Below are 60948 nucleotides of genomic sequence, written 5' to 3'. Positions count from 1 at the left end.
AAGTTTTTGGAAAATGTAGGGGACAATTTCCTGGTGCAAGTGCTAGAGGAGCCAACTAGGGGGGGAGCTTTTCTTGACCTGCTGCTCACAAACCGGGAAGAATTAGGAGGGGAAGCAAAAGTGGATGGGAATCTGGGAGGCAGTGACCATGAGTTGGTTGAGTTCAGGATCCTGACACAGGGAAGAAAGGTAAGCAGCAGAATACGGACCCTGGACTTCAGGAAAGCAGACTTCGACTCCCTCAGGGAACAGATGGGTAGGATCCCCTGGGGGACCAACATGAAGGGGAAAGGAGTCCAGGAGAGCTGGCTGTATTTCAAGGAATCCCTGTTGAGGTTACAGGGACAAACCATCCCGATGTGTCGAAAGAACAGTAAATATGGCAGGCGACCAGCTTGGCTTAACGGTGAAATCCTAGCGGATCTTAAACATAAAAAAGAAGCTTACAAGAAGTGGAAGGTTGGACATATGACCAGGGAAGAGTATAAAAATATTGCTCGGGCATGTAGGAATGAAATCAGGAGGGCCAAATTGCCCTGGAGCTGCAGCTAGCAAGAGATGTCAAAAGTAACAAGAAGGGTTTCTTCAGGTATGTTGGCAACAAGAAAAAAGCCAAGGAAAGTGTGGGCCCCTTACTGAATGAGGGAGGCAACCTAGTGACAGAGGATGTGGAAAAAGCTAATGTACTCAATGCTTTTTTTGCCTCTGTCTTCACTAACAAGGTCAGCTCCCAGACTGCTGCACTGGGCATCACAGCATGGGGAGTAGATGACCAGCCCTCAGTGGAGAAAGAGGTGGTTAGGGACTATTTAGAAAAGCTGGACGTGCACAAGTCCATGGGGCCGGACGTGTTGCATCTGAGAGTGCTAAAGGAATTGGCAGCTGTTATTGCAGAGCCATTGGCCATTATCTTTGAAAACTCGTGGCGAACGGGGGAAGTCCCAGATGACTGGAAAAAGGCTAATGTAGTGCCAATCTTTAAAAAAGGGAAGAAGGAGGATCCTGGGAACTACAGGCCAGTCAGCCTCACCTGAGTCCCCGGAAAAATCATGGAGCAGGTCCTCAAGGAATCAATCCTGAAGCACTTACATGAGAGGAAAGTGATCAGGAACAGTCAGCATGGATTCACCAAGGGAAGGTCATGCCTGACTAATCTAATTGCCTTCTATGATGAGATTACTGGTTCTGTGGATGAAGGGAAAGCAGTGGATGTATTGTTTCTTGACTTTAGCAAAGCTTTTGACACGGTCTCCCACGGTATTCTTGTCTGCAAGTTAAAGAAGTATGGGCTGGATGAATGCACTATAAGGTGGGTAGAAAGTTGGCTAGATTGTGGGGCTCAACGGGTAGTGATCAATGGCTCCATGTCTTGTTGGCAGCCGGTGTCAAGTGGAGTGCCCCAGGGGTCGGTCCTGGGGCCGGTTTTGTTCAATATCTTCATAAATGATCTGGAGGATGGTGTGGATTGCACTCTCAGCAAATTTGTGGATGATACTAAACTAGGAGGAGTGGTAGATATGCTGGAGGGCAGGGATAGGATACAGAGGGACCTAGACAAATTGGAGGATTGGGCCAAAAGAAATCTGATGAGGTTCAATAAGGATAAGTGTAGGGTCCTGCACTTAGCACGGAAGAACCCAATGCACCGCTACAGACTAAGGACCGAATGGCTAGGCAGCAGTTCTGCGGAAAAGGACCTAGGGGTGACAGTGGACGAGAAGCTGGATATGAGTCAGCAGTGTGCCCTTGTTGCCAAGAAGGCCAATGGCATTTTGGGGTGTATAAGTAGGGGCATTGCCAGCAGATCGAGGGACGTGATCGTCCCCCTCTATTCGACATTGGTGAGGCCTCATCTGGAGTACTGTGTCCAATTTTGGGCCCCACACTACAAGAAGGATGTGGATAAATTGCAGAGAGTCCAGCGAAGGGCAACAAAAATGATTAGGGGTCTGGAACACATGACTTATGAGGAGAGGCTGAGGGAACTGGGATTGTTTAGTCTGCGGAAGAGAAGAATGAGGGGGGATTTGATAGCTGCTTTCAACTACCTGAGAGGTGGTTCCAGAGAGGATGGTTCTAGACTATTCTCAGTGGTAGAAGAGGACAGGACAAGGAGTAATGGTCTCAAGTTGCAGTGGGGGAGGTTTAGGTTGGATATTAGGAAAAACTTTTTCACTCGGAGGGTGGTGAAACACTGGAATGCGTTACCTAGGGAGGTGGTAGAATCTCCTTCCTTAGAAGTTTTTAAGGCCTGGCTTGACAAAGCCCTGGCTGGGATGATTTAATTGGGGTTTGGTCCTGCTTTGAGCAGGGGGTTGGACTAGATGACCTCCTGAGGTCCCTTCCAACCCTGATATTCTATGATTCTATGATTATGATGGCCATCCCAAGATGGATGCGAGATCCAGTCAAAGTTTACTATGCCAACAGGGTGGGAACTTTGGTAACTAATACTGACATATAGCAAGATCCCATGGTGCGCCCAGTAACTGAAACTGGCTTAAAAATTAATCAGGCTTGTTGTACAAAACATAATGGATGATGGCTGTATGAATGCTGCAACAACACAAAAAGAGACTGGGCCTTCCTGGCATAGGAGCTGACTTCCCTTCTTTCCCCTGGGTGCTTGACTCCCCCCTCTGCCCCTGGCCCCGGCCCCACTCCACCCCTTCCATGAGGCCCCGCCTCTGCCCTGCCCCTTTTCCACCCCTTCCCCAAAGTCCCCACCCCAACTCCGCCCCCTCCCTGCCAATATTCCAACTCCTTCCCCAAATCCCCGCCCCGGCCGCGCCTCCTCCCCACCTCCTCTCCTGAGCGCGCCACATTCCCGCTCCTCCCCCGCTCTCAGAGCGTACTAACGCTGCCAAACAGCTGTTTGGCAGCGTCCGGGCAGGAAACATTGGGAGGTAGGTGGAGGATCGGGGACACGGCACGCTCATGGGAGGTGGAGAAGGTGGGGCGGGGGAGCTTGTCTGCCGGTGGGTGCAGAGCACCCACTAATTTTTCCCTGTGGGTGCTCCAGCCCCGGAGCAGCCATGGAGTTGGCGCCTCTGCTTACTGGTACAAAAAGAATTAGTCAATGGGGTAGAACGAATACAAGATGGGTATGTGCTCTGGGATATTCCCGTTTTTCTATACATGGAAACATTTGTCCTGGAATCAATACAGGATTTTGTGTGCAAGTCACTAGCAGAGTCCAAATTGGAACCCAGGCCTTTTGGCCAGCAAGGAGTGTTAGCACTGCCCCGATATTGTTACTTCTCCTGGCAACCTACAACATTTATTGATTGAATTGTTTCCCCCAGTGGAGCAATTACAGTTGGACATACATGAGTTGGTGGCAAGAACTAAGGAAGCCTTAATACCCACAGCTCGTCTTATCCAATAGAAGAAGTAGAAGGTGTGCAAACAGGAAACACCTTGGTGGGCAATCCCAGAGGATGTTACTCGACACCCAATCGTCCAAACACTTCGTGTAACACTGCTGGGAATACAAGCCATAACGGTAATTGCACTGATGGGAATGTGTTGCTACATGCAATGACAAACCAAAAAAGCCAAATTACAACACCTGGTTAAAAACCAAACCAACAAACAAAACTAGCTATCGACACTGCCATAGTAAAGAATAATCATTATAAGAAATAATCAAATGCTTATTAATGTTTTAAAAGAAAATGCTTGAATTTATACAGTTTGTAAGGGCTGTTGGACATCTGTATACTTTAATACTCTGCAGCGTGTGTTAAACCAAATGTGTCCTATAAAAATGTATAAGGTACAAACATAAACAAATATGCATATTATAATCCTGACCAAAGCCCATATCATCAACCACCAACAAAGTATAAAGGACTCCTCATGTCACTCACAGATTACACCCCATGCCTCAGTCATGGTCCCTGGAAAACTCATGGAGCAGGTCCTCAAGGAATCCATTTTGAAACACTTGGAGGAGAGGAAGGTGATCAGGAAGTCAACATGGAATCACCAAGGGCAAGTCATGCCTGATCAACCTGATTGCCTTCTATGAGATAACTGGCTCTGCGGATATGGGGAAAGTGGTGGATGTGTTATTCCTTGACTTTAGCAAAACTTTTGATATGGTCTCCCATAGTATTCTTGCCAGCAAGTTTAAAAAGTATGGCTTGGATGAATGGACTATAAGGTGGAGAGAAAGCTGGCTAGATTGTCAGGCTCAACGGGTAGTGATCAATGGCTCGATGTCTAGTTGGCAGCTGGTATCAAGTGGAGTGCTCCAGGAGTCTATTCTGGGGCCAGTTTTGTTCAACATCTTCATTAATGATCTGGATGATGGGATGGATTGCACCCTCAGCAAGTTCGTGGATGACACTAAGCTGGGGGGAGAGGTAGATACGCTGGAGGGTAGGGATAAGGTCCAGAGTGACCTAGATAAATTGGAGGATTGGGTCAAAAGAAGTCTGATGAGGTTCAACAAGGACAAGTGCAGAGTCCTGCACTTAGGACAGAAGAATCCCATGCGCTGCTACAGGCTGGGGACAGACTGGCTAAGTGGCAGTTCTGTAGAAAAGGGCCTGGGGATTACAGTGGATGAGAAGCTGGATATGAGTCAACAGTGTGCCCTTGGAATGGGTTATCTAGGGAGGTGGTGGAATCTCCTTCCTTAGGGGTTTTTAAGGCCCAGCTTGACAAAGCCCTGGCTGGGATGATTTAGTTGGGGTTGGTTCTGCTTTGAGCAGGGGGTGGGACTAGATGACCTCCTGAGGTCTCTTCCAACCCCGATCTTCTATGATTCTATGAATGTGTGAATGGAAAAGTAAGGTGGTCACATAACAGTGTTTAGTCCACTGGGCCATCTTCAGTCCATGCATTATGCTTTTTTGGGACGATGGGTAAACATCCTCCGCATAAAAAGACAAAAAGCAGGGGAATGCAGTAGGAAGAGAGCCTGAGACATAAGCCCTTGTATCAGAGGCCTGGTATGAGGCAGGACCTGCTCACAGAATCTCTCAAGAACAGGGCTGATATTGCAGAAATACACATTGCTAAGAAGTGCTAGGCACAGAGCACTCATGGAAACACAGCCTGATATCAAGTGGTACAAGAACATCCCAATATCAAGGATGGTACAAAAACATTCCCCAAGAGTAACAGGAACACACTGGCCCCTCCTTAAAAAATAAGGTCAGGATGACAGTATGCAATAGAAATGTTCTGATCAAACCAACATGTACATGGTGATGGTTAATAACTAGCCACGGCAGGGGGCAGTGACTATGTCAGAAGCAGTATGTAACTTGTTTGTATCAGGGTATAAAGATGTATCTCAGAGGGAGTATCTTTGTCCAGCCAAAGGCGGAATGAAAAGTCCCACCATTCACTGAGCTGTCCATTGTCACATGCATACATGTTTTAGTTAATTAATGATCTGGATGATGGGATGGATTGCACATAGAGTATGCCAGGTGCTAGTACCATGCTTTGTTGACAATAAACCTGGCCTGGTCCCTTCGTACCTTAACGGAACTTGTGGTCATTGGGTGGTTCGCTTGAGGTCTGCTGTGCCGGCTGGCTGCGCAGAGCTGGGGCAGCACACAGGGAGAATGCACACATGCAGCCAAATATCTGACAACAGCATCTGTGCAGCACCCGGCGCAACGGGGCCCTGATCTCAGTTGGGGTCTGTGCAGTGCCTGTGTCAAGGTTCCTTCCCCACTCTGAACTCTAGGGTACAGATGTGGGGACCTGCATGAAACCCCCCTAAGCTTATTTTTACCAGCTTAGGTTAAAACTTCCCCAAGGTACAAACTATTTTACCTTTTGCCCTTGGACTTTATTGCTGCCATCACCAAGCGTCTAACAAATATATAACAAGGAAAGAGCCCGCTTGGAAACGTCTTTCTCCCCAGAATCCCCCCAAGCCGTACACCCCCTTTCCTGGGGAAGGCTTGATAAAAATCCTCACCAATTTGCATAGGTGAACACAGACGCAAACCCTTGGATCTTAAGAACAATGAAAAAAGCAATCAGGTTCTTAAAAGAACAATTTTAATTGAAGAAAAAGTAAAAGAATCACCTCTGTAAAATCAGAATGGTAAATAACTTACAGGGTAATCAGATTCAAAACATAGAGAATCCCTCTAGGCAAAACCTTAAGTTACAAAAAGACACAAAAACAGGAATATACATTCCATTCAGCACAGGTTATTTTATCAGCCATTTAAACAAAACAGACTCTAACGCATATCTAATTAGATTACTTATTAAGTTCTAAGACTCCATTCCTGTTCTGTTCCTGGCCAAAAACATCCCACAGACAGAGAGACCCTTTGTTTCTCCCCCCTCCAGCTTTGAAAGTATCTTGTCTCCTCATTGGTCATTTTGGTCAGATGCCAGCGAGGTTATCCTAGCTTCTTAACCCTTTACAGGTGAAAGGGTTTTTCCACTGGCCAGGAGGGATTTTAAAGGTGTTTACCCTTCCCTTTATATTTATGACAGCCTGGCACAACAGGGCCCTGATCTCAGTCGGGGCCTGTGCAGTGCCTGGCACAATGGGGGGCCCCAATCTATCTAATGGGAAATGGGTTCCCTCGAAGGTTCCCAGATTCGCTTGCCTGCACTGGATGCTGAAATGCCCCTGAGAAGTGGCTGGTGGGACCTTGACCTTGTCTAGTGGCCAGTGTTGGTCATTTAATTCCAAATGACCTGGGCTCTCAGGGTTATAACTTTCTGTCCTGCATGGCAAGTTGGTGGAGAACTAGACTAAGGCTCGGGACACCTGGATTCTGTTCCTAGCTGGGCCACTGGCCTGCCATGTGGTCTTGGGCCAGTCCCTCCCCAACTGTGTGCCTCAGTTTCCCCTCCCAATCTAGCACAGACATGCTATAACCCGCTGTGCATTAACCAGAGCAAATCAAGAGTGGCAGCAGGACTTGGGGGGCAGTAGGCTGATTCCCGGCACCTCCGGGCTCATTCCCAGTTGGAGCAGGCACTCAGAGACCCGAGTCAGCAAACCCCTCTGGCCTGGGGAGCTGGGAGCTGCCTATCCCCGCCATCCTCAGGCGCTTGTTCCAGGGGCTGGCTGGATGCAGGCCCAGAGCGCAGGATTGGCCCCTTTCTGCCCATGGGAAAGGGGCCAATGGGGGTGGGGGGGAGAGAAACAGGGCAGGCTGCAGTCAGATGCATCAGTGGATTTACACCAGTGTTACTGAGAGGGGGATCCACCACAGTGACTGCAATGGGGTCCTTCCTGATTTACACCGGGCTGTAAGAGGAGACACTTTGTGGTGCAGCCTTTCCAGGGTTGCAAATTAGTGTTAAGCCAACATTAGCCTCCGCTGTGAGCCCATTGACAAATGGGGGCCCTTGTTAGCTGGCTGTCTGGCTTTGTGGTTAGAGCGGAGACTGGGAGCCGGGACTCCTGGGTTCTACCCTTGAATATCTCACCGTGCCTCAGTTTCCCCTCTATACCCGGGGTCGAAGGGGGACAGTAGAGTGTGGGCTCCTCCCCTGGACAATGCCAGGCCTAGCAGCCAGCAGCTTGGGACCCAGCCAGGGCAGGTTTCCCATCTGCCGCCCCCACTCCCCTCCTCCCAGGCTAAGGGGAGCCCCGAGGGGCACAGGACACAATGGCCCCATTGAGCGAAGGGAGGCGGCAGCGGTAAGCGACACTGCCAGGAAAATGCGGGGGGGCTACCTGCCCAGCCAGCCCCCGGGACGGCGAGGGGAGAGACTTCCTGGCAGGGCACTCCCCCCAGAGGTGGGATGGAACCCAGGAGTCCTGGCTCCCAGACCCCGCCCCCCAACCGTTAGACCCCTCTCCCCTCCAGTTACCGTCCCCCCCCCCCACTTGTGCTGTGTGTAGCCTGGCCCCCTGCCCCCTCCCCGGGGGGCGTGCACAGGTGTCCTGGAGCTGCCACGCCCACTGGGCAGCCCTGCCCGGGCCCTCCCCTCCCGGGCCCCCGGCTCCGTCCGCCCCAGGTGAGCCATCGGCCCGCTCAGCCCGGCGGCCCCCGCCATGCCGGCCCGTGCCCAGCCGCCTAGCTCGGGGGAGCCCCGGCCAGCTGCACGGTGAGCCCGCAGGCAGCCGGAGCGGGAGGGACGTGTCGCCGGTAAGGGACCTCCCGCCCCGGGCACCCGCCGCCCCAGACTCCCCTGCCCCAGGCACTGCTCCCGGACTCCCCCACCCCTGGCACCGTGCCCCGGACACCCCCCCCCGGGCACCCCACCCAGGGCACCGTGCTCAGACACCCCCATCACAGACACCCCTGTCCCGGGCCCCGGACACCCCCCCCCCCGGGCACCCCCACCCAGGGCACCGTGCTCAGACACCCCTACCATAGACACCCCCGTCCCGGGCCCCCTGGGCACCGCACCCACATCACCCCTTCCCCTGGGCTCCACACTCAGCTCCCCACTCTGACCCCCACTGGGCACTATGCCCCAAATCTCCCGCCCCCTTGGGCACCACACCCAGATCACTCCTCCCCCTGGGGGATGGGTGTGTGGGGTGGGTGGAGGGGTGTGAGGGAGAATGGGGGGGGGTGAGTGGGGTCAATGAGTGGATGGAGGGGCATGTGGGGGGATGGATGGGTGGACTGAGATGTGTGGGCGGGATGGGTGGGTGTCTGGATGGGGGATGTGTGGATGGAGGGGTGCCTGGGGGGAGGGGCGGGTGGCTGGATGGGGGTGTGTGCAGGGAGGAGCGGGTGGCTGGATGGGGGAAGGGTGGATGGAAGAGTGCACAGGAGGGATGTGTGGGTGTCTGGGTGGGGGATGGGTGAATGGAGGGGTGTGTGTGGGTGGATGGAGGGGTGGGTGGATGGAGGGGTGCATGGGGGAGGGGCGGGTGGCTGGATGGGGGATGGATGGAGGGAGGGGTGCATGTGGGAGGAATGTGTGGGTGTCTGGTTGGGGGATGGGAGGATGGAGGGGTGCATGGGGGGATGGATGGGAGGATGGAGGGGTGCGTGGGGGGAAGGGGAGGGTGTCTGGATGGGGGATGGGTGGATGGAGGGGTGCGTGTGGGGGGGATGTGTGGGTGTCTGGGTGGGGGATGGGTGGATGGAGGGGTGTGTGTGTGGGGGATGCGTGGGTGGATGGAGGGGTGCGTGGGTGGATGGAGGGGTGCATGGGAGGAGGGGCGGGTGGCTGGATGGGGGATGGATGGAGGGAGGGGTGCGTGTGGGGGGGATGTGTGGGTGTCTGGTTGGGGGATGGGAGGATGGAGGGGTGTGTGGGGGGATGGATGGGTGGATGGAGGGGTGCGTGGGGGGAAGGGGAGGGTGGCTGGATGGGGGATGGATGGAGGGAGGGGTGCGTGTGGGGGGGATGTGTGGGTGTCTGGTTGGGGGATGGGTGGATGGAGGGGTGCATGGGGGGATGGGTGGATGGAGGGGTGCGTGGGGGGAAGGGGAGGGTGGCTGGATGGGGGATGGGTGGATGGAGGGGTGCGTGTGGGGGGGATGTGTGGGTGGCTGGATGGGGGATGGGTGGATGGAAAGGCGCGTGGGGGTATGGTTTATCCAGCGCTGCCCGTTGCCAAAACAGCAGTGCAGGCTCGGCAGTGGCTGGCTGGCTGCTGTGGTTGTCTCCCCTCAGTGCGGCGCCCACAGCCAGTGCCTGCCCCATGGGCTTGCAGGGGATGTGGTTCAGTACGTGGAGTTTGGACAGCACAGAATCGGGCCCCACCCCAGAGGTGGCTGCATGTCAGCACCGGGTGAGCTGTCCCCTTGCGATGTTATGTGCAGCTGTTCCCCAGCTGCCCCGCCTGAGAGGTGGCTGCACCTCAGCTCCCAGCAAACCATCCCTGTGTGTCCAGGCTTGTGGGGTGAAAGGCTGCAGAGGCAGGGGATTTGGGGTCCCCGGGCGGGATCTCAGAGCCCGGGAGTCCTGCACTGGCGCCAGCCAGCGCTGGGAACCCTGTAGTCACCGCCCCACTGTGCTTTCTGTCCCCAGGGTGCAGGACTTGCCGGGTGCCAGGGGAGCGGGGTCTGTCTGGCCCGGCCCAGTGGCCCCAGTCAATCATTAACCGCTGCAAGGAGATGGCTGAGAAAGACGGTGAGTGAGTCGCAGGGGAGCTGGGCCGTGGGCTGCTCCTGCCCCAATCCCACATCCCACTCCCTGCCCGAGCCAGCGCCGTGCCCCCTATGATTGGGGGATCCCTGATCCCACCCATGCCCCTCCCCCCTCCCCAATCCCTCCTACTTTCCCTGATCCAACACCCCCATCTCCAATCCCCCCACCCCTCCCCCATCCCACAACTCCCCCAGTCCCATATCCTTCCCACCCCTTCCGAATCCCTGATCCCACCCCTCCCCAGTCCCATATTCCACCCTGCCTCCCCTAACCCTGATCTCACATCCCTCCCCTTCCTCCGTCCCATATCCTACACCCCCACCCCTTCCTCAATCCCAGATCTGACACCACCACCGCTCCCCAATCCCTGATCCCATGTCCCTCCCGCAGTCCCAGCTCTCACACCCCACCCCTTCCCAATCCCTGATCCCACCACTCCCCCAGTCCTGTATCCCACACCCCTGCCCCTTCCTAATCCCACCCCTCCCCCGGTCCCATATTTCACACCCCCACCCTTCTCGATCCCTGATCCCATGTCCCTGCTCCTTCTCCAATCCCTTCCCTGGTCCAACACCCCCTTCTCCAGTCCCCCACACCTCCCCAATCCTTGCTCCCACCCCTCCGACGGGCCCTGATCCCATGCTCCCAATCCTACATCCCACACCCGTCTGCCCCCTTCCGAATCCACACTCCCCTCTACCTCTTTTCTGATCCCACTCCACTCCCCGAACTGCAGCAGAAATTGATCATTAACAGTGCCAGATGGCTGGGCAGAGAACACGAGAGGGTCACGCTGCCTGAACTGAGCTCCCTGCTGGTCCCCCACTCCCGGCTTCCCCCCCCTCCCCAGGCTGGGGAGAAGGGCCAGGGCCAGATGGGGGTTGGGAGGCGGGTGAAGCCTGCGGGAGAGGGGTGGGGAGTTAGTGCATGGCTGGTGGGGGTGAGGAGTTGGCCCAGCTGGCAGAGGAGGGGCAGAGGTGATGTTGCGGCATGTCTGAAGTTAATGGCAGTTTGAGATTGTCACATAAGAGGGTCAGCTGGAATTCTGTAACCAAAATCCACAGTCGGAGACTGGCACAGAAAGAACAGATCCAGCCCCCCCCCGGGGTGAGGGGCAGAGTCGGCTGTGTCCCTTCTCCACTGGAACTGGTGGGACACGCAGTTTCATCCTCCGACTAAGTTCCAAAGCTTCTGTCAATACATAGACAAAGAGACCCCTCCTTGCCACAAACCCCGCCCCCAGGACTAGGGGTACTGGGGGTGCTGCTGCACCCCCTGGCTTGAATCGGTTTTCATCATATCCAGGGTTTACAGTTTGGTTCAATGGCTCTCAGAACCCCCACTATGCACATGGTTCCAGCCCCCTGCCCAGAACCATCTGTTCCGATGGGCTTTCCTTTCAGAGGAAATCTTTACCGATTGATGTGTGAAGGCATCATTATTTACAGTGGAGACGACCAACGTTGTTCAAGATAATCTCTCTCGGTGGGTCCTCCTTTCCCCATGGTCATTCTTCCCTAGTGATTCCCCCTACGAAACATCACCCCTCATCAATCCCAGGTTTATATATGCTTATGTCAGCATCAGATCTACATTAATAGAATCATAGAACGGGAAGAGACCTCGAGAGGTCATTTAGCCCAGTCCCCTGCACTCATGGCAGGACTGAGTATTATCTAGACCATCCCTGACAGGTGTTTGTCCAGCCTGCTCTTAAAAAGCTCCAATGATGGAGATTCAACAACCTCCCTAGGCAATTTATTCCAGTGCCTACCCACTCTGACAGTTAGGAAGTTTTTCCTAATGTCTAAACTAAACCGCCCTTGCTGTAATTTAAGCCCCTTGCTTCTTGTCCCGTCCTCAGAGGTTAAGAAGAACAATTTTTCTTCCTCCTCCTTGTAACAACCTTTTATGTACTTGAAAACTGTCATCATGTCCCCTCTCAGTCTTCTCTTCTCCAGACTAAACAAACCCAATTTTTTCAATCTTCCCTCATAAGTCAAGTTTTCTAGACCTTTAATCATTTTTGTTGCTCTTCTCTCTTTCTCCAATTCTTCACATCTTTCCTGAAATGTGGTGCCCAGAACTGGACAAAATGGTCCAGTTGAAGCCTAATCAGCGCAGAGCAGAGCGGAAGAATTACTTCTCATATCTTGCTTACAACACCCCTGCTAATACATCCCAGAACGATGTTCGCTTTTTTTGCTGCAGTGTTATACTGTTGAGTTATATTTAGCTTGTGGTCCACTATGACCCTCAGATCACTTTTCGCAGTACTCCTTCCTAGGCAGTCATTTCCTATTGTGTATGTGTGCAACTGATTTTTCCTTCCTAAGTGGAGTACTTTGCATTTGTCCTTATTGAATTTCATCCTATTTACCACAGACTATTTCTTCAGTTTGTCTAGATCATTTTGAATTTTAATCCTATCCTCCAAAGCACTTGCAACCCCTCCCAGCTTGGTTTCATCCACAAACTTTATAAGTGTACTGCCATTATCTAAATCATTGATGAAGATATTGAACAGAACTGGACCCAGAACTGATCCCTGCGGGACCCCATTTAATATACCCTTCCAGCATGACTGTGAACCACTGAGAACTACTCTCTGGGAACTTGGTTAGTCTCTAAGGTGCCACAAGTACTCCTTTTCTTTCTCTGGGAACGGTTTTCTAGCCAGTTATGAACCCACCTTCTAATAGCTCCATCTAGGTTGCATTTCCCAGTTTGTTTATGAGACGGTCATGTGAGACCGTATCAAAGCTTTACTAACATCAAGATATACCACGTCTACTGCTTCCCCCCATCAAGGCTTGTTATTCTGTCAAAGAAAGCTAATTAGGTTGGTTTGACAAGTTTTGTTCTTGACAAATCCATGCTGACTGTTATTTATTGTCTTATTATCTTCTAGATATTTGCAAATTGATTGCTTAATTATTCGCTCCATTATCTTTCCGAGTACAGAAGTTAAGATGACTGGTCTGTAATTCCCCGGGTTGTCCTTATTTCCCTTTTTATAGATTGGCACTATATTTGCCCTTTTCCTGTCTTCTGGAATCTCTCCCATCTTCCATGACTTTTCGAAGATAATCGCTAATGGTTCAGATATTTCCTCAGATATTCTAGGATGCACTTCATCAGGCCCTGGGACCTGAAGACATCTAACTTGTCTAAGTAATTTTTGACTTGTTCTTTCCCTATTTTAGCCTCTGATTAAGGGAATCAAGGATATCTGGAGTTCTATAGGCATGGAGATGCCACAGATTATTAGATTAAAGCCTAATAGATAAAATACCTGACTAGGGTTACTTATAGGACAAGGCCCAGTGTTTTGGTCCTTAGAATTCAAACATCTCCTTTTGTTAATATCATAAAGATTCTAAAGCATAGTTGATATATAAATGAATCAAATATGCTGAAAGTAAAGGACTAAAAGGGTGAATATTTACTAATAAATACTAACAGTGCTATCAGATGTCAGCTGCAGTGGTGTTACAGGCTTTATCGATTTAGGGTTTCTTCATGGAGTATGGAGGTGAAGTGATCTGATAGCCAAATAATATGTATATGTTCCCCTCCCTCAATCTCCACACACATCTCATCCATCCATGTATCCATCTGTCCCTTCCCACACATACCTCTCCATCCATCCATCCATCCATCTATCCATCTCCACACGCATCCCATCTATCCATCCATCCATCTCCGCGCACACACACTGCTCCAGCCAGCCGTCAGCCCACATAGAATCATAGAAGTGTAGGACTGGAAGGTACCTTGAGAGGTTATCTAGTCCAGTCCCCTGCACTCAAGGCAGGACTGCATACTAGCTAAACCGTCCCTGATAGGTGTTTGTCTAACATGCTCTTAAAAACCTCCAGTGGCAGAGATTCCACAACCTCTCTAGGCAATTTGTTCCAGTGCTTAACCCATCCTGACAGTTAGGAAGCTTTTCCTAATGTCCAACCTAACCACCCTGCTGCAATTTAAGCCCATTGCTTCTTGTCCTATCCTCAGAGGTTAATCAGAACAATTTGTCACCCTTCTCCTTGTAACAACCTTTTATGTACTTGAAAACTGTTACCATGTCCCCTCTCAGTCTTCTCTTCTCCAAACTAAGCAAACCCAGTTTTTTCAATCTTTCCTCATAGGTCATGTTTTCTAGATCTTTAATAATTTTTGTTGCTCTCCTCTGGACTTTCTCCAATTTCTCCACATCTTTTCTGAAATGTGGCACCCAGAACTGGACACAGTACTCCAGCTGAGGCCTAATCAGTGTGGAGTAGAGCGGAAGAATTACTTTTCGTGTCTTGATTACAACATTCCTGCTAATACATCATAGAATATTAGGGTTGGAAGAAACCTCAAAAGGTCATCTGGTGAATTCCCTGCTCAAAGCAGGACCAACACCAACTAAATCATAGCAGCCAAGGCTTTGTCAAGCCAGGCCTTAAAAACCTCTAAGGATGGAGAGTCTACCACCTCCCTAGGTAACCCATTCCAGTGCTTCACCACCCTCCTAGTGAAATAGTGTTTCCTAATATCCAAACTAGACCTCCCTCACTGCAACTTGAGACCATTGCTCCTCGTTCTGTCATCTGCCACCACTGAGAACAGCCTAGGTCCATCCTCTTTGGAACCCACCTTCAGGTTATTGAAAGCTGCTATCAAATCCCCCCTCTTCTCTTCTGCAGACTAAATAACCCAAGTTCCTTCAGCCTCTCCTCGTAAGCCACATGCTCCAGCCCCCTAATCATTTTCGTTGCCCTCCGCGGGACTCTCTCCAATTTGTCCACATCCGTTCTGTAGTGGGAGGACCAAAACTGAACGCAATACTCCAGGAGGCCTCACCATTGCCGAATAGAGGGGAATAATCACTTCCCTTGATCTGCTGGCAATGCTCCTACTAATACCGCCCAATATGCCGTTGGCCTTCTTGGCAACGAGGGCACATTGCTGACTCATATCCAGCTTCTCATCCACTGTAATCCCCAGGTCCTTTTCTGCAGAACTGCTGCTTAGCCAGTCCATCCCCAGCCTGTAGCGGTGCATGGGATTCTTCCGTTCTAAGTGCAGGACTCTGCACTAGTTCTTGTTGAACCTCATCAGATTTCTTTTGACCCAATCCTCCAGTTTCTCTAGGTCACTCTGGACCCTATCCCTACCCTCCAGCGTATCTACCTCTCCCCGCAGCTTAGTGTCATCAGCGAACTTGCTGAGGGTGCAATCCACACCATCCTCCAGATCATTAATGAAGATGTTGAACAAAACCGGCCCCAGGACCGACCCCTGGGGCACTCTGCCTGATTCTGGCTGCCAACTATACATCGAGCCTTTGATCACTACCCGTTGAGCCCGATGATCTAGCCAGCTTTCTCTCCACCTTATAGTCCATTCATCCAATCCATACTTTTTAAACTTGCTGGCAAGAATACTGTGGGAGACCGTGTCAAAAGCTTTGCTAAAGTCAAGATATATCACATCCACTGCTTTTCCCATATCCACAGAGCCAGTTCTCTCATCATAGAAGGCAATCAGGTTGGTCAGACATGACTTGCCCTTGGTAAATCCATGTTGACTGTTCCTGATCCCAGAATGATGATTGCTTTTTTTTTTTTTTTTGCAGCAGTGTTACACTGTTGAGTTATATTTAGCTTGTGGTCCACTATGACCCTCAGATCACTTTCCACAGTACTCCTTCCTAGGCAGTCATTTCCTATTGTGTATGTGTTCAACTGATTGTTCCTTCCCAAGTGAAGTACTTTGCATTTGTCCTTATTGAATTTCATCCTATTTACCACAGACTATTTCTTCAGTTTGTCTAGATCATTTTGAATTTTAATCCTATCCTCTAAAGCACTTGCAACCCCTCCCAGCTTGGTATCGTACACAAACTTTATAAGCGTACTGCCATTATCTAAATCATTGATGAAGATATTGAACAGAACTGGACCCAGAACTGATCCCTGCAGGACCCCACTTGATATACCCTTCCAGCATGACTGTGAACCACTGATAACTACTCTCTGGGAACAGTCTTCCAGCCAGTTTTGCACCTTCCTTATAGTAGCTCCATCTAGGTTGTATTTCCCTAGTTTATCTTTGAGAAGGTCATGCGAGACAGTATCAAAAGCTTTACTGAAGTCAAGATATACCACATCTACCGCTTCCCCCCCATCCACAAATCTTGTTACACTGTCAAAGAAAGTTATTAGGTTGGTTTGACACAATATGTTCTTGACAAATCCATGCTGACTGTTATTTACCTTATTATCTTCTAGGTGTTTGCAAATTGATTGCTTATTTGCTCCATTATCTTTCTGGGTACAGAAGTTAATATGACTGGTCTGTAATTCCCCGGGTTGTCCTTATTTCCCTTTTTATAGATGGGCACTAATATTTGTCCTTTTCCAGTCCTCTGGCATCTCTTCCATCTTCCATGACTTTTCACAGATAATCGCTCATGGCTCAGATATCTCCTCAGTCAGCTCCTTATGCATTCTAGGATGTATTTAATCAGGCCCTGGTGACTTGAAGAGATCTAAACCTGGATTTGTGCTGGAAATGGCCCACCTTGATTATCATACACATTGTAAGGAGAGTGATCACTTTAGATAAGCTATTACCAGCAGGAGAGTGGGGTGGGGGGAGAGAAAACCTTTTGTAGTGATAAACACCCATTTTTTCATGGTCTGTGTGTATAAAAACATCTTCTGTATTTTCCACAGTATGCATCCGATGAAGTGAGCTGTAGCTCAAGAAAGCTTATGCTCAAATAAATTGGTTAGTCTCTAAGGTGCCACAAGTACTCCTTTTCTTTTTGCTAACTTGTCTGAGTAATTTTTGACTTGTTCTTTCCCTATTTTAGCCTCTGATCCTACCACATTTTCACTGGCATTCACTAGGTTAGACATCCAATCACTATTAACCTTTTTGGTGAAAACCGAAACAACAAAGTCATTGATCACTTCTGCCATTTCCACATTTTCTGTTATTGTTTCCCCCCAGCCCTCTCCATTGTGTAATGGGCCTACCCTGTCCAGGTCTGCCTGCTGTTTCTAATGTATTTGTAGAATGTTTTCTTGTTACCCTTTATGTCTCTAGCTAGTTTAATCTTGTTTTGTGCCTTGGCCTTTCTAATTTTGTCCCTGCGTTGTTTTGTTTATATTCATCGTTTGTAGTTTGACTTAATTTCCAATTTTTGTAGGACTCTCTTTTTTGAGTTTCAGAGCATTGAAGATCTCCTGGTTAAGACAGGGTGGTCTGTTGTCATACTTCCTATCTTTCCTTTGAATCGGGATATTTTGCTCTTGTTCCCTTTAATTACATCTCTAAGAAAAACTGCCAACTCTCTCAAATTCTTTTTCCCCTTATACTTGCTTCCCATGGGATCTTACCTCCAACTCTCTGTTTGCTAAAGTCTCTGCCTTCTTGAAATCCATTATCTTTATTGTGCTGTTTTCCCAGTTCCTTAGAATCACAAACTCATCATGATCATTTCATGAACACTTTCACCTAAGCTGCCTTCCACTTTCAAATTCAACCTGTTCCTCCCTATTTGGCAAAGTCAAATCTAGAACAGCCTCTCCCCACTAGCTTTCTCCACCATCTGAAGTAAAAAAAAATTCTCCAATACATTCCGAGAACTTGTTGGATAATCTTTGCCCTGCTGTATTATCTACATATACCCCTCCCTCCCTCCATATGTACCCCTCCTTCCCTCCATCCATCCATTCATCCATCCATCTCCACATGTATCTCACATGTACCCCTCCTTCCTTCCATGAATCCCTCCTTCCCTCCATCCATCCTCACATGTACCCCTCCTTACTTCCATGTACCCTTCCATCCATCCGTCTCCACATGTACCCCTCCTTCCGACTCCATCCATCCACTCATCCGTGCCACGTCTGTCCACTTCCGTGGCTTTCAGTCCCCCCTTTATCTCAACAGTAAAGCTGTACTTTGGCCTGGCTGATTTCGGGGGCATGTGCTGGGCAGCAGTGGGTTGGTCGGAGGGGGTGATGGGAACGGTTCCCCTGAGCTGGTTGGCGGGATCCCAATGCAGGGATTGCCCCAGCAAGGCTGGCAGGTCATTGCTGTGTGTGCCAGTGAGGGGCACTAGGGTCCTGTCCCTCTTCCCTCCCCTCCCTGGCTTGGAGGGGTGTTTCCCCAGCACCGATCAGGCTGGTCTGTGGCTTCCACAAGGCTGGTGCTTTCTCAGCAGTTCCCCCTGTTAGCGGTTTGTGGCCTGGGAGAGTCACAAGGAATCTGACCCATCAGGGTGGGATGTTCAACAAGGACAAGGGCAGAGTCCTGCACTTAGGAAGGAAGAATCCTATGCACCGCTACAGACTAGAGACCAAATGGCTAAGCAGCAGTTCTGCAGAAAAGGGCCTGGATGAGAAGCTGGATATGAGTCAGCAGTGTGCCCTTGTTGCCAAGAAGGCCAATGGCATATTGGGCTGCATTAGTCGGAGCATTGCCAGCAGATCAAGGGAAGTGATTATTCCCCTCTATTCGGCACTGGTGAGGCCACACCTGGATTATTGCGTTCAGTTTTGGTCCCCCCACTACAGAAGGGATGTGGACAAATTGGAGAGTCCAGCAGAGGGCAACGGAAATAATCAGGGGTTGGGGCACATGACTTACGAGGAGAGGCTGAGGGAACTGGGATTATTTAGTCTGCAGAAGAGAAGAGTGAGGGGGGATTTGATAGCAGCCTTCAACTACCTGAAGGGGGGCTCCAAAGAGGATGGAGCTCGGCTGTTCTCAGTGGTGGCAGATGACAGAACAAGGAGCAATGGTCTCAAGTTGCTGTGGGGGAGGTTTAGGTTGGATATTAGGAAACACTATTTCACTAGGAGGGTGGTGAAACACTGGAATGGGTTACTTAGGGAGGTGGTGGATTCTCCTTCCTTTGAGGTTTTAAAGGCCCGGCTTGACAAAGCCCTGGCTGGGATGATTTAGTTGAGGTTGGTCCTGCTTTGAGCAGGGGGTGGGACTAGGTGACCTCCTGAGGTGCCTTCCAACCCTGATCTTCTATGATTCTATGCTGTACGAGCAGGGGGAGCCCTGGGAGGGGCGGGGGGTGGGGTGGGGTGGGGTTGTGCCCCAAGTAGAACCCAGCTTGGGTAAGTGGCTGGTTTGATCATCTTCCAGTGAGGACATCACGGCCCGAGCTGCTCACGTGGCCCTGCAGCTGGGGGTGGGAGGTGACCCCTGTCTCTGGGGTGGCTGCTCCGTGCCTGGGGCAGCCGCTTACACAGCCTTGCCCCTGGAGTGGGGCTGACCCGGCTGCGATTCTTTTTCTGATGGAAAATCAGGTTCTCAAGAAAACAAAAGTTTTGGCAGAAGAGGGGAGGGGATGTGGTGGGGGAGGCTGGGAGCCAGGACACCTGGGTTCTCTCCCCAGGTTTGGGAGGGGAGTGGGATCTAGTGGTTACAGCAGGCAGGGCTGGGAGCCAGGACTCCTGGGTTCTATCTCCGAGAACTTTCTGATTTTCCCTTGGGAGAAGAAAAAAATAAAATTTGGGGACTGAAAACTGATATGGGGTGGGGGGGGGATATTTTAGTTTTGACAAGAAGTGGGAATTTTCCCAAGGGAAGAGCCCTCCCTGCTTTGAGGAGTTTTCGCCTGTCTGGCCGTGCCTGGGGAAGTGATACAACGGGGCAGAGGGGCAGCTGGCTTCAGCAGGGTGTCCAACTGAATTCAGCGCCGGGAGCTAATGTCTCCTCTGCCCGCCAGTTCCATCCCTATTGCCTGCTCCCTGGGGGCGGGTCAGAGGCTGTGTGCTAGGCGCTGCACAGGCCGAGAGACAGTCCCTGCCCCATAGACGATCGGCCTCATTGCCCCGGCTGGGGCTGTGCGTATCACGCCAGGTCTGGCTCTGCCCAGGGACCCCCGGAGAGCTGTGCTCACGGAGGGCTCCAGCTCGTGGTACTGCTCATCGCTGGCCCTGCTGTGCCACCCCAGGATGGCTGTGTGTACACACAAACACACACACTCTCTCTCTCTCTCTCTCTCTATCTGTGTCTCTCTCACACACACACACTCTCTCTCTCTCTCTCTCTCTGTGTCTCTCTCACACACACACACACATACACACCCACCCCTGCTGTGCCACCCCAGGACGGCTGTACACACTCACACAGCCCAGTTGTGTGACCCTAGCATGATTGTACACAGACATACAGACCCACTGTACCCCCCCCCCCCCCCCGGGCGACCACACACACACACAGAGCCCTACTGTGTGACCTTAGGATGATTGTACACACTCATACAGACCCACTGTGCCCCCCGGGCGACTGTACTTGTACACACAACCACACACCCACCCATTATTTGACCCTAGGGCAACTGTACACACACACACACACACACACATAGAGAGCCCCATTGTGTGAAACACAGGGCGACTGTACATACACATACAACCCCACTATGCTCCCCAGGTGAATGTACACACACATATCCCCATTGTGTGACACTGGGGCAACTCTATACACACACACACACACACACAGAACCCCGTGGTGTGACCCCAGGATGTCTGTACACACACATACAGCCCCAGTGTCCCCCCCCTTCCCAGGGTGACTTTACACACACACAGGCCAGTTGTGTGACACTAGGGCTGTTGAATTAGTGTGTTGCCATTGTATTATTTCAGTGCAGTTGAAGACATAGAAGCCTTTGTGTTGTCCCTGTACATCGTGGGGTGGGCGGCTGGGAGCCAGGACTCTGGGTTTTATCCCCAGCTCTGATTGCCCTGCTCTGTGCCTCAGTTTCCCTGTCTGTACATTTCAGAGAGCACCACTCGTCCTGTGGTGGAGCAGCCGTGAGGCTGAGCCAGGCCCTGGACCCCGCCCTCACCCCTTCCCCAGGTATAGGCTGGCAGCTCCCTCCCCCCACCTGGGCTGGGCTGTCGGGGTGTGTGTGTGTGTGTGGCGGGGGGGGAGTCAATCGTCCCAGGCCAGGTGTGAGGAGATCAAGAAACCCGTCCTGCACCCGTTCCCTGTCTGTCCCAGCACAGCATCCGCAGCTCCAGCCCAGATGGCCCCTGGCTATGAGGCACTGGGCTCGGGGCAGGGCCCAGCACGGGGCTGGCACTGCGTTCCTTCAGCCCTGCACTGGCCATGGGACAGATTCAGCCACACACCCATGTCCCCACAGAGACACCCCCCTCCCCAGGACTCCTGGGTTCTATCCCAGCTTGGGGGGGGGGGGTTGTTAGTGGTCAGAGCAGGGGGGCTGGGAATCAGTCAACTAAACCGGATGGTGCTGCCAGGAACACAGACCTCCAGAGCCATGTGGGGCTTTGGGGCTAACACTGAGTATGAGAGCAAAACAACCCTCCTCAGACCCTGCAACGCAGACCCCCTTCTGAGCCCCCAACCCATGGAGCCCCCTACAAAGCCTGCCACCCAACTACCTGCAGCATGGCACCCCCGGGTGCTGGGGGACCTTCCTGCAGGGGTGCACACAAAACTCAGTGTCTAGGGGTCGGTGCTCTGGCCCTAGACGGGGCAACTGAGCTATGGGGGCTCCCAGTCAGTGGCACCATGGGGCCGGTTTCCTCCCCTGTGACCCTGCTATGCCTGGGGGGGGGGGCAGCCTCCCCTGCAGGGGCCCCAGCAATGGGAACAACTCTGCCAGGTGCTTGCTGGGTCACTGCACCCTGCCCGAGGGCAAAGTCCCCCTGGACCAACCCCCACCCCGCCACGCTCGGCCTGTGGGACATAGAATTCATTGACTCTTCACGATGGGGCTGGGAGCCAGGACTCCTGGGTTCTGTGCCTGGCAGCAAGGGGAGGGGAGGGGAGGAGAGAGGGGGCTAGTGGTTAGAGCAGGAGGCTGGGAGCCAGGACTCCTGGGTTCTATTCCTGGTACAGGGAGGGAGGGGGAGTTCTAGTGGTTACAGGGGCGGAGGCTTGGCATCCCCACCCCCTCGGGTGTCCAGGCCACTATTTCATCCCCAGGCCTACTTTCCCCTCCCTCCATCCCTCTGGTACCACAGCAACCCCGGGCGGGAGGGTGACAGGAGCCCATGGGGCTGGCTGAGTGGGGGGTGGGGGGGGGAGGGCAGACAGCAGGAGGATGGTGCAGGGGGCCACCGGCAGGCAGGTTCCTGTGACTCCTCTAGGGCGAGATATGGGGCTGCTGAGCTGGGGCGGGATACCAGGGTCAGTCCCAGGGCTGTGTGCTGGGCTGGGGGGTCCCAGCCGGCTGGGCGGACTCAGTGCAATAGCCTGTGCTGAGATCCAGGGAGGGGGGGTCGTTCCTAGCCCCATTAACCCCCCTCCTGTTCCAGGGGGCCCCACGGTGCCGTGCTGGTCGCTGTCCAAGGTTGTGGCTGTCGTGACTGGCGGCTTCCTGCTCTTAGCTGGTGTCGGGGCCAGCGTGTGGGCCATTGGTAAGAACCTGGCCCCCCAGGGCCCCCCACTTCTGACCCACAGGCCCTGCAATCCCAGCCTTGGACTCCCCCTACCCAGCCCTGCCCAGGGCCCTCACTCCCGACGCGCAGCCCCCTACTATCCCAGCCCTGGACTCCCCTCCCCCCCCCCCCGCAGCCCTCCAGTGCCCCCCACTCCCGACCTGCAGCCCCCTGCTAGCCCAGCCCTGGACCCCCCCCGCCCCCCCGCAGCCCTCCAGTGCCCCTCACTCTCGACCCGCAGCCTCCTGCTAGCCCAGCCCTGGGCTTTCCCCACCCAACCCTCTGGTGCCCCTCACTCCTGACCCGCAGCCCCCGCTAGCCCCCCATTACTCCTCCCCAACTGTCCAATGCCCCTTACTCCTGTCCTGTAGCCCCCTGCTAGCCCCACCTGCCAGCCCTGCTGGTGCCCCTCACTCCGACACCCCCCGGCTCACATTCCCTGGTGCCATAGCCTCATTCCTCACAATCACGGCCGTGGGGCACCTGGAGCTCCCCCTCCTGCTGCCCCCTACTGGGCTTGGTGGGCTCTGCATGTACGCTAAGGCTCTTGTCTCTTGCAGTGACATCTGTGCTGGGGAGTGACAGTGAAGGACTGTATGGTGGTAAGTTGTGGAGCCCCCTGCTCAGAGCCATATGACTGGGAGCTACTGGCCCCCCCTCAGTATGGGGGTCTGACACCCTCCCCCTTGTGCACACCAGGGTAGGACCCAAATCCCCCTCCTCTAACCCACCAGCCCCCACTCCCCTCCCAGAACCAGGCATAGAACCCAGGAGTCCTGGCTCTCAGCCCCCCCTCTACCCATCAGACCCCACTCCCCTCCCAGAACCAGGCATAGAACCCAGGAGTCCTGACTGCCCGTAGAGGGCCCTCGTCCACTGGGTCCCGCTGCCACTCTGTGGGTGTTAGTAGGAAATTGGCTGGTCTGTGAACAGCCCAGAGCCCTGCCCTGAGCCACCCTCCCTGTTGCTGGGAGCCCCGAGGATGGCTGTTGCAGTGCTGGGGATGGCCACTGGAGGGAGACATGGACACAGGCTGCCCCGCGGTGCTAGTGCAGGGCTGGAGGGGAGGTGGAGGGTGACTCACGACGTTCTTAGACCCTTGCTCAGTGCGGCCCCCTCCCACCCCACAGTCCAGGTCGGTTCGGCGGACCTCCGGCTCACGCTGTACGATGAGAGCGCGGGCAAATGGCGCCTCATCTGCTCCACCTCCTCCAATGCCCTGGTGGCTGCAATGAGCTGTGCAGAGATGGGCTTCGTCAGGTACCAGCCTGGGCTAGCAGGGGCTGCGGGTCGGGAGTGAGGGGCACCAGCAGAGCCGGTGGGGACCCAGGGGTGGGCTAGCAGGGGCTGCGGGTCTGGAGTGAGGGGCGCCAGCAGAGCTGGGTGGGGGGGACCCAGGGGTGGGCTAGCAGGGGCTGCGGGTCTGGAGTGAGGGGCACCAGCAGAGCCGGTGGGGACCCAGGGGTGGGCTAGCAGGGGCTGCGGGTCTGGAGTGAGGGGTGCCGACAGAGCTGGGTGGGGGGCACCCAGGGGTGGGCTAGCAGGGGCTGCGGGTTGGGAGTGAGGGGCACCAGCAGAGCCGGTGGGGACCCAGGGGTGGGCTAGCAGGGGCTGCGGGTCGGGAGTGAGGGGCGCCGACAGAGCTGGGTGGGGGGGACCCAGGGCTGGGCTAGCAGGGGCTGCGGGTCAGGAGTGAGGGGCGCCGACAGAGCTGGGTGGGGGGGGACCCAGGGCTGGGCTAGCAGGGGCTGCGGGTCAGGAGTGAGGGGCGCCGACAGAGCTGGGTGGGGGGGACCCAGGGCTGGGCTAGCAGGGGCTGCGGGTCAGGAGTGAGGGGCGCCGACAGAGCTGGGTGGGGGGGACCCAGGGCTGGGCTAGCAGGGGCTGCGGGTCGGGAGTGAGGGGCACCAGCAGATCCGGTGGGGACCCAGGGGTGGGATAGCAGGGGCTGCGGGTCAGGAATGAGGGGCACTGACAGAGCTGGGTTGGGGGACCCAGGGGTGGGCTAGCAGGTGCTGTGGGCCACGAGTGAGGGGCACTGACAGAACTGGGGGCGACCCAGGTGTGGGAGAGCAGGGGCTGTGTGTTGGGAGTGAGGGGCACTGTGTAGTGGGGCAGATCTCTGATGGGGTGGGTTGCCTGTGGGTGACGCTGTCCCCTCCCCAGGTCTCTCTGGCACTCGGAGCTGGACGTGGAGCGCGTGGGCGCCAACGGGACGTCGGGATATTTCTGTGTGGACGAGTCTCGCCTGCCGCTGGCCCATAGACTCAGTGAGGTCGTCTCCATCTGGTGCGTGGGGCAGGGCGGGGGGCTCAGCAGCGGGTGCCATGCTGCTAGGATGGGGCAGGGGGACCCTGTGGGCAGCCCTTCCCCCACGCCTGGGCTGCTGGATCCCTGGGAACCGGTTACTCTTATATTGGCATTGTGTGTGTGTGTGTGTCCTGCTGCCCCCTGCTGGAGGGGCTGAGCCCTGTGTGCTCTTGTGCGCGCGCGCTCTCTCTCTCTCTGTTCCTGCTGCCCCCTGCTGGAGGGGATGGGCCCTGCCGTGTGTGTGTGTCCTGCTGTTCCTGTGGGAGAGTCTAAGCCCTGCTCTGTGTGTGTGTCTGTCTGTGTCCTGCCAGTTTTGGGGGGAGGCTGAGCCCCCCAAACACACACATCTCGCCTTCAAGGCAGGAGGGGGCAGAAAGGAGTGAGCAGTGGGCAGGAGATGCTCAGGGGAGAGGACCTAAGGGGAGGGGGCAGAGCGTGGGCAGGAAGAGGTGGAGTGGGGCAGAGTGGTGGTGGAGCTTTGGGGAAGGGGCGGCGCCGGGATCTGGCACCCACCGGCCAAACCAAAAGTCAGCACCTATGCCTGTAGGAAGCTCATTTCCCCCAGTCTGGGAGCCTTCTTTTGTCTGGTGATTCTGACCACACCTAACACTCTGTGTGTGCATGTGAAGGCGTCCACCCTCTTCTTCCTTATTTGTATTGTGTCCCCCAAGAATGTTGGGGTTCCCCATTTCCCATAGGTTGGTTATGGTTCCTTTTAGTGGCATTAGCGTGACGTAAGCCCTGCGGTTAGGGTTAGGGCTAGGGCAAGGGCACAGGTTAGGACACTGTGTCCTCTCGTCAGAATTACTCTTCCTGTTAATTTTCCCCAATGCCACCCATTGCAACACCTTTCCCAGGAATCTTGTAGCTTAGGGCCCGTTTTTGGTCACTTATGTCCAGCATTTCTTAAGCTTCTGGCCGAGTGTGACTAAGCTGACATATTACAGGCCTCAGCCTGTAGACCTGGTGTTTCAGCCCTGTTTACTTAGATAGCGAATGCATCCATATCCCTTCAGGCCACCGAGCAAATGTCTACTGCTCTAGGCCTACAACTTGCATCGATTTAGCACATCTTGATTCTATATGATGTTAGTTCATCATAACATCACGTAATAAATGAATGATAATGAACTCTGTGTGTGTGTGCGTGTGTGCGCCCGCCCCCTGCTGCCCCGTGCTGTGTGTCTGTCCCCCTGCTGCCCCAGCTCACACCTACTTTCTGTCCTTTTCTGTCTAGCCCGGTCTCTGTGTCAGTGAACGTACGTGAGTCTGAGGTGTGCATACATGCCCGTGTCCGTGGGAGTGGCACCTTCCCCAGATGCTCAGTGGGGGGTGAACACGCACCTCACATCCCCCCCCACATCCCCTCCTGCCCCACCCTCACGCTGACCTCTCACATTTCTGTCTTACAGCGACTGCCCGACGGGCCAGTTCCTTGCAACGCTCTGCCAAGGTATGAAGCCCTCAGCCCTGGGCATAGCTCCATCCAACACCCCGTCCTTCCATCCATCCACCCACTTCCATACCCAGCCAGCCATCTACCGACCCATGCATTTCAGCACCGACATACCCGCTATCCATCTAACTATCTCCACATTCACCATCCATCCATCCACCTCCATACCCACCCAGACAGCCAGCCATCTACCCACCCATCCATCTCCACAACTACACACACCCTATCCATCCATTCATCTCCACACCCACTATCCATTGCTCCCTCCATCTCTAATCCACACCCCGTCCATCCATCCATTCATTCACTATCCATCCATCTCCATTCCACATCCCCTCCATCCACCTCCATACTCACACATCCATCCACCCACAATCCATCCCTCCATCCATCTCCATTCCACACCCCCTCCATCCATCCATCTCCATACCAACCCATCCATCCATCTCCACAACTACACCCCCACTATCTGTCCATCCATCCCTCATTCATCTCCATTCCACACCCCCTCCATCCATCTCCATACCCAGCCAGCCATCTACCGACCCATCCATTCATCTCCACAACTACACCCCCACTATCTGTCCATCACTCCATCCATCCCCATTCCACACCCCCTCCATCCATCCACCCATCCGCCTCCATACCCACCCAGACAGACAGCCATCTACCCATCCATTCATCTACACACCCGGTATCCAGCCAGCCAGCCACCCATCCACTCTCCATCTACCCATTCATCCACCTCCATACCCAGCCGGCCATCTACCCACCCAGCCATCTCCACACCTACACACCCCCATCGATCCATCCATCCACCTCCATACCCACCCTTCACCGTTCCTCCATTCACCCATGTCCACACCTACACCCCCCATCCCTCCTTCTCTCCAGCCACCCCTCTGTTCATCTCTCCTGCACAAACCTGTCTGTGTGTCCATCCCCATGCATACCACTCTCTCTCTCTAGTCAGTGCTCATCATAATCAGCCCGAATTAGAGCTGGTTGAAGTATTTATTTTTTATTTCCAAGGGAAACTAACAGTTTTCAGGGAAGTGTCAGACTGCAGAGGGTTTGGGTTCTGAACGTGGCCGCGGTGCTCGTGGGCAGTGCAGCACAGTTGCCTCCTGTCCCTGGTCTCGTCTGTGGGCTGAGACACCCTGAGGTACCAGAGCCAGGGACTCCCAGGGTACATGTCGGTCTCTCTGGGACAGGAACGTTGGGTTTTCAACCAGAGCAGAGGCTTCTCCTGAGAAATTTCACTTTGTCAAAAACTCAAATTTCCACTGAGTCCAATGAAGCTACGGCCAACTGACATGGGCTGGGGGTCTGGCCCCATTGACTCCAGTGGAGCTAGGGCCGATTGACCCCAGCTGGGATCTGACCCCATTGACTCCAATGGGATCTGGACCCATTGACTCCAGCAAGTTAAAGAAGTATGGGCTGGATGAATGGACTATAAGGTGGATAGAAAGCTGGCTAGATCATCGGGCTCAACGGGTAGTGATCAATGGCTCCATGTCTAGTTGGCAGCCAGTATCAAGTGGAGTGCCCCAAGGGTCGGTCCTCGGGCCGGTTTTGTTCAATATCTTCATTAATGATCTGGAGGATGGTGTGGACTGCACCCTCAGCAAGTTTGCAGATGACACTAAACTGGGAGGAGTGGTAGATGCGCTGGAGGGTAGGGATAGGATACAGAGGGACCTAGACAAATTGGAGGATTGGGCCAAAAGAAATCTGATGAGGTTCAACAAGGACAAGTGCAGAGTCTTGCACTTAGGACGGAAGAATCCCACGCACCGCTATAGACTAGGGACCGAGTGGCTAGGCAGCAGTTCTGCAGAAAAGGACCTAGGGGTGACAGTGGACGAGAAGCTGGATATGAGTCAACAGTGTGCCCTTGTTGCCAAGAAGGCTAACGGCATTTGGGGCTGTATAAGTAGGGGCATTGCCAGTAGATCGAGGGCCGTGATCGTTCCCCTCTATTCGACACTGGTGAGGCCTCATCTGGAGTCCTGTGTCCAGTTTTGGGCCCCTCACTACAAGAAGGATGTGGAAAAATTAGAGAGAATCCAGCGGAGGGCAACAGAAATGATTAGGGGACTGGAACACATGACTTATGAGGAGAGGCTGAGGGAACTGGGATTGTTTAGTCTGCAAAAGAGAAGAATGAGGGGGGATAGCTCAGTGGTTTGAGCATTGGCCTGCTAAACCCAGGGTTGTGAGTTCAATCCTTGAGGGGGCCATTTGGGATCTGGGGCAAAAATTGGGGATTGGTCCCGCTTTGAGCAGGAGGTGGGACTAGATGACCTCCTGAGGTCCCTTCCAGCCCGGAGATTCTATGATTCTGTGGCCAATTGATGCCAGCTGGGATCTGGCCCCATTGACTCCAGTGGAGCTACGGCCCATCGACCCCAGCTGGGGGTCTGGTGGAACGAGCTCGGGGCCCCATTGTGCCAGATCCTGCACAGGCACTTCCTGGGCCTGCAGTTTCCAGTTAAAACAGCCAAGAGCCAACGTGGAAGAAGCTAGAGGATAAAATGCAGCCTCCAGAGTTACCCAGGAAACCTCCCTTGGCGTCAGGGTGGGCGGGGGGTCGCCTGGGGCTGCCCCACTGGTTACCCCTGGGACCAGGCTGGGGGAGTGGCCAAGGCCCCCAGGGGTGGCTGTGGGGGTAGGGTGGGGGCTTGGTGCTGTCTCCCCCTGGTGGTTGCGGCGGGGGGTGGCTGGCACTGACTGGCGTGTCCCCTGCAGACTGTGGGCGCAGGAAGCTGTCTGTTGACCGGATCGTGGGGGGCCAGGACGCCAGTCTGGGCAAGTGGCCGTGGCAGGTCAGCCTGCGTTATGACGGAACCCACCTCTGCGGCGGCTCCATCATCTCCAGCCAGTGGGTTGTCACCGCCGCACACTGCTTCCCTGAGTGAGTGCCCAGCACCAAGCGCGGATGGAACCCAGGAGTCCTGCCTTCAGCCCTGCCCCCCTGCTCTAACCACAAAACCCCACTTCCTTCCCAGAGCTGGGGATAGATCCCAGGAGTCCTGGCTCGCAGTGCCCCCACGTTCTAACCACTAGACCCCACACTCCTGTCAGAGCCAGAGAGAGAACCCAGGAGTCCTGGCTCCCAGCTCTCAGCAGCAGCCCCATCCCAGGTGGGGGAGGGGGTGGCCGCCCCGCCTAGCCCCCTGATGCACTGTCTCTGTCTGTCCATCCCTGCAGGAGAAACCGGGTGGTGAGCCGCTGGCGGGTTTTCTCAGGCGCCATCTCTCAGGTGTCCAGCAGGGGGCAGCAGGCGGGGGTGACGGGCGTGGTGTACCACGCGGGCTACCTTCCCTTCCTGGACCCCAACAGCGAGGAGAATGGCAACGACATCGCGCTGGTGCACCTGGCCGCGCCCCTCAGCTTCACCGGTGCGTGGGGCGCCCGGCCGGGGACCTGGGACCACGCGCCGCAGGGAGCCACCCGTGGGGGCTTTGTGCCTGGGTTGTCGTGGGAGCGTGTTCGTGACGCTGGGGTGTGTCGCAGTGGTGTGGGGGTGAGGGGTGTCTGTAGCGTGTGCGCGGTGGGCATTTACCTACCAGTGTGTGGCGTCTGTGTAAGGTGTGTGTGTGTGTGTGTGTGTGTGTGTGTGTGTGTGTGGGGGCATTTATCTGTGTGCATAGCGCGATGGGTTCGAGTCGTGTGCATAGTGTGCGGTGTGTGTGTTGTGCATGTGGCTGTGTGGGTGTGTGGCGTGCAACCCTTGGCTATGCCTCATGCCCAGGCTCTGCCTCCCCAGAGGACGTCCAGCCCGTCTGCCTCCCGGCGCTGGGGCAGCCCCTCCTGGACGGCAAGGTCTGCACCGTGACCGGCTGGGGCAACACCCAGTACTACGGTGAGTGTGTGACTGCCCCCATCCCCATGGGACACAGCCCCACCCCTAGACATGGCCCCGTCCCTTCCTGTGGGCAACCAGGGGGAGGGGCCCTCATCAGGGTCACACAGCTGGGGGGCTGGGGGTGGAGGAAGATGGGCCATTCAGCAACAGAGACCTGTGTTAGAGGCTCCGCTAGGGTTGCCAACTTTCTAATTCCTGGTAACCAGACCCCCATGGCCCCACCCCACTCCACCTCTTCCCCAGGGCCCACCCTCATCGCCCCTTCTCCCCCTCTGGTTGCTCACTGGATCCTCTCAATGGGGTTGGGGTGCGGGAGGGGGTGAGGGCTCTGGTTGGAGGTACAGGCTCTGGGGTGGGGCTGGGGACAAGGTGGTTGGGGTGTGGGAACAAGCTCAGGGCTGGGGCAGGGGGTTGGGTACAGCAGGGCTAAGGCAGGCTCCCTACCTGCCCTGGCTCTGCGCTGCTCCTGGAAGCGGCCGGCACGTCCCTGCGGCCCCTAGGCAGAGGGGCCAGGGGGCTCTGCACGCTGTCCATACCCGCAGGCATTGACCCCGCAACTCCCACTGGCCGTGGTTCCTGACCAATGGGAGCTGCAGGGGTAATGCCTGTGGGCTCTGGCAGTGTGTGGTGCTTCCCTGATCACCCCAGAGCCTAAGGGCCTCAGGGACATGCTGGCCACTTCCGGGAGCAGCGCAGAGCCAGGGCAGGCATGGAGCCTGCCTTAGCCCCGCTGCGCCGCCGACTGGACTTTTAATGGCCCGGTTAGCGGTGCTGACCGGAGCCTCCAGGGTCCCTTTTCGATGGGGCGTTCCACTTGAAAACTGGACCTTAGCAACCCTAGCCTCCCCCCGGCCCATGGTAACCGGGCTTTTGGTTTGGATGCCATTTAGGGTTGTCAGGTCCCCCAAAACCAGGCACCTGGTAACCCTAAATGGCACCCAGACACAGAAACCAAAAACCAGGTAAAAACTGGATGGGTAGCAATGCTAGGCTCTGCCCATGGGGAGGGGCTTCCCAAGATGCCACCCGGAGCAACCCATGATATCCTGACCCCAAGAACCAAGTTCAGGAAAGCCCACCCCCATGGGGGTGCACCACTCCGGAGGTCCCTCCTCTATAGGGATGGGTGCCAGTGTTCAGATGCTGGTGTGGATGCCAGGCAGGTGAGGTGCCAGGGTTCAGGTGGAGGCATATAGGGGGCAGGTGTGTGTGTGTGTGGGGGAGAGTTACAGTTCAAGTGCCAGGGCAGTTGCTGGGGGAATGGGCAGGGGTGGGAGCTAGGTAGGCGGAAGCTGGGTTCTGGGGGGTGGGGCGGGTGCTGGGTAGGTGGGGGCTGAGTGCAGGGGCAGGTGGGCACTGGGTTCTGGATGGGGAGAAGCAAGGTGGGCAGGGGCTGGGTGCAGGCAAGTGGATGTTGGGTGGGCAGGGGCTGGGTGCAGGCAAGTGGATGCTGGGTGGGCAGGGGTGGGGTGGGGGGCAGATGTGGGGCAGGCAGAAGCTGGGATAGGGGCGGGATGCCCTGGGGGGGGCGGGAGTTGGGTTTTGGCAGGGGTGGATGCAGGGCAGGTGGGGGCATGGCGGGGGACCCCATGCCCACTCTTCCCTCCCCGTATCCCCCAGGGCAGCAGTCCAGCATCCTGCAGGAGGCCTCTGTGCCCATCATCAGCACCGCTCTGTGCAACTCGCCCGAGTACTACGGCAACCAGATCCGCCCCCGCATGTTCTGCGCTGGCTACGCCGAGGGTGGCACCGACGCCTGCCAGGTGGGGCCGGCCGGGGCGTGCGGGGCGGGCGGGCAGTAGGGGCCAGTGTCAGGGCACTGACCTCTTTGCTGTCTCCCTCCCGGCAGGGTGACAGCGGGGGGCCCTTTGTGTGTGAGGACGGCATCTCCCGCACCCCCCGCTGGCGGCTCTGCGGCGTGGTCAGCTGGGGCACCGGCTGCGCCCTGCCCCAAAAGCCGGGGGTCTACACCAGGGTTGGCGCCTTCCACGACTGGATCCACCAGGCCATGAAGGTGTGTGGGGCAGGGATGGTCCCGCCATTTATCGTCCCCTTCAGTCTATTCTCCCTGAGGGGGGTGGGATCCCCCAGTCTGACCCCCCCATCCCTCCTACTCTGGCCTCCTGGAGGCAGGAGGGATCATCCCTCCAGTGTATTTGCAGGCGGGTGGCATTGCCACCCCCTCCCCAGCCTGGATCCCCCCCGGTCTGTCCCGCCCCAGCTGTGCCAGCCCCTGATGCCCATGTCTCTCTCTGCAGACTCACTCCCTGGCCAGCGGGATCGTTTCCCAGCACTGACCCCTGCTGCCCAGGTTCCCGCACTACGGAGTTACGCCAGCCCTCCCCTCGCCCCCCAAGCCAGACAGACGCCGCCCCCTCCATTCCAGCCACGAGGGGCAGCTGTTCCTACATGACCCACTGGACCTTGCAACTCAATGACCTTCGACCTCTGACCCCCACAGCGCCTTGTCTGCGTTACTGGAATGAGAGTAGGGTGACCAGACAGCAAACGTGAAAAATCGGGATGGGGGTGGAGGGTAATAGGAGCCTATATAAGGAAAAAACCCCAAAATCGGGACTGTCCCTATAAAATCAGGACATCTGGTCACCCTAAATGCGAATGTGGGTGGGGGCTGGGGAGGAATGGGCCAGATCCACCTATCACAATGCAGCGTGGCCCTTTAAGCCACCACCCACCAATGGTGGACTTATAGATCCACTATCATAATACAGCACCGGCCCTCTAAGACCCCACCTGCCAATGGGGTTTTCTAGCTCCACCTATCACAATGCAGCGCGGCCCTTTAAGCCTCCACCCTCCAATGGATTCTACTGCTATGGCTACTCCAGGGCCTGCTGGAGCTCTTCATCCCTGGGGCAAGGGGGCGGGGGCTGGAAAAGCACTTCTCTGTGATTGGTTAACAATGGTGGGAGTGACTGCATAGGCCACACCCTCTGCCACCATCAGCCAACCAGGGTGGAGCTGCCTGGCCTTAACCCCTGCAGTTCTGGGCAAAAGCAGACCCATCAGCCTGGGGCTCTCCAGTGCCAGCAGCTCAGCCCTGTGGGTGGTGGGGCGGGGTGGGGGATTATTAGATCCTGACTCACAGCCCTGGGAGGAATCCTAATACACAGCCCTGGGGGGGCTGAGACAAAGCCCTGCGTGGGGTGAAGTAGACCCTGACCCACAGCCTGGGAGGAATCCTAATACACAGCCCTGGGGGCTGCTGGACACATGGGTCCAGAGCTGATGCCCCAAACCAGGACAGAGCCTCCCCCTGCCCCAGCAGGGCCCCAGAGGCGTAGGGAGTTCAGCCTTCACCCCTGCCAGGCTGCCCCCTTCCCAGTGGGTGCCCACGCCTCCGGGGGCTGGGAGCCTCCCTCCCAGCACCGGGTCCAGGGTTGCCAACAGCAAATCCACCCCGTCCCCTTAACACCCCCATGGGTAGCACTGCTCCCAGCTGGACCCACCTCCTATGATTGCCTGACCCAGCAATTGGTCCTTGGGGGCTGGGAAGGGACCAGGGCTCCCCTTGCATCTATGTGGGGCCCCAGGCTGAGCCCCCTGCATCCCAGGGGGCTGAGTATGGAGGGTCATGTCTAGCGAGCACAGCACTGGTTGGCACACGCCCTGCTCAGGTGGTCTGGGCATTGGTCAAAGGAGTGTACATGGGGTGGGAACCCCATAGCAGGGATTGGGGAGGGCAGGGGGAACAGCTTGGCTTAGAGAGGTGAATGTACACACAGAACAGGGCCCATCCTCTCCAGCAGGGGGCAGCAGGGAGGGACACACACAGCAGGGCCCATCCCCTCCAGTAGGGGGCAGCGCCCGTGTGCGCGTACGCACACACACACGCGTGCGCACACACAGAGAGAGAGAGCAGGGCCCATCCCTTCCAGCAGGGGGCAGCAGGGACGGGGACACACACTATCCCATTCTAACCTGGACGCACACAACCACCCACCAGCTCACTGTACACCTGCCGCATCCCTGCTACACAAACTCTCACGGATCCCCCCCTCCCCCCGACCCCCATCTGTTGCTAATCCCCAGCCCTGCTCAGCAGGTGACACCTGGGAGCCTGCGGAATCCGGCTGGGAGGGTGGGGGGCGGGGGCTCCTGTACATAGCTTATTGCATTAGCTCCTCTCCCCCATGCCTTGGGGGCGAGTCTCTCTTGTTGTATATGTTTGCACAGTGATTGCTGCAATTAGAAATAAACACCGTTTTGATTAGACACGTCTGGGACTCCCCCCCCGCGGCTCCAGAGCACATTTGCTGAGGAGGTCACTAACCCTGGCAGCTGAGGCCTTGGCCAGTGGGGGCCCAGGGGTTCATCGCTGTGGACTGGGGACGGAGGCAGGCGGCTGTCCCAAGTTCCCACCTGCCAGGCAGCCGGGTGCCGAGACAGCCTTGCCTCGCACCAACTGCCCTATGGCCCTTCGCTCAGCCCATGTCCTCGGCTCTGCCATGATACGGGGCTAGCCCGGATCGCCGCTTAAAGTTTCCCTCGTCTGCCTTCAGAGAGTGCAAGGCCAGCAGGGCCTAATGGGATCAGTTAGTCCGGCCCCCCTGGCCTCGCGCAGGCCACAGAACGGCCCCACAATCCTTTTGAGAGCCGTCTGCTGCAGAATCCCCCCGGTTAATCACTGACTGGGCCAAAGGTTAATCCCTCTCTGTGCTGGAGTCACAGGTCCGATGCTCTGGAACTGCTCTGTATGAAGCCAGCTAGGACTCTGGGGTGCTGGGACTTCCCTCAGGGCTTGCTGTCCAGAGCAAAAAGCCTCCTTGGCTTCGGCCTTCCTGGTCTGACCTCGGAGCATTCAGCACCCCTGTTCACACCCTGCACTTCCCCTGGGTGGGTCCACTGGTTGGGACCCCTGGGGAAGCTAGAGGGCCCTGCACCCCCACTCTATAGCCAGCTGTGCCTCTCAGCCAGTGTAAAACAGAAGGTTTATGAGTCGACAGGAACACAGCGTAGGACAGAGCTTGTTAGCACAGGAATCAGTGACTTTCAGCAAAGTCCAATTTGGGGGCACCTCGGGCTGGATGCCCTGGACTCCCCGCTCTGAGTCCCCAACAGCAGACTGCCCAGGGACCCAGCCTCTGACATGCCCACTGTCCCTCCTCCGGTCTTTGTCTTGCATCCCAGGCAAAGTGTCACCTGGTCACATCCCCGTCCTGGGTCTCAGGTTATGAAGGGCAACTGCCACCGCTTATGTGCGGGCAGCTGGAGCCTCTTCACCTGTCCCCAGGGCTTCAGCAAAAGTCACACACCCTTATTCCCACCACCTAGGCACTGATGCAATACACGGGGAAACTGACACACACACTATTCATACAAAACAGTAAGGCTCACATACAACATCACAAGGGAAACCCCCACTTTGTCACACTTTCACCCAGGGTCGGTGAGGGACGATGGGTGAGCTTGGCCGAGTTATGACTTTGCCCCGTCAAGGTTCCTTCCCCACTCTGAACTCTAGGGTACAGATGTGGGGACCTGCATGAAAAACCCCCTAAGCTTATTTTTATCAGCTTAGGTTAAAACTTCCCCAAGGTACAAACTATTTTACCTTTTGCCCTTGGACTTTATTGCTGCCACCACCAAGCGTCTAACAAATATATAACAGTGAAAGAGCCCGCTTGGAAACGTCTTTCCCTCCAAAATCCTCCCCAAACCCTACACCCCCTTTCCTGGGGAAGGCTTGATAAAAATCCTCACCAATTTGCATAGGTAAACACGGACCCAAATCCTTGGATCTTAAGAACAAGGAAAAAAGCCATCAGGTTCTTAACAGAAGAATTTTAATTGAAGAAAAAGTAAAAGAATCACCTCTGTAAAATCAGGATGGTAAATACCTTACAGGGTAATCAAATTCAAAACATAGAGAATCCCTCCAGGCAAAACCTTAAGTTACAAAAAGACACAAAAACAGGAGTATACATTCCATTCAGCACAGCTTATTTTATCAGCCATTTAAACAAAACAGACTCTAATGCATATCGAGCTAGATTACTTACTAAATTCTAAGACTCCATTCCTGTTCTGTTCCCAGCAAAAACCTCACACAGACAGAGAGACCCTTTGTTTCTCCCCCCTCAGGCTTTGAAAGTATCTTGTCTCCTCATTGGTCATTTTGGTCAGATGCCAGCGAGGTTATCCTAGCACCAGCACTTTTCCCTTCGTAGTAGACACCTTCAGGCCACTCAGTGTCATCTCCTCCCTGGGCTGTAAACTGACACACCTTTAATTCTCTGGAATAAAAGGGCTTTAGAGAATTAATATGGTACACCTTAGGCTTTCGGTTGGAGGTGGGGAATGCTATGAGATAATTAACAGCTCCCAGGCGCTCCTGGACCGTGAATGGCCCTTCCCATGAGGCTTCCATTTTATGGGCCTGGAGCGCCTTTAAGACCATGACCTGGTCCCCTACTTTGAAGGAACGCTCTCTGGCATGTTTAGCATACCAGGCTTTTTGCTTTTTTTGAGCATCCTGTAGGTTTTCTTTAGCAAGGGCTAGAGAGGTTTGGAGGGTGTTTTGTAGGTTGGTTACAAAGTCCAGAATGTTAGTTCCTGGAGAAGGTGTAAAGCCCTCCCATTGCTGCTTTACCAACTGTAATGGCCCCTTAACTTTGCGGCCATATACAAGTTCAAATGGTGAAAACCCTAAACTGGGATGTGGTACAGCTCTGTACGCAAAGAGCAACTGCTGCAACACTAGGTCCCAATCATTGGAGTGCTCATTTACAAATTTACGTATCATGGCCCCCAAAGTCCCATGAAATTTCTCCACCAGGCCTTTTGTTTGATGATGGTAAGGGGTGGCAACCAAGTGATTCACCCCATGAGCTTCCCAAAGGCTTTCCATAGTTCCTGCCAGGAAATTAGTTCCTGCATCTGTGAGGATGTTGGAGGGCCAACCTACCCTGGCAAAAATGTCTGCTAGTGCCTGGCACACACTTTTAGCCCTGGTGTTGCTTAGAGCTACTGCTTCCGGCCATCGGGTGGCAAAATCCATGAAAGTCAGTATGTACTGCTTTCCTCTGGGTGTCTTTTTTGGAAAAGGACCCAGAATATCCACAGCTACTCGCTGAAATGGAACCTCAATGATGGGGAGTGGCTGGAGAGGGGCTTTGACCTGGTCTTGGGGTTTTCCCACTCTTTGGCATACCTCACAAGACCGGACATAGGTAGAGACATCCTTGCCCATTCCCTCCCAGTGGAATGACCTCCCCAAACGGTCTTTGGTCCTGTTCACCCCAGCATGGCCACTAGGATGATCGTGGGCTAAGCTCAAGAGCTTGGCCCGGTATTTAGTTGGAACTACCAACTGTCTCTGAGGATGCCAGTCTTCCTGGTGTCCACCAGAAAGAGTTTCCTTGTATAAAAATCCTCTTTCCACAACAAACCTGGATCGATTAGAAGATCTGAGAGGCGGTGGGTTGCTCCGTGCCGCCGTCTAAGCTCTCTGGAGGCTTTCATCTGCTTCCTGTTCGGTCTGGAACTGTTCCCTTGATGCTGGAGACATCAGTTCCTCATTGGATTGTGGACCTAGGCTGGGTCTCTCTGGAAGCGATGTAGGGGATGGGGCTGTTTCCGTTGACTGTGAACCGCTCTCCGCTGGGGCACTATGTTGGGGTTCAGGCTCCGGCTGAGCCTCTGGTGTAGGGTTATTTGCTGCTGCTGGTTCCCGTTCTGGGACTGGCTCTGTCTGGGTCTCTGGGACTGGATCCACTACTGCTGTTGCAGACGTTGGCATGGGGACCGGGTCCATCACCTCTGACCGGGTCCTGGTAGAAGTTTCCGGAACAGAGCTAGGCATGACAGCTTGCTTAGCCTGGCTGCAGGTGACCATTCCCACCCTCTTGGCTAGCTTCACATGATTGGCCAAGTCTTCCCCCAACAGCATGGGGATGGGATAATCATCATAGATCGCAAAAGTCCACATTCCTGACCAGCCCTTGTACTGGACAGGCAACTTGGCTGTAGGCAAATTGAAAGAGTTGGACTTGAAGGGTTGAATCATCACTTGGATCTCTGGGTTCATAGAATCATAGAATCATAGAATATCAGGGTTGGAAGGGACCCCAGAAGGTCATCTAGTCCAACCCCCTGCTCAAAGCAGGACCAAGTCCCAGTTAAATCATCCCAGCCAGGGCTTTGTCAAGCCTGACCTTAAAAACCTCTAAGGAAGGAGATTCTACCACCTCCCTAGGTAACGCATTCCAGTGTTTCACCACCCTCTTAGTGAAAAAGTTTTTCCTAATATCCAATCTAAACCTCCCCCATTGCAACTTGAGACCATTACTCCTCGTTCTGTCATCTGCTACCATTGAGAACAGTCTAGAGCCATCCTCTTTGGAACCCCCTTTCAGGTAGTTGAAAGCAGCTATCAAATCCCCCCTCATTCTTCTCTTCTGCAGACTAAACAATCCCAGCTCCCTCAGCCTCTCCTCATAAGTCATGTGCTCTAGACCCCTAATCATTTTTGTTGCCCTTCGCTGGACTCTTTCCAATTTATCCACATCCTTCTTGTAGTGTGGGGCCCAAAACTGGACACAGTACTCCAGATGAGGCCTCACCAGTGTCGAATAGAGGGGAACGATCACGTCCCTCGATCTGCTCGCTATGCCCCTACTTATACATCCCAAAATGCCATTGGCCTTCTTGGCAACAAGGGCACACTGCTGACTCATATCCAGCTTCTCGTCCACTGTCACCCCTAGGTCCTTTTCCGCAGAACTGCTGCCTAGCCATTCGGTCCCTAGTCTGTAGCGGTGCATTGGATTCTTCCATCCTAAGTGCAGGACCCTGCACTTATCCTTATTGAACCTCATTAGATTTCTTTTGGCCCAATCCTCCAATTTGTCTAGGTCCTTCTGTATCCTATCCCTCCCCTCCAGCGTATCTACCACTCCTCCCAGTTTAGTTGATTAAATTGGGATCCACTAAGGAAGCATGGATAACTGATACTTGTGCTCCGGTGGCCCTCCATGCGGTGACCTTCTTCCCGCCCACACTCACAGTTTCCCTCCGCTCCGAGGGTATCTGGGAGGCATCTGGGCCTGCGGACCTCTGGTGTGATTTCGGTGCAATGAACTGTAATCTGTTGGGGTTCTTGGGGCAGTTGGCCTTTACATGCCCCGGCTCGTTACATTTAAAACATTGTCCAGCTGATGGGTCACTGGGGCGAGGTGGGTTGCTGGAGAACGGTGTGGCGGGACGATAAAGTGTCTGGAGGGTTCTTTGGGGGGTAGGTGGGGCCTTGGGCTGCCCCTGGTAGTAGGGTGTGGTCTGAGGTTGTCCCTTCTGGTGTCCACTCCAACTGCAACCAGTTTTTTTCTTCTCTGCCACCTCCACCCATTTGGCTCCAATCTCCCCCACCTCGATTACAGTTTTGGGCTTCCCATCAAGGATGTATCTTTCTATTTCCTCAGGAACACCCTCTAAGAACTGTTCCATTTGCATTAGGAAGGGCAAATCTTCTGCAGATTTAACACTTGCTCCTGATATCCAGGCATCCCAGTGTTTCACAACGTGGTAGGCATGTCGGGTAAATGACACGTCTGGTTTCCACCTTAGGGCTCTGAACCCCCGATGGGAATGCTCGGGTGTTAGCCCCATTCTGACTCTCGCCTTGGTTTTAAACAGTTCATACTTGTTCATGTGGTCCTTAGGCATCCATTCTTTTTCCTTTACCTCCATAGCTCTCCTGTGGGCAGCCTCTTTGTCTTTTTCCCCCTTGGATTCTGTCATTTTAGCCTCTCTGTTTTTAACTAACTTTATACCTGAGAGTTAAAAAAACCAAAAAACTTGGCTTGTAAAATTTTGCTGTGCTGTAATATGATACCTATGTTCTCTGATAGTTATTCTCAGCCTACAGAAAAATCCTTTGTCTCCGGGCAAATAGACAGAAAAACCCTCTAGTTGCTCCTAGCTAAAAAAAAACAAACCTCTTCAGGTCTGTGAAAAACTTGTTAACTACCCTGCCTTTAGGTAGAGAAAACTCCAGCTCAAAAAAGACAATTCCCTTTTGTCTCTGCTCTGGCCACCAGGCAGAGACAAAAAAACTCTAACTGCTTTCAGCCGAAAACCTGCTTTCCAGCAGCCCAAAGGAAAAAAAATGTCCTTTTAAAATATTTGCTTCTGGTTCAAAGTGATCCCCCAAAAAATCTCAAATTGATCTCAAAATGATCCCACCGCTCTGCCACCATGTCAAGGTTCCTTCCCCACTCTGAACTCTAGGGTACAGATGTGGGGACCTGCATGAAAACCCCCTAAGCTTATTTTTACCAACTTAGGTTAAACTTCCCCAAGGTACAAACTATTTTACCTTTTGCCCTTGGACTTTATTGCTGCCACCACGAAGCGTCTAATAAATATATAACAAGGAAAGAGCCCGCTTGGAAACGTCTTTCTCCCCAGAATCCCCCCAAGCCGTACACCCCCTTTCTTGGGGAAGGCTTGATAAAAATCCTCACCAATTTGCATAGGTGAACACAGACACAAACCCTTGGATCTTAAGAACAATGAAAAAGGAATCAGGTTCTTAAAAGAAGAATTTTAATTGAAGAAAAAGTAAAAAGAATCACCTCTGTAAAATCAGAATGGTAAATACCTTACAGGGTAATCAGATTCAAAACAGAGAGAATCCCTCTAGGCAAAACCTTAAGTTACAGAAAGATACAAAAACAGGAATCTCCATTCCATTCAGCACAACTTATTTTATCAGCCATTTAAACAAATCAGAATCTAACGCATCTCTAACTAGATTACTTACTAAGTTCTAAGACTCCATTCCTGTTCTGTTCCCGGTAAAAGCATCACACAGACAGAGAGACCCTTTGTTTCTCCCCCCTCCAGCTTTTGAAAGTATCTTGTCTCCTCATTGGTCATTTTGGTCAGATGCCAGTGAGGTTATCCTAGCTTCTTAACCCTTTACAGGTGAAAGGGGTTTTCCTCTGGCCAGGAGGGATTTAAAGGTGTTTACCCTTCCCTTTATATTTATGACAGCCCCGTGTCTCAGTTTCCCTACCAGTGACAAAAAATGCTCTGGACAAGCTCCATGTGCGGCTCAGGCCCTTGGCATGGCAGCGTCTGGGCTGCCAGCCTCCGTGATCATTAAAACTGTGGAACAAACCCCGATGCCCAACCCACAAGTCACAGGCCGCGCTCCTCTCCCAGCTCACTGCTGCCCAGCCCCCCGGTCCTGCTCCTGACACAAGGCTGAGGTGAAGTGAGGCACCCAGCATCCCCCATGCACCTCTTTCCATCATTACGCACCCAGGGGGAGCCCCCGCACCCCCAGCCAGTGCAGAGACAATCTCTCCCCCAGCCAATCCAGCCCCCCAACACCACACCAGGAGCTGGAGGCCACCCCCCTCCCTGCCCTGTGGCTTGTGCTGTGGCCACGTGCACCCTCGCAAACCTCCCACAATCCTGCTTAGCAGAAGAGTCAGTTGGCAAAATCTGAACCCTTCAGCGCCTGCTCTCCAGAGGGGGGGCTGCTGCGCTCAGCCGTCTGGGTGCCAATGCAGCTTGTTGTCAGGGAATTGTATCATTCTTTGGTCTCTTACTCATGAGGAGCAGGGTCACCCTTGCTCTCCAGGCTCTACGCAGCAGCCCCATTGCAGAAAGGGGGCCACTGAGGGACAGATTTTGTGCACAAAATCATAAGGAGGCTTGAGCAGAGGTCAGGATAGAACCCAGGAGTCCTGGTTCCCAGGCGTACCCCCACGCTAACCACTAGACCCCACTCCTCTCCCAGAGGTGGGGCTAGAACCCAGGAGTCCTGGCTCCCAGCCCCCCACTCTAAGCACTAAACCCCACTCCCTGCCCAGAGCTGGGGATAGAACCGAGGAATCCTGGGTCCCACTCCTGGGCTCTCTGGGTTGCACCATGCTGCCCCTGCCACTATAACTCCATGTGTCCATCCCGTAAAGCGCAGGACACATTGGACCAAGTCTGGGCTGGGATCCAGGCAGCGGAGCTGGATCAGTTTGTACGGTGGGGGTGCTGAGAGCCACTGAACCAGACTGTAAACCCTGGATATAAGGGAAACCACTTCAAGATGTGGCGGGGGAAACGGGGTAAGAGGGCGACAGCACCCCCGCACTGCTAGTTCCAGCACCTATAGATCTAGGGCAGAGTTAAGGGGATTTCAGGCAGCACCGTCACTCTGCATTGCCAGGGGAGGCAGCCCCCAGCCCCGTGACTGGGTCCCAGCTGGGCTTGGCTTTTGGCCTGGGGATTCACGGGGCTCTGGGGCTGATGCCCAGCCCAGAGCTCGGCATAGGAGCCATTTTCCCAGCACAGGGAACCCAGGGGGTCTGATTCCACCCAGCCAAGCGGGAGCAGGGGTGGGTCTGGCCCTGCTTTAACCCTTTGAGTTCTCAGCACAGCCATCAGATGGGGGGTTCTCAGCCCTGGGGATGGGCGGGATGGATGGGCCCAACCATGGGCAGAAGAGTGGAATTGGGGGCAGGGAGAGTGAGATAAGAGACGGGGTGAGCGAGAGGGGGATTGGCCCCAGTGACTCCAATGGATTTACTCCAGATTTACACAAGGGCACTAGCCTGCTGAGGCCCTGAGAACACACTGTTGCACCAGCTCTTCTATGCTGCACCTGCCTTTGGTTTTTAACATAGGAAGCGGGAGGGCAACTGGAAGCTGGGTAGAGAATAGTGCGGGGTGAGCTGTGGGGGAGGCGCTGGAAGCTGGGTAGGGAGAAGGGGGCTGGGCTGTGACTGGTGGGGGGCTGAGAGCAGAGTAGGGAGGAGGAGGGGCCTGGGCTGTGATTTTGGGGCTGGGAGCAGGGGGAGCGGTGGAGGGGATTGTGAACTGGGAGAGGGAGGAGGGGGCTGGGTCATGGTTGAGGCACTCAGAGCTGGAGGAGGGGGCTGGGAGCCTGGGGAAGGGGCTGGGCCATAGTTGGGGGGCTGGGAGCCAGGGGAGGGGGTCTGAGCTGGGATGGGGCACCGCCAAGTCCTGTTGTTATTTCCTGGGTTAAGAAAATTCCCACAGGGGCTCCCTACAAAACAGAGACGTCCCAATTCCACCCCCAGTGCAGCCCCCCCTGGCCCGCCCCATACCCACACTGCCCCTCCCCTGCCTTGCTCCCCTCCCCCTGCCTTTTCTGCCCCCTCCCGTCCTGAGGAGGGGAACGGGGCCATGGGAGGCCCGATCTACCACACACCTGGGGGCCAGGAGGTGGAGATTGTCGGGAGGGGGAAGAAAGCAACAGAAATCCCAGGTGCTGAGAGTGCGGTGGGGGAGGACAGAGCAGGGGGGGGGGAGGGCGGGATGTTGGGGGTCAGCAGAGGGTCAGAGCCACATACATCCTGTCCCCCCCCCCCCCCGCAGGCTGGTTGGGCACTGAAGGGTTAATGCCAGGGCCAGGGTGGGGTGGGAGGCTGGGCCAGAGCCCGGGACAGAGGCAGCGCAGACCTGTCGGAGCTGGCGTGAGTACCTGAGCCCCGTGCCTGCGAATTCCCAGACCCCTGGCGGTCCCCAGCCCAGAGCCCCCTGCGCCCCCGAGGCGATCCCGACCCTTGCCCAGCAGCCAGTCACTGCCCGAGCTGGGGGCAAATCCAGAGCCACCCCAGGGAGCTGCGGGGGCAGCCCTAGTGAGTGGAATGGGGTCACTCCTGATTTACCCTGGGGCAGCGAGAGGGGAACTGGCCCCCTGACTGCAATGACATCACTCCTGATTTACACCCGGGCAGCAGGAGGGGAATTGGCCTGTGACTGCAGTGTGGTTACAGACGCAGACTGGGAGACGCCCAGACCTCACACAGGACTCCTGCCCGCTCCCACGGGGGAGCTAAGCCCAGAGCAACTCCCAGGGCTATTCGCGAGGGCAACCTTGGGAGCGGCTCAGCCTAGATGTGCCCCCAAAGCTGAGGAGCCAGCCAGGGGCCCAGAAAAACAGCCCAGGCTGGAGAGCAGAGCAAGGGTGGCATGTGGGGGCAAAACGATCTGTTCAAATCTGGACGTCAGATCCCAGCGGGGCTGACTGGGGGTGCAGAAGGGAAAAGCGGACGGGCTCCGGCAGCTGGGCATGGAGCATGGGGAGAAGCAGTTTTCTAAAGATGCAAAACCCACCAGGTCGGTTCAGTCCCTCAGGAGCAGGAGGCCTGGCAGACAGCTGGGGGGACTAGTCCACCAAGGGTGGAGGGTTGGAGCAAACTGAGAAATTGAACAGCACCCCCACCCCAGCCAGAGGGCTCCCCCCAAGAGCTGGGAAGGAGCTCAGCTCGGAAATAGCAGCACTACTGACTGCAGAATGAAAGGGCTAGAAACTAAGACAGCAAATAGCATAATTCGGCTCCATGAAGCCCGGGTGCGCCCACAGCTGGAGCACTGCGGGCAGCGCTGGTCGCCCCGTCTCAGAAAGGATACAGAGGTTTGCAAAAGGTGCAGAAAAGGGGAACAAAAGTGCTGAGGGGGATGGCAGAGCTTCCGTGGGAGGGGAGATTCTAGCCCAGGACTGTTCAGCTGGGAGAAGAGACGGCTGCGGGGGGATGACAGAGGTCTATGAACCCTGCCTGGGGTGGAGAAGGTGACTAGGGACAAGTAACACAAAGACTAGGGGTTGCCCAACAAAGACAAAGCAAAGGATCCCTCCTTCACCCAGCACACTGGCAAGCTGGGCCCCTCGCTGGCCGGGCGTGTGGTAACGGGTTCAACGGAGCATGAGGTGAGCACCTGAAGGACGGGACCTTCGCTGGCCACTAGCCAGGATGGGCAGGACGCAGCCCCATGTGCCGGGGGTCCCTAAACCTCTCACCACCAGAAGCCGGCAGGCTCACTCCATAACTGCATCCTGGGGCGGGGGGTGGGACATTGTCAGACAGGATCCCAGGCTAGATAGACCCTGGGCTGATCCAGCAGGGCCCTTCTTAAATACCCCCATCCCGCCCCGCACACACACAGCTCAGGGACGGTGCCCAGGGGCCCATGTCCGCAGCCTGACCCTCTCCCTGCCTGAGAGCCCATGGGTGCGTTCCCCTCCAGGGCTCCCAGCTCTGATCTGGCCCCAGGGCAGGGCCTGGCTGGCTTGGTGGGACACGGGGCCTTTCCCCTCCAGGGTGCCAGCTCTGATCCGGTCCCAGGGCAGGGCCTGGCTGGCTTAATGGGACACAGGGCCTTTCCCCCCCAGGGTGCCAGCTCTGATCTGGCTCCAGGGCAGGGCTGGCTGGGTCAGGCAGAGGCAGGGCAGGGATTAGCTGTATCCCTGGGGTGGAGACATCTGCAAACCCAAACCCACAATGGGCACTAATCGGCGCCCCCTGTTGGCTGCCCTCGTGGAGCTGTTGAATGGGCCATGGAGCCTGAACTCCCAGCTCCCCATGGAGGGGTTGATGTGGAGCAGGGAAGGGGGGTGACTCAGGCTGGATGGTTCCCCCACCCCCAAGGCTGATGACCTGCTGCCATGAAAGCGACCCCTCCGGGGGCGAGGGGGGGAATGACAGGATCTGCCACACATCTGCCCCCTCCACTCTCACACCAGGAACCGGGCACCTGACACAGCTGGGCAGTGGCACAGTGCCCTGGGGGATTAAAGGTGCCAGCTCAGCTCAGGTCCAAATGTCACTGTGCCGGGCAGGGAGCACCCGGCAGGGCCTCCAAAGGTTGAATGGCACCGGCTCTGCCCAGGCACGAAGGTAGCTAGGGGGAGAGCAGAGAGCCTGGGCCTGTTGCAGAACCCCACAGAGGGCTCCCACCCCAAGCACGGGCTGTTGTCCCGGCCACAGCCACCAGCAAGGGCCCTACAGTCATTCCGGGAACAAGCCACGGAATCGGCTCAACTGTTGCTGAGATGCAGCTGGCTCTGGGGTGGGACAGCCAAGTAACAGCCTCATCCTACTCCCTGCAGCACGGTGCTCCGCTCCCTGCACCACAGCGCCTACTGAACCCTTACAGCACGATGTCCCCTAGTATCACACAGGGGCCAGCACTGATGCTGGGAGGTCTGTCTCTGTCCCAGCCTTGCCATGGCAGATGAATACTTCACCCACAAGGGGTTGCTGTTCCCATGTCTGAATTACTCCACCGCGGCGCTGAGCTATGTGGAGAATGAATTCCAGGTGCGGGATGACGACATCTTCAACGTCACCTACCCAAAGTCAGGTAGAGGAGAGCGGGGGCAAAGCGGAGTGTGTGTGTGGGGGGGGGGGGGCGGGGGGGGCGGGGGGTTCCTGACACTCACAAGAACATTAGATGGAAACACCAAACCCAGTAGCTGGAAGGTTGCAACATCATATGACCTGCTTTCCTAGATGTCAGAGCCCGGGCTCCCATACCCCCAGCGAGACAAAGCAGGCTGCTCCCTGGGGCCCAACTCGCCCACCTGGTGCTACGCTGGCTCTCTGCAGAAGCACTCTGATCACAGGCTTTCTCCAGAGCCGCCAGCAGGGCCAGGAGACCCCGACACAGGAAAACAAGACCTTTGGATTTTAGCACTGTCAATTCACCTCCGTGAATATGGTGTGGGGGCTGGGAACCAGGCTCCTGGGACCGATCCCCAGATCTGGGAAAGGGAGGCTGGTAGGTTAAAGCAGAAGCTCTGGGAGCCAGGACTCCTGGGTTCTCTCCCCAGCTCTGGGAGCGGAGAGGGACCCAGTGAGTCGAGGGACTATTTCAGGCCCATTAACCCTTTCACCCCCAGGCACTAACTGGATGCTGGAGATTCTGAGTCTGATCCATTGTGACGGGGACCCCGGCTGGGTGCGCAGCGTGCTGAACTGGGAGCGGTCGCCCTGGCTGGACAACCAGGGTGGGCTGAAGGCTGCCCTGAAATACCCCCCGCCCCGGCTGCTCTGCTCCCACCTCCCCGTGCAGCTCTTCCCCAAGTCCCTGCAGCACTCCAAGGCCAAAGTGAGAGGCGGGAGAGTGGGGGCTGTGGGTCGGGATTGAGGGGCACGGGAAGGGCTGTGCATCAGGAGGGGGGTGAATCCAGGGCTGCTGCTGGGTGTGAGTTACACCAATGTGGGCGTGGGAAAGTGCAGCCAGCGGGATGGGATGATTCCTTCTCCCTCCGGAGAGGGTGGGGAAGTGACGGCCCAGAGTGGGTGGCTAATGACTGTGTTCACTTGGCACCCGCCTCCCGCAATTGGTAGCATGACGCCCCAGCAGTGACCCCCCCCTCCCCACCTCTCCCCCAGATCATCTACACCCTGCGCTGCCCCAAGGACGTCCTGGTCTCGCTCTACCACTTCTCCAAGCTGCTGCGCCTTTTCAAGGACCCTGGCTCACTGGATTCCTTCCTCGAGGACTTCCTGAGCGGGAATGGTGAGCAGCACCCCAGGCCCGCAGGGGCCACTCTGGAGCCGGACGCCTGGGTTCCAAGCAAGTCACAAGTGCTTCGAGTTTGTGCATCCCCAGCCAGCTCTGACCAGCCCTTTGCCGAGGGCCTGGCACAGCTCAGAGCCCCCCTCCCCAAACAGCCGCAGCACAACCAGGGGTCTGCAAACACCGCTGACCTCCAGCCCCCACTCTCCTCCCAGTGGCAGGATGGAACCCGGGTGTCCCAGCTCCCAGGCCCCTGCTGTCCCCGTTACACCAGGGTGGAGGGGCCGGGTGGAGCCGGCTCTGGGGTCACCATGCCACTGTCCCCTGCACAGTGCCCTATGGCTCCTGGTTCGACCACGTCACCGGCTGGATGGGGCTGAAGGGCAACGAGAACTTCTTCCCCATCACCTACGAGGAGCTGCAGCAGGTAGGGAAACCCCGCCCTTTGGGCCACGCCCACACATAACTCCGCCCCCCTGAGGACACCCACACATAGCCCCGACCTAAGGCCTCATCCTCACATAACACCGATCCCTGTGGACACCCCTGCACATAACACCGCCCTGTGGCTATGCCCACATATAATCCTGCCCCCTGGGGCCAAGCCCACATGTGGACATGCCTGCACTTAACCCTGTGCCTGAGGCCATGCCCACATGTAGCCCCTCCCTGTGGCTATGCCCACATATAATCCCGCCCCTGGGGCCATGCCAACATGTAGCCTATGTCCCTGTGAGCTAAACCCACACTTAACCACACCCCAGGCAGCCGACATGGCTTGTGGCCAAGGCCCTCTGCCCTCAGAGGTGTCTGTTTGTCTGGACCCAATGGGGAGCAGTACCTTGCAGGTGGGGAAACTGAGGCACCCAATGACCATAATAAAGTCACCCCAGATCCCACCCTTCATGGAAGTGGGTGCCTCCCCCAGGATCCACTGGGCAGCGTGCGGAGAATCTGCCACTTCCTGGGGAAGAAGCTGAGTGAGGAGCAAGTGGCCGCTGTGGTGGAGAACGCCTCCTTCCAGGGCATGAAGGGGAACAAAATGTCCAACTTCTCCCAGTTGGACGACAAGTACATGGACCACCAGAAGGGGGAGTTCTTGAGGAAAGGTGAGTCCAGGGTGGGGGCTGCGGGCCAGGATTAAGGGGCACTGGCAGAGCTGAATGAGGCAGGACTGGGAGACCCAGGGCTGCAAGTCCGGAGTGAGGGGCATGGGCAGAGCTTGCAGGGGCAGGACTGGGGAGCAGGGGCTGTGGGTTGGGAGTGAGGGATACCCTACATCATGTCCCCTGTGGTTTGCAGGGATCTGTGGCGACTGGAGGAACCATCTCTCGGAGGCGCAGAGCCAACGATTCGACACTGTTTACCAGGAGCGGGTGCAAGGTCTGGGCATGACCTTCCCCTGGGACTGACGGCCCTGCACCCGCCACGTCTGTGCCCGCAATACACCAGCCCTGCGCCACCCACGTGCTGCTGTGCTTAGTGTGCCCTGGGAGATGCCCCCTGGGGCAGCGTCACTAGCGCATCTGCAATAGGCAGAGCCGGCTGGGGCGTGTGTCCAGCAGAGGCCAGTGCGCACACGGCAGGGCTCATCTGAGGTGTATTTAAAGAGAGCATGGCGTGGGAGTTGAGCCTCGGTGCCTCAAGGAGCAGCCTGCTCTGTGTCTCTCTAGTTTGGGTTCCTGTGCGTCAGGCCTCTGGATCCTAAGAAATAAAACCAGGTGACGTGGCAACCTTCCAGCAAGTGGATTTGGTTTTCTAATCTAAGTTCTCTGGGTTTGCCATGAACAGATCATGACACGGGGTGGCAGGTTTATAGAAATTTTGGTGGTGCCCAGAACCTGCCCCTGCCCAAACTCCGCGCCCCTCCTGCCCAAGGCTCTGGGAGGGTGTTTGGGTGGGGGAGGAGGTCTGGGGTGCAGGCCCTAGGCTGGGGCAGGGGATTGGGGTGCAGGGTGCAGGCTCTGGGAGGGAGTGTGGGGATGCGAAGGGGTGCGGAGGGAGGGGGTGCAGGGTGAGGGCTGTGGGGTGTGGCTGCAGATGAGGGGTTTGGGGTGTGGGAGGGGCTCAGGGCAAGAGTAGAGGTGTAGGGGGTGAGGACTCTGTGTGAGACTGGGGAGCTTGGGGGTTAGAGAGGCTCATGGCTGGGCAGAGGGTTGGGGTGTGGTGGGATGAGGGCTCTGGCTGGGACTGGAGATGAGGGGTTTGTGGTGCTGAAGGGGGCTCAGGGCTGGGGCAGAGGGTTGCGGTGCAGGGGGATGAGGGCTCTGGCTGGGGGTGTGGGCTCTGGGGTGGGGCAGGGCTGGGGATGAGTTTGGGGTGTAGGCAGGCTGCTGTGGGAGGGGCCAGAGAGGAGGACGTCCCCCAGCCCTTTCCCTGCGGGCAGCAGTGAGCTCTGGGGGAGGAGCCCCCTTTCATGCCCCCCAGCAGCACACTCACCCCCACCACTGTCACTGCACGTGCTCCTAGGCTCCCGCTCAGGTCCAGGAATCTCCCTCGCCTCCCCCATGGTGGGAGCCGGGGGGTGCTGCGAGCGATCTCCTCCCCCGCTGTTGCCCCTGACTGTAGCCTCACTGGGGGTGAGGGGTGGGGCTGCCCCTTGCCCAGCGTGGGGCAGGAGCGGTGGGTGTGGGCAGGGGGCCCTGTGCTGGTGGAGAGTCCCGCTGGAAAAGGGAAGGGTCTGAGGTGGAAGGGCAGGCTCAGTCAGTCTGCCCCGGCAGTCGATATGGGGGCACTAGGACCCCACAGCAGCAGTCGCTGCAGGGAGGCAGCATGGAGCTGCAGGGCAGAGGCGCAGGGGCAGGGAAGGCAGCAAGAGGGGGCGGGGGGACACGCGGGGGTGGCAGGTGGGGCCGGACGCCCTGCCCCAAATATTGGTGGAGCTGGGTTTCGGGGCTCTGAATGTTGCAGGTGCTAAGGCACCACGTGGAGATATAACTCGCCGCCCCTGAACATGACCCCATCCAGCAGGGAGCAGCAGGAATGAACACCCCCCCCCCCCCGCCCCGTGCCTCCCGCCCTTGGACTACTGAGGGTCTTTGCCCCCGACACCGACTGGGAGGTAGGTTGTTCCAGGCCTTCCCTCCTCTGACGAGGGGAAACCTTCCAGCATCCACTGATCCCTGGCCCTGTTACGCCCAGTTCCTCTTGTGCCAATGGCATCGTTCGTTAGTGTCATTGATTTTTTGCACAGCCGCAGCCCCCAGGTGCCCCAGACACAGGCACTGCACATCATTAGTGCTACTTGTTCGGTGTATTCCAGGAGTGCCGAGGACCCCAGTCTTGGCCCAGAACCCTGTGATGCAGGGATCCCTGGGCTGCAGCCTGGGACTGGGGGACCGCTGTACCCCCTGAACTCTCTCCAGCCTGAGCTGTCTCCCACTGTGGCTTGCTCATGACAAGTAGCAAACCTTTCTGGGTGCTGTGATCACTCAGCACAACCGCATGGGGAGACCCCATACCCAGCTCGCTTGCCTGAATGCTCCCAGAGCCACTTATGAATCTCACAGGGAAAGGCACCTGCCATGAAAGGCACCTGCCAAATTCCCCCAGCTCCCAGCCTTGCACCTCAGGAATATGCCGTCTTGCACTGCTCAAGACGAGGAATGCAGATTTATTAATTGGTTCACCATTTCATCAGTGGAAAGTGGCTATACACCAGCCTTTGCTAACCTGAAGCAGATTTTTCACACACTGCATACAAACTCCCTGGTAAAGATATACAGTTGAAGAAGTTTATTGACAACAAAAGAGAGATTTTAAGTGATATTAAGTGATAGGCAAAAAGGCAGAGTTAGTTACCTGAAAGAAAAGAAAATATAAGTGCAGGGGACTGGACAGGATGGCCTCCGGAGGTCCCTTCCAGTTCTATGATTCTGTAAGCACGCAGTCTAAACTGCTCAACCCTATTAGACTGGGCAACATCTAGATTAAGCAGTTTTTCTTACCTCACTGGATATTGAAATTCATAGTACACAGGTTTGACCCTTGAAACCTGGGCCAGTGTCCTCTGTTGGAGTCTTCAGTCTTCTTCTGAGTGTCTTGGTTGATTGCAGTGTAGGTGTGTGAGGCAGCAGGGAGGGGGGAGTGTGAATGTGGCAGGGGGGTTTCAATGGGAGACCTGAGAGCCTGTCACCTGAGCCAGGAGGGGGAGGGGAGGCGACACCTCTGCCCGGGAACTGGACACAGGCTGGAGGAGGGAGCCGGCTGGGAAGTTTTGGGTTTCAGTTTGGTGCTGGGTGGTGGAAAGCAGGGAACCCCAGGGCGGGGGTCTGAGCTCCCTGCCCCCCGGAAGGACTTGACTGAGGGGTCCTGGTTGTACCCACAAGCTCTGTTTTAGACTGTGTTCCTATTGTCCAATAAACTTTCCGTTTTACTGGCTGGCTGAGAGTCACAGTGAATCCCAGGAAGAGGGGTGCAGGCCCCGGACTCCCCCACACTTCATGACAAGGTGGGGGCAGGAGAAAGGCCCAGCATGGGGCCCCTGTGTTCTGTTTTATACCCTCAGTCCCACGTGCTTGGGGAACACCAGTCTCCAGGCAAAGTTGAGCAATTCCCCTGGAGTGGGGTCTAGTGGTTAGAATCGGGAGGAGGGGGGGCGGGGGCTGTATGCCAGGACTCCTGGGTTCTATCCCCAGCTCTGGCAGGGGAGTGGGGTTTAGTGCTTACAGCCACCTGTGCCCCTCCCACACCTCCTCTTGTAGATGCTGGGAGATGGGCCGGGCCCTGGGCCAGAGGCTCTTCCCTCCCCAGGAAGGAGGATCCCAGCTGGGATTAGCTGAGTAAATGGGGAAGCAGCCCTGTATGCCACAGGGATCTGCAGCTGCTTAACCCTTTAGTATCTGCACATGGAAGTGGGACCTGATCAAAATGGAATGGGGGACGATGGGAGAATGGGACTGGGTGGGTTAGAGCAGGGGGATGGGAGCCAGGACTCCTGGGTTCTATCCCACTCTAGGTGGGAAATGGCAGGTGTTGGCCCCAGGCTAAGCAGCTGCTGCCAGAGCCTTTTGCATACCTTGGGCCGTGGTCCCCATGCTGGGAGGGAGGTTTAACTTGAGGTGTATTGGCGGGGTCCTGGGGCATTGCTGGTCCTTGTATCCAGACGCCCCTGAGCAGCTCACTGCATCTCAAGGCCTGGCCTGGAATCACTCCAGCCTCAGGCACCAGCCCCTAGCTCCAGGTTAAGGACATGAAGGTCTTTGCTGTCCCCCAGTGCAGGGGGCTCGGCTCCCATCTGAGTGCTGGGGTCCGGGGCTGTACTGGGGCAAAGGGGAACCAACCAAAAGGCGCAGGGACCCCTCCCCCACATGAAATCAGACCCTTTTGAAGCAGCCAGTTTGCGCTCCACCCAGTCCTCCGAGGGAGAACGTGGGATGCCGAGATAACCTCCCACCCTGCGACCCACTCACCTGACCAGCTTGTCTCAGGGGTGGTCAAAGGGAGCCTACGGTGTCCACGCCAGCGGTGGCTGCATCTCAGCGCCGGACGAGCCATCCCCATGCGGTATCACTATGCGGCTGTTCCCTGGCTGCCCTGCCCCAGAGGTGGCTGCAACTCTGTTCCAGCCCAGAGAGAACCACTCTACCTGATCCCACCCTGATACGACTCGGTCCAGTTCTGTGCTTCCCCTGGCTGGGCGGGCGGGGATACTGTCATTGTTGGATGAAAGTAATAATTAATACATTTATGTTATGGGGGAGTGTGAGAAAGATTGGCCCAGTACAGACCCCAGATTTGGCCTGACCATTAGAAAGAAATATGCCTCCCAGCTTGCTGAGTCTGTGCTAATTGAATTATGCCTGTCAGTTCACGAGGTCTATGTTAATTGTAGAAGCGCAACCTGAAACATCCTGTTCTAAAGTGATAAGATTATCATTAAGGACAGACTCCCAGACTGCTGCGCTGGGCATCACAAAATGGGGAAGAGATGGCCAGCCCTCTGTGGAGATAGAGGTGGTTAGGGACTATTTAGAAAAGCTGGACGTGCACAAGTCCATGGGGCCGGACTGAGTTGCATCCGAGAGTGCTGAAGGAATTGGCGGCTGTGATTGCAGAGCCCTTGGCCATTATCTTTGAAAACTCGTGGCGAACGGGGGAAGTCCCGGATGACTGGAAAAAGGCTAATGTAGTGCCAATCTTTAAAAAAGGGAAGAAGGAGGATCCTGGGAACTACAGGCCAGTCAGCCTCACCTCAGTCCCTGGAAAAATCATGGAGCAGGTCCTCAAAGAATCAATCCTGAAGCACTTACATGAGAGGAAAGTGATCAGGAACAGTCAGCATGGATTCACCAAGGGAAGGTCATGCCTGACTAATCTAATCGCCTTTTATGATGAGATTACTGGTTCTGTGGATGAAGGGAAAGCAGTGGATGTATTGTTTCTTGACTTTAGCAAAGCTTTTGACACGGTCTCCCACAGTATTCTTGTCAGCAAGTTAAGGAAGTATGGGCTGGATGAATGCACTATAAGGTGGGTAGAAAGCTGGCTAGATTGTCGGGCTCAACGGGTAGTGATCAATGGCTCCATGTCTAGTTGGCAGCCGGTGTCAAGTGGAGTGCCTCAGGGGTCGGTCCTGGGGCCGGTTTTGTTCAATATCTTCATAAATGATCTGGAGGATGGTGTGGATTGCACTCTCAGCAAATTTGCGGATGATACTAAACTGGGAGGAGTGGTAGATACGCTGGAGGGGAGGGATAGGATACAGAAGGACCTAGACAAATTGGAGGATTGGGCCAAAAGAAATCTGATGAGGTTCAATATGGATAAGTGCAGGGTCCTGCACTTAGGATGGAAGAATGCAAAGCACCGCTACAGACTAGGGACCGAATGGCTAGGCAGCAGTTCTGCGGAAAAGGACCTAGGGGTGACAGTGGACGAGAAGCTGGATATGAGTCAGCAGTGTGCCCTTGTTGCCAAGAACGCCAATGGCATTTTGGGATGTATAAGTAGGGGCATAGCGAGCAGATCGAGGGACGTGATCGTTCCCCTCTATTCGACACTGGTGAGGCCTCATCTGGAGTACTGTGTCCAGTTTTGGGCCCCACACTACAAGAAGGATGTGGATAAATTGGAGAGAGTCCAGCGAAGGGCAACAAAAATGATTAGGGGTCTAGAGCACATGACTTATGAGGAGAGGCTGAGGGAGCTGGGATTGTTTAGTCTGCAGAAGAGAAGAATGTAGGGGGGATTTGATAGCTGCTTTCAACTACCTGAAAGGGGGTTCCAAAGAGGATGGCTCTAGACTGTTCTCAATGGTAGCAGATGACAGAACGAGGAGTAATGGTCTCAAGTTGCAATGGGGGAGGTTTAGATTGGATATTAGGAAAAACTTTTTCACTAAGAGGGTGGTGAAACACTGGAATGCGTTACCTAGGGAGGTGATAGAATCTCCTTCCTTAGAGGTTTTTAAGGTCAGGCTTGACAAAGCCCTGGCTGGGATGATTTAACTGGGACTTGGTCCTGCTTCGAGCAGGGGGTTGGACTAGATGACCTTCTGGGGTCCCTTCCAACCCTGATATTCTATGATTCTATGATTCTATGACAGCTACTGTTACAACTGTTTTCCTGAACTCAGGAATGAGAACCGGTAAGCCCCACTCTTGCGTTTTTATCCTGCTTGTTTTCTTGTCATATGTAACAAGTGGCCGTGGGAGCCAGCTGAGGTCACTGAATTAGAGTGAACTGCAAACAGAACGGGGCAGACAAACCCCAAAAGCTGGTGGATATTCCAATACTTAGATTTACCCAGGCCGCAGAAAACAAGCTTCTATACGACCTTACCCCACGGGTTACTCAGAAGTCAAACAACGCAGTTCCCTTCAAGTGCCCAGCCTCAGGCCTCCCTCCAGACACACATGTCAGATATGATGATGGTGGCTGAACATCTTATCTCACCATCATAAATAAAAGGTTCTCCCAATCCCAAAGGATCAGGCCCCAGACCCAGGTCCAATTATAACTTAGATCGTACCCAAAATACTTTGGCTTATAGCCAATTCTTAGTAACTAAACTAAAAATTATTAAAAAAGAAAAGAGAGAGAGTGTTGGTTAAAAGATCGATCTACAGACAGACTTGAATTCAATTCTTGAGGTTCAGATAGAGAGCAGAGATGAGCTTTGTAGTTGTCAAAAGTCCTGTTAGAAACAGTCCACAGGTTATAGTCCAATGTCCATATCCAGGGTGACTCCAGTCAGTGACTGAGGATTTCAATCCTTATGGCTTAGGCTTTCCCCTTCTTGAAACCCAAAGCGGATCTGAGATGAAGAAGGATCCTGTCCCAGGGTTTTTATACATTTCCTGCAGCCTTTTGGCCCGAGAAAACAATAGGCTTAACTTTCCTTCTCCCAAACATCATGGCGATTAGCACAGGATAATTTATCCATTAAACAGTTCAGATACAGGTTACCACAACCTTCCAAGAGACATATAGACAATAATACTATTTCACTCCAGTGTCTTCCGAAATGTTAATATTCCTTTTTTTGGTCTTTGAATCAAATGCTATAGCAATAAACAAGACTTGTTTGCTTACATCACAAGACCTGAGCAAACATCTACCCTTCTACCTCTAACAATGCAGGCTGCATTTCAAAGCTCTATTCATTTACATGTCTTCCTAACCAATCCCTAAAGTTCGGCCATGGGTCAGGTCAGTCTGTGAGTTAATTAACTCTTTCTGGCCCTGTCACCTGTCAATTAAATATTATATTACGCTCATAAGGTCACACCCCACTCTTGCATTTTTATCTTGCTTGTTTTCTTTTCACAGGTAACATGTGGTATGAATAGGTCTATTGGAGCCTGTCGTGCCCCAGTGATTTCAGAATGGTTTTGTTAAAGAAGGACTTGGTAATAAAATGCAGATGTGATAGGAAATATGAGAAGTGAAATGGAGTGTGATTGTGGTTGTCTGTTTGGATGAGTAATAAAAGGTTGAGGCCTTAGAATCATAGTAAACGACAGGACCGTGTGGCCAAAGAATGCGCTGGGCGATAACCCTGAGGGCACAACAGAATCCACCCCCAATTGCCCCAAGGACGGGGGGCCAAAGAACCGAAGAGGACCGTCATTGCTGTACCATCTGCGTGATTGGCTATCACTTCAAACCTGAGAACAGCATGAGAGGTAAACCCCGTAGACTTGTATGAGGACGGATCCCTATAGCGAGAGCCGAAAGACTGAGGACTTTGGGTCTGTTTCTGCAACCAACTTCAAGGAGCATCGGATGCACATCTGACAAGGCCCGGCTCCATCCTCGTGTCCAGGCCGCCTCGCCAGTGACTTGGCCCGAGCAACTTAGGCTGGTAACTATAATAACAACCTTGCAGAACTTGTGAGTGTGTGTGAATGAATGAGTGAGTGAATGGAAAGTTATAGCTTTTACTGATTGCTTCCTCTGATTCTTTCTGTATTCACAATAAATGCGGCATGCACCCAGCTCCAGTCCACCCCAGGGAGGGGAGGATTTGAGTGTGATCCGCCTCCCACGGGCTGTTTGCTGATCCATGTGCTGTGGCTGCCGGCTGGAGTGTCTTCCCTGTCTCATGGGCACGTGGAAGTCGTGGCTAATCCCTGGTGCTCGAGCCAGACCTGAGGAGAAAAGCTGATCCCTATGTCACTAGCCCTGGGCCCAGGGATCCAGGGAGACTGACCCCTCCAGGAGCTGGGGAAGGGCTGGGAATGGACCCAAAGTATCCTGAGGACCCCAGGGAGCCTGGCTGAGCCCCTCCAATTCACTGCCTGCAGGGGCCAGATGTAGGCCAGGCCCAAATCACTGAGGGGGGGGGCCCCTGCTGCTCCCATCCAGTCTTGCTGAGCTACCTTCCTCCCTCTTCCCTGGTGCTGTTCCCCAACCCCCTGGGGTCCTGTCACGGACTCACAGGACTTGTGCTGTCTTGGCTCCATATAGTCTCTGGGGGAAACCCCTTCAGAGCGACAGCCCTTCTCGGGGGTCCACTCATAGGCGCCGACTTCTAAGGGCGCTGGTGGGTGCTCAGCCCCCGCTCTGCCCCTGGCCCCGCCCCGACTCCACCCCTGCCCCGCGCCCCAACCCCATTCCAACCCCTTCCCCAGAGTCCCCACCCCAACGTCCTTAACCCCACCCCATTCCTACTCCTTCCCCAAATCCCCGCCTTGGCCCCGCCTCTTCCCCACCTCCCCCCCATGAGCATACCACATTCCTGCTCCTCCCCCCTCCCTCCTGAAGCTTGCTACAGCTGTCTGGAAGCAGCAAGCGCTGGGAGGGAGGCGGAGGAGGGGGATGCGGCAGGCTGGGGGGGGGAGGTGGAGGTGGGGTGGGGCGGGGAGCTTGGCTGCCAGTGGGTCCACACCTATGGCTCTACTCTCTCTCTCGGGGGTTAAGCCCCTCTGCCTCCTGGAACCGCACCTCTCTGAGCCTCAGCACGCCTGTCTCTCGCCGTGGGCCCCCTCAGGGAGTCCCCTCGCTCTGGACCCCCGGGGCCTCCGTGCCCAGAGGGAATAATGCCCCCTGTTCTCCAGACCGGAGCGACTCCCAGCCAGGAGGGTTTATTGAGTGTCTGAACCCAGCAGAGGAAACTCTCTGGTGGTGAGTGAGGAAGGGTCTGAGGCCAGGGGAATATGGGGACACCCACACACACTCCCCATCTCTCACACTCTCACACACTCCCTTTCACATCCCCACACAGCCCATTTCGCTGAGACGTGCTCCCCTTGCCAGGGGGACCAGGCTCAGCCCAATGACACTGATCAGCGCTGATGCTTCGTGCGCACGGGAGCCCTGCTTAATGGGGACATCACCTGCAGTCCTGTCTCTGCCATGGCTACTGGGTGCAAGGAGTCCCGTGAATTTTTTCTGGTGCGTTAGCATCCCAGAATGACTCACCCAGTCCATGCTGCTTGGAAGTGCCAGCACCTGGCTTCTGTTCCTTGCTCCGCACAGGAGTTTGGTCGACTGCCAAGAGTAGGGATGGATGGATGGAAGGATAGATAAGAGTACTTGGGGACAGAGAGAGAGAGTGTGTATATGGGGATAGAGAGATCGATCGATAGATAGATAGAGGGGTTGTATGTATAGCTTGTTACTCCAAGTGAAGTTCACACTTTAAGCACTGATATCTGTGATTTTAAGTGAGTCTTAAGAGCAGTGGCTAAGAACAGTCAGGAGGAGGTCACAGTTTTGTTATTTTTTGTTTGCTTATTTCGGGAAAGGGAAGTAAGAACAGGAAAGCAGGAAAATGAGTGAAAGCAGTGAAGCGATTGCCAAGTTGGAGCTTTTAGGCTTTTTAGGCTTCAGTCTGCAGAAAAAGAGAGGGAACACCAGAGACTATTGGAACTGAAAGAACTGGGGATAAAAGAGAAAGAGAGAGAGAGAAAACACCAGCTGGGCCTGCTAGAGAAGCAGAACCAGAACCCCCCGACCCCAACGGCTCCCATCACTCCAAAAATGCACAAGTGGGAACACTTATGTCCTGCATACATTGAGGCGGAGGATATTGCTGAATATCGGACTGCCTTCGACAGGCTGTGTGCTACATGAAATCCTTGATTATTAGAGAGTTTCTGCCCTGATTGCAAAATTAACTGGTAAAGCTCGAAATGTATTCAATGCAATGCCTACGAAAGGTTTGTTCCCTCCCCTCTCTAGGTCAGCACTGCCTGCCCCTGTGAAGAAGGCAGCAGGTAAGAATGGATCAGGGTGGGGTGCTGTATTAGGAGTGGGGAGGGCTGTATTGGGGTGGGGGTCAGGAATGGGGGTAGAAGGCTGTATTGGGGTGTGAAATTTGGGTGGGGGTGGTGCATGTATTGGGGTAGGGGAGTAGGAAATCAGGGTTGATATTGGGATGGGGGGGGGGTGGGTCCTCTCTTAGGGTTGGGGGAAGGGGAATCAGGGTGGGTGGAAATAAGGGGACTTAAGAACATAAGAATGGTCCTAGTGGGTCAGACCAAAGGTCCATCCAGCCCAGTATCCTGTCTTCTGACAGTGGCCAATGCCAGGTGCCCCAGAGGGAATGAACAGAACAGGGAATCATCAAGGGATCCATCCCCCGTCGCTCATTCCCAGCTTCTGGCAAACAGAGGCTAGGGATGCCATTCCTGCCCATCCTGGCTAATGGCCATTGATGGACCTGTCCTCCAGGAATTTATCTAGTGTTGGGATATGGAAGGGTTAAGTAAAGACGCGGAAAACCGCTGGTGTGCTGGTACGGTACCAGGGAGTAGGCACAGGCACGCAGTGTGCCTTCGCTTAACAGGTAAAGTGTTACCCCTTTCCCCGCCCTTCGCCTTGCTAAGAACTGATAAGTGTTGCAGCTGCATAAGAAATGTGGGGATCTAAAGGATACCTTTTGGGAAAAGCAGTGTTATCTCCTCCTCCCTTCCTTTCCCAGCTACATAGGCGAGCCCTGGGTCATGGCCCCTTCCTCCCTCCCCTGAGAACTGCAGATTGAGGGAGATTTATGGCAACAGATTATTTTGTCAAGGTAAAAATGCTTGTATGGCGTGCGTAATGCTGCAAACAGTGGAGAAGGGTGGGCATACTAACAGTATGGGTGTTTCGATTACTTAATAAGGGTTTTGGGGGTATTGTAATAGATGTAGGCGTTGCCAATTAACTTAAATAAAAAGAGTGTGATGTAATTAATCCAGTGCTCACTCGACAGCTGGGTCAAGGGCAACAAGTATTGCACTAAAGGATCCCATCTTCTCAATCCGCCTCTGGGTCAACCTGCTCTTTTTTTTCTAACATCTAGTTCCTTTTTGAACCCTGTTATGCTCTTGGTCTTCACAACATCCTCTGGCAAGGAGTTCCACAGGTTGACTGTGCGTTGTGTGAAGAAATACTTCCTTTTATTTGTTTTAAACCTGCTGCTTATTAATTTCATTTACAAGAACTCCTAGTTCTTGTGTTATGAGAAGTAGTAAACAACACTGCCTTATCTACTTTCTCGAGAGCAGTCATGATAGAGACCTCAATCATATCTCCCTTTAGCCATCTCTTTTCCAAGTTGAAAAGTCCCAGTCTTATTAATCTCTCCTCATACGGAAGCTGTTCCATACTCCTAATCATTTTTGTTGCCCTTTTCTGAACTTTTTCTAATTCCAATATATCTTTTTTGAGATGGGGCGACCACATCTGCACACAGTATTCAAGATGTGGGTGTACCATTGATTTATATAGAGGCAACATGATATCGTCTGTCCTATTATCTATCCCTTTCTTAATGATTCCCAGCATTCTGTTCGCTTTTTTGACTGCCGCTGCACATTGAGTGGATGTTGTCAGAGAACTATCCACCATAACTCCAAGATCTCTTTCTTGATTGGTAACTGCTAACGTAGACCCCATCGTTTTATATGTATAGTTGGGACTGTGCTTTCCAATGTGCATTACTTTGCATTTATCAACATTAAATTTCATCTGCCATTTTGTTGCCCAGTCACCCAGTTTTGAGAGATCCTTTTGTAGCTCTTCGCATTCTGTCTGGGTCTTAACTATCTTTAGTAATTTTGTATCATCTGGAAATTTTGCCA

General features: G+C 54.9%; 2 protein-coding genes across 4 annotated transcripts; both read left to right on the top strand.

The window, feature by feature from the left end:
* Window positions 1-7928: 7928 nt before the first annotated feature.
* On the top strand, window positions 7929-34375 carry HPN (hepsin). 2 transcript variants are annotated; one of them, XM_043535459.1, is made up of 13 exons: window positions 7929-7962; window positions 9940-10041; window positions 22377-22478; window positions 23060-23101; window positions 23630-23759; window positions 24666-24788; window positions 26222-26262; window positions 29020-29185; window positions 29482-29672; window positions 30041-30136; window positions 31760-31902; window positions 31989-32153; window positions 32398-34375. In XM_043535459.1, the coding sequence occupies exons 2-13, from the start codon at window positions 10026-10028 to the stop codon at window positions 32434-32436; spliced, it is 1254 nt and encodes a 417-aa protein (XP_043391394.1). In that variant the 5' UTR covers window positions 7929-7962; window positions 9940-10025; the 3' UTR covers window positions 32437-34375. The 2 variants fall into 2 exon arrangements, with proteins under 2 accessions (XP_043391394.1, XP_037739133.1); XM_037883205.2 differs by having other exon boundaries at window positions 7939-8093.
* A 9164-nt stretch (window positions 34376-43539) lies between these two features.
* Window positions 43540-48846, top strand: LOC102934596 (sulfotransferase 2B1-like). Of its 2 annotated transcripts, none has more exons than XM_037883028.1 (7): window positions 43540-43602; window positions 46131-46273; window positions 46812-47020; window positions 47308-47434; window positions 47767-47861; window positions 48363-48543; window positions 48737-48846. In XM_037883028.1, the coding sequence occupies exons 2-7, from the start codon at window positions 46138-46140 to the stop codon at window positions 48844-48846; spliced, it is 858 nt and encodes a 285-aa protein (XP_037738956.1). In that variant the 5' UTR covers window positions 43540-43602; window positions 46131-46137. The 2 variants fall into 2 exon arrangements, with proteins under 2 accessions (XP_037738956.1, XP_043391333.1); XM_043535398.1 differs by having other exon boundaries at window positions 43555-43602; window positions 46020-46273.
* Window positions 48847-60948: the final 12102 nt, after the last annotated feature.

This window comes from Chelonia mydas, chromosome 24 (genome assembly GCF_015237465.2).
Source record: "Chelonia mydas isolate rCheMyd1 chromosome 24, rCheMyd1.pri.v2, whole genome shotgun sequence".
In the NCBI taxonomy this organism is placed as follows: Eukaryota; Metazoa; Chordata; order Testudines; family Cheloniidae; genus Chelonia; species Chelonia mydas.
This window is presented reverse-complemented; position numbering and strand designations above follow the sequence as displayed.

Excerpts from the sequence above, each read along its gene's own strand:
- HPN (XM_043535459.1), top strand. Across the intron at positions 23,760-24,665 it reads GCAGAGATGGGCTTCGTCAG|GTCTCTCTGGCACTCGGAGC; the intron begins GTACCAGCCTGG and ends TCCCCTCCCCAG. Across the intron at positions 24,789-26,221 it reads AGTGAGGTCGTCTCCATCTG|CGACTGCCCGACGGGCCAGT; the intron begins GTGCGTGGGGCA and ends TCTGTCTTACAG.
- LOC102934596 (XM_037883028.1), top strand. The coding sequence starts at position 46,138 with ATGGCAGATGAATACTTCACCCACAAGGGGTTGCTGTTCCCATGTCTG. Across the intron at positions 47,435-47,766 it reads GGACTTCCTGAGCGGGAATG|TGCCCTATGGCTCCTGGTTC; the intron begins GTGAGCAGCACC and ends TCCCCTGCACAG. Across the intron at positions 48,544-48,736 it reads GGGGGAGTTCTTGAGGAAAG|GGATCTGTGGCGACTGGAGG; the intron begins GTGAGTCCAGGG and ends TGTGGTTTGCAG.